This window comes from Sorex fumeus, unplaced genomic scaffold (genome assembly GCF_029834395.1).
Source record: "Sorex fumeus unplaced genomic scaffold, SorFum_2.1 ptg000044l, whole genome shotgun sequence".
NCBI lineage: Eukaryota > Metazoa > Chordata > Mammalia > Eulipotyphla > Soricidae > Sorex > Sorex fumeus.
In genome coordinates this window covers 1546406-1618494 of record NW_026606101.1, presented here as the reverse complement: position 1 = coordinate 1618494, position 72089 = coordinate 1546406, and positions in this window count along the sequence as shown.

Genomic DNA, 72089 nt, shown 5'->3' with positions numbered 1-72089 from the left:
TGACCAAAAAAGGTAACCCAAAAAAATTGTAAATATTGGTTTTGAGAGATAAAACCAGGGATAAACCACTTACCTTGCTCACAGTCAACCCCATTTCAATCTCCAGCAGTGCATATGGTCCTCTGAGCATCTCCAGGACTGATTCCTGAGCACAGAACTAGGAGTAATTCCTAAGCATAGAGACAAGAGTAAACCCTGAACACAGTTAGTTGTGACCCAAGCAAGCAAACAAACAACATGGAAAAAGTTGAAAGAAGAAACCAGATATGTGGGAAGCAGACAGAAGGGGAAAGAATAAATCTTAGGATATGTTACACTGGTAGGAAAGGAATAGCTCTTTCTAGAAAATCAAGAAAAATTAAAATTGCATATAAGGTTGAGAAAACATGTACAAATAAAACAAAGGAAAAATTCTAAGTTTTGCAAAATTGTATGAAAGACACAAATATAATAATAAATAACTCATATTAGGGGCTGGAGCAATATTATCATGTGTAGGGCACTTGCCTTGCATGTACCAACCTAGGTTTGATCCTCGGTATCCCGTACATTTCCAGAGTCTGCCAGGAGTTATTCCTGTGCTCATAGCAATGCTGGGTGTGACCCCAAAAGAAGCAAAACGAACTCATCTTCTTTGCTTAAGTAAAGTGGAAAACCTAAACTATTCAAATATATGAAAAAAGTATAGAAATTTGCTTTTAAAATTTTCTGTCCAGATTCTTCCAAGTGCACGATGCCTCTAATTTTATGTAGAGCCACTGAGTAGATAATTGCAGTAGAAAACTTGTGGGAATACTGTCCTAGGATGGAGGGAGAAATGGTTAGGGACAGTCCAAGGTCTCCATTACAATATGCAGGAAAAGAGAAGGGATTGTGTTGGCCTAGAACCTAGACAGTTTTTCCAAGGCTGGGTCAAGCCACTCTGTCAGTGTGTTTTGGAAAAGATTTTGAATCGCCTTGACTTGGTTTCTAGTTCAAAAATGATTGGAAATCCCAAAAACATCACTCTTAGCTTCGCGTCTGACTGTGTTCCCAGGAGAAAGGTGAAGTTGCAGTTTTCTGCAGAGAAACAGCAGGAATTTTATCTCCGAATTCAGTAAGAGGTTGTGGCACCTGTTCCCACCAGCAAAGAATCTGGTGCCTGTCCATGGTCCTTATCACTAAGGACATTTGGAGACAGACACACATGGATGGTCAGCACTGAGCCTGCAAGATATTGGATAGTGACACGCAGTCTAGAGATTAGCAAGAACACAGGGTGCTCTAGCCCTGGGTACACAAGGGGCCTGGCAGATGCCATCTGGGCCCCAACTCAGGACACCTGAGTACACTGTGAACTCAAAGTCTCTGAGTCAGCGGGCCACGAGCACTGTGCCTACCAATGACCTTGTTTTCTGCTGGTCACTCACAGGCTGCACTGAACAATCCAGCCACTGGGGAGGAAATTATTGAGAGCAGGACGAAAAGATGGCTCCCGGACACTGAAATGTCATCCTGCGCAGAGCGAGGGACTGACTTTCTATTTGGGGAGTATTGTGTTGTGATGTTGGGTTGCCGAAGAAAAGCCATCACACATGTTTACTTAACTGAAGAGCCATTTTAACGTGCAGGGCCAGCATAACCTCGAAGCAAGGGTCCTGTCTGCACGACAGTCCCATACCTGGGTCCAGGTCAAGTTTCATAGTGTCCTTTCTCACATCCCTTTTGGCCACAATAGGTACCTTTCTTTAAGCTAAGGTCAGCATTACAATTAGGCTACAGAAGCCAAATGTGTACCTGGGATATGTTTATTTCTCCTCTGGCAGCATCAGAGAATAAAATATATGCTTATTATTTTGTCTACAGGGCAGAGTCTGGCAAACTCCCCGTGGCGTACCAAATATGCCAAATACCAGTAACAATGATGGGTCTCATTCTCCTAAATAGCCTTGAATATAATCTCAGGGCTAGGATGAAAGAGACGTTACTGGGGCCTGCTCGAGGCAATCGACGAATAACAGGATGATGAAATGAAATGAAATGAAATTATTTTGTCTAAATGCAGTGTACGTTCAGGATATCTTCTAAATATGTCCTGAGTGTCCAGTTGTAAGGTTCCATGGGACCCCGTGGGAATTTCCAGAGCTAAATTCTGCTAATTAGTAACTCTTTCCTGCCCCTTCCCTAGCAAAGCCTTGAGATGTAAATCCTGCCCCCTCCCCAGTAGAGGCCTGAGAAGTAAATTCTGTCTCCAAAGTTGACTCTTCTTAATTGGGATGTAAATCTTGCCTCCACTGTTGAATCTTCCTTATCTGCCCCTCCACTAGTAACTCTCCCCTTACTCGCCTCCACCAAAATGCAGGTGTCCTGAGCTGTAAACCACAGGGAGCCGAGTGGACATGGAAGATAATCAGATGTCTGAGTTATGAGATGTCCGCTAGCCATAAGCCCATGTACACAAATGCTGATCTTTGAATCTATAGGCTAAGGAGTGATGTTCTTTCAAATGTATTGGTTAAGAAATTATACGTGTTATGAATCTATTGGCCATGAAATGCGTGGGCTCTGCTGTAATGGCAAGTGAAGGCCTAATAAGATCTCCTTTAAAGGAGTTCGGGGTCTTTCATAACCTATCGGACCTGCATGTCTGTTGGCGGCTCGACCCTGGCTAGCCAGTCTTACAATAAACCTTGCTTGCTGTTTGCAGTCTCTGGAGTCTCTTTGTCCTTAAAGGGATATCACAATCCACGTCCTAACACAGTCCCATGTTTCTCTCTTCCTGGGTCACCACATTCTTCAGCACCTTTTTACCATTGGATTCTTACGGGATTCCTCTCACTGTCAGGCTTCCACTTGTGCAGCTTCTTTGGCTTGAATCCACCACCTTTGAATTCCTGATTTCACCTTGACCGTGATTTCTGCTTCACTTAAGAAAAATAGTACAGCAAAGGACTCAGGGAGAAGAGAAAAATAATATTTACAAGTCAACAGAGAGCTTGGTCATGGACAAATGCTGTCATGATCAAAAGTAATATCTAGATTTGGACCCTGCTGGGGTTAGGAATGATTAATCAGTCTCTCACCCTGTTAGTTCCATTCTCAGCCATGGGTCCGGATGTGAAGTTCTTCAGCTGATCTTATCAGTCCTATATTGGTATTAAAATCACCTGCAATTATCTTGTACAAGGTGTGGTCTTCTTTATAGAACTTCTCCAGCTCCATGTAGAACTTCTCAATTTCTCCTTTATCATAATTAGATGTTGGTGCGTAGATTCTGCGAGGAATGCCAAGAGAGAGAAAGCCACAATAAAAGGCCTGTCTTCGAAAACTCTAGAGATTATTCGCCAACGTGGTTTGGCGCATGCCTCAGGCAACCGCAAGCTAATGTCCGATCTCGCAAAGCAGTGCAGAGATACGATCAAGGAAGACCTCAAAGAAGAAGAGCAGAAGTGCTGGTAGATGGGGCAGAAGCTGGGAAAAATATTTGTAACGCCCGCCTGTCCTTCGCCAACTACAAGACCAAGATGACTGCCCTCCGACATTCTGATTGATCTATCACATCCTCCAGAACGGCAAAGGAGAAGATTATCCATGACTTCTACTCAAATCTCTTCGATAGCCATGTCCACTTGCCGACATCCCAAATTCCACAGGATGGATATGTCATTCCCAATGTTCTCTTTTCTGAAATCCAACACGCCATTTCATCAGTAAAGAAACGAACAGCACCTGGCCCAGACAAGGTCAGACCTAAACACCTGGAGAACCTGACATCAGTACTCATCAATACACTGGATTGGCTCTTCACACGCTACCTGTCTGAATGCAAGGTTCCATCCCAATGGAAAACCAGCAGGACTGTACTACTGTTCAAGAAGGGAGACATCCATGACATTGGCAACTATTGCTCAATCTGCCTATTGTCTGTCATCTACAAGTTGTTCACTCTAGTCATCCTAAATAGGATTGGCAGAACACTCGATGAAGGACAACCATGCGAGTAAGCTGGATTCTGCAAAGTATTCAGCACCATCGACCATATCCACACAAGAACCAAGCTCATTGAGGTTTCTCTGGAGTTCAAGATGCTGCTCTGTGTAACGTTCATTGATTTAAAGAAGGCCTTTGATTCTAATGAGATGGAAGCAGTCATTGAAGCCCTAGCCAATCAGGGCATTCAAGCCCAATACATCAAGATCCTCCGTGAGCTGTATTGCGGATTCACTACCAGGATCTCACCATTCTACAAAGAAGTAATCATCGATGTCAAGAGAGAGGTTCAGCAGGGTGATACCATTTCACCGAAACTCTTCAGTGCCACCCTCGAGAACATCATGCGACGACTGGAATGGGAAGGAATGGGAGTGAAGATAGATGGTCGGCAACTACACCACCTCCTCTTTGCTGATGACATTGTTTTAATAACACCAAATATCAGCCAAGCGGCACAAATGCTGGCCAACTTTGACCGTGAGTGTGGAAAGGTCGGACTACAGCTGAATCTTACGAAGACAATGTTTATGATGAACAGCCTCATTCCTGATGCCCCATTCGCTCTCAATGGAACGACCATCTCCGAATGCAACAGCTATGTGTACCTAGGTCGAGAAGGCAACAAGACAAATGACCTAGCACCCAAGCTGTGCAGGAGGAAGAGAGCGGCTTGGAACGCCTTCAAGAACGTTGAAGAAATAGCTGAGAGGATGATGAACCTCCGGCTCTGGGCACATCTCTCTGATTCCACTGTTCTTCCTGCATTAACATATGCCTCAGAGACCTGGGCCCTACGCAAACAGGATGAGAATGCTATTCGGGTCTCCCAAATAGGAATTGAAAGAGTTATGCTTGGAATATCACGTTTCACTCAAATGAGAGAAAGAATCCGGAGTTTCGACATCCGTCGATGATCAACAATCGGGGATGCTGTCTCGTTTGCTAAGGTGTCAAAAATCAGATGGGTTGGTCACGTAATGAGATATAAAGACGACTGCTGGACTAGAGCTGTTACCGACTGGATTCCACGGGATGTCAAAAGACCACGTGGCCGCCCACCTAACAGATGGTCAGAATTCTTCATCAAGAACATGAACAATCGGTTTGCGGCTCTTCATGTTCCTAGAGCAAACAGATGCCATTGGGCTACACTAGCACGAGACAGGGGAAAATGGAGACGTTACTGGCCCCTGCTCAAGCAAATCGACGACTAATGGGAAGTTAAGTGATAAGTGATTATCTCCCAAGTTTTATCTGTACATTTTGCATACATGACTAGAAAATGGGTCTCCTGGGCCCCTGGATGTGGGTGCGGGAAGCAGGAGCGATTGATCTGATCTTACTAAACTGCTTCTGACTGGGGGAACTGAGCCCACAACCGTGGTGGTTGTGGGTAGGTAAAATACAAATGGCCTGCCTGCACCATCACAGGGCACAGAGCAGCATTATGAAGCGGAACAGCCTCTTGCCACTCATTCGGATCATCCTCATCCTCTGTCTGCATGTGGCACAACCTGGAGTCCAACAGAGGGCTACTGAGGGTCAGTCAGTGGGCTGCCCACATGTTTGGCTTAGCCCGAGAATCTTTCGTTCAAGGATTCTGTGGGATGAGCTGGCTCTGATAACCAGGTTGAGGTAACCATGCTCTGGGATTCCTACCTTTCTCCACTCAGTTTTCATTTCAATTTCAGTTATAGGCATACTGAAGCCTGGAAACTGCCCAGGAAAAACTTCCTCCTGCAATGAAGCTAACATTGTTCCAGTGTGCAGCAAAGATTCGGAATGTCCAGGGGTCCAGAAATGCTGTGTCAACGGATGCAGAGCATTGCAAGAATCCTGTGAGATAATAGAGTGGGTAGCATTTCTCCAATTCTCCCCAAGAGTCTCCTCCGCCTATCAGAGCTGGCTAACAAAGCAAGAGCCTTGCAGGAGTGCACAGGTCAGAGCAGGGCATTGATTCAGCCCGGATAGTGGCCTTACGTGCCTCTAGAGGGTCTCCAGTGTCACCCTAACCCTCGCCTGCAACACACACTATCATTCCGGGATACACGTAGCTCCCTGCCTTGATGGGACTTGGTTGGACTAGACTGTCTCTAGTTCTTCAGACGTTAGTAAAATATTATGATTATTTATAATTGCCTCTCTTTCCCTTTCAGCAAATCAGAAAAAATAATATATGGTTCATTGAAAACCGGTGTTAAGGACATTCTGCTTTTAAGTCTTTAGCTCACTTGCCAAAAAAAGGTATCCAGGAGTTTTGATTTCTGGACTAAGGTTTCAGTATTCTCAGGAATGGAGCACTTAGCTAGGAGTCCTGAGAGCTTTCCCATGTCTTCTGCATGGGGTGCTCCTTCACATGCCCCACTGTCTCTTCTCTGCTCCTGCAGGGAGACACCAATTCATCCCCGGGCCTGAGAAGATGTTGTTCCTGCAAACTCAGGACCTTGTGCCAGGTCTCCAGTTCTCAGGACTCCTCACTCAGAGACGTCCTGTTACTCAGCTAAAGGCCAATCAGCAGGAAACTCAATAAAGAAGCAAAATGCTCTGCACCAGCACTGTGAACGTCCAGGCTGCCTGCGTGTCTGTCGCCCTCCCTCCTTCTGCATTTATGGGATGAGGGGATCCTTTGGGCGTGTGTAAGGGCCCTGAATTCTAGAGATCACCCGCTTGCCTAGGCCAACCCTGCATCTCCCTTCTGCCATGCCTCCCTGGCACGTGACTGGGAGATTCTAGGTCACATGTCGGGTCGTGTGGCATTTGTTTTGGTGTTTGGGTCCTGATAGGGGACCCCTGTCAGATTAGAAGGATGCTCCTTTGCCTCCATTCTCTGAAAAGAGCATGATCTGCCTGTCTCCATTTGGCTTGTCAGTCAAGAAAATGCTAGGATGGAGATGGCCAGTGGGCAGGGAATGGAAGCCTGGCCTTTGTTCTAGGCTACATGAGGCTCAAAGCCCCAGACTGTTCTAAACCTGCTAGAGGACATCCGGTCAGCAGGGATACACACCAGCTGAGTTCCTTGGCATATTAGTTTGAGACAGGATTATCTGGTGGCAGGCACTAATCAGGCCATAATGAAGTGTTATTCAGCATGGTTGTATTTTTCACCATGCTCTCTGATTTAGTCTTGACTAAAAGTCCTGGTAAACAGCCCTCAAGTTTCACATTTCCCTCACACATATATTTTAAATTATTTCACCAGTCAGAAGAACCACACCCAATGGTTTCAGGGGTTCCTCCTGACTCTGTACTCAGGAAGTATTTCTTGCAGTGGTCAGAAGGACCAGATAGGATGTAGGGGACTGAACCGAGCTCGACCAAGGGCAAGACCAGCCCCTTATCCACTGTACTATCTCCTGGCGCATGTCTGAAACTTTTGAATACTACTACTCTGACGTTCAGAGAAGGCTTCCAAACAGGTGCCACCTTGTCACTCTGATTATTTTGAAGTCAAATTGCTTCATTAGCAGCTTGTGAGAGAAATCAGGAAACAGCTCCCTGTAACATTCTTTATCATCAGGAGCAGAGGAATGCCTGTGTGAAAAGGATTTCCACCCTTAACAGGGGCAGAAGGCAGCCATAGCTTGAAAATTGTAGGGCCACAATGGCAGTGTCCATGGAATTGGTCACTTTTTCATTAATCTGAAAATTTTCCATTTCTCCAACATTTACTGTCTAAAAAAGGACAAAACACAAAATCATTTGGGTTTTTCTCTAGAGCTCCTACTTTTGAGTGAGGGTGCACAAGATTCAAGTGATCCTCCCACGACTGTCAATCTGTGACACTAATTATTTTACCAGCCTGTAGAATTTGGAGAGAATGGGGATCTTTCCTCTCTCAACAAATCCTTCATTGTAGGTATTTCAATGTTCCCAAATCACTGTCTTCCCGGGATTATACAGAAAGTGACTCTTCTGAGAAAGAATAACAAAACTGATGTATCACACATAGACTTCTATTTTTTTTTATTTTTTTATTAGTGAAACACCATGAGGTACAGTTATAGGCTTACAAATTTTGTGCTTGGGTTTCAGTTATACAATGATCAAGTGCCCATCCCTCCACCAGTGCCCGTCATCCATCACCACGGGTCCCAGCATCCCCCCCACCCCTCATCCCCCCTGTCCCATCCTGCCTCTGTGGCAGGGTATTCCCCCTTGTTCTCTCTCTCTTCTTTTGGGTACTGTGTTTTGCAAGAGAGGTTTTGAGTGGCAATCATGTTTGGTCTATAGACTACTTTTAGCATGCTTCTCCCACCCTGGGAGGGTCCTCACAACACCCTTCATTTGGTGCTCTCTTCTCCATCTGAGTTTCTTTTCACCTAGAACGTGTGGCTGGCCTTCCATTCATGGAGCAAAATTCCTGGTACTAATCTCAGCCATTCCTGGGTGTTAATCTCTCTTTTTGTTGCTTTCTGTTCCCCAGATGAATGCAATCTTTCTGTATCTATCCCGCTCTTTCTGACTCATTTCGCTTAACATGATACTTTCCATGTAGTACCACTTGTATGTAAATTTTGTGACTTCCTCTTTTCTAACAGCTACATAGTGCTCCAGTGTGTAAATGTACCAAAGTTTCTTTAACCAGTCATCTGTTCTTGGGCACTCAGGTTTTTTCCAGATTCTGGCTATTGTAGAGTGCTGCAATGAACAAACAATTGCAGATGTCACTTCGACTATACCTTTTTGCCTCTCTGGGATATATTCCCAGGAGTGCTATAGCTGGGTCAAATGGCAGATCAAATTCTAATTTTTTGAGAGTCGTCCATACTGTTTTCCAAAAGGGTTGGACCAGCCTGCATTCCCACCAGCAGTGAAGGAGGGTCCCTTTCTCGCCACATCCGCGCCAGCACTGTTTGCTTTTGCTCTTGTGGATGTGGGCCAGTCTCTGTGGTGTGAAATGATATCTCATTGTGGTTTTGATCTGCATCTCTCTGATGATTAGTGATGTAGAGCATTTTCTCATGTGCCTTTTTGCCATTCGAATTTCTTCTTTGCGAAAGTTTCTGTTCATTTCCTCACCCCATTTTTTGATGGGGTTGGGTGATTTCTTCTTGTGGAGTTTAACCAGTACCTTGTATATCCTTGATATCAACCCCTTGTCGGATGTGTACTTGGTGAATATCCTTTCCAATTCTGTAGGCTGTCTTTGTATTTTGGTCACTGTTTCTTTTGAGGTGCAGAAGCTTCTTAGTTTAAGATAGTCCATTTGTCTAGCTCTGTTTTCACTTGCTCGGCCAGTGGCGTGACATCTTTGAAGATACCATTAGCTTCAATATCATGGAGAGTTTTGCCGACTTTGTCTTCAATAAACATTATAGATTCTGGTCTGATGTTGTAGACTACTATTTTTTTCATTTTGAAAATGTCTTTCTTATTTCAGAGTAGCCAATGAAACCTCTCTGCATCCTCTCCAAGTTCCCAGTACTCAAAGGAGAGCCTGGAGCAGTCAGTGTCTGTTCTTCGCCATGTGGAGAGAGTGAGAAATGACCTGTGCCCGCCAGCCCCAAAAACGCAGATGAAGATGAAGACAAATCAGTCCAAAGGGGGAGAAATTAAAGTTATAATCCAGAGAAATTAATGGTCTATATTACAACATTCTGTCCAAAAACCAATATACAGACTCACCAAAACAGATGGATTTGGGGGAATCAGAACAAATGGTTTTAGGGTTTGGTTGCCATTTTCAGCAAAGAGAAATATAGACTCACAGGTGAAATTTCATTTCAGTTCATCCGAGTCGCAGAGTTTGCTTTACAGACAAACACTTGGTGCCACAATTCTTTTTTTTTTCAAAATCGAGAACCTACAAGCTGACCCAGTGTCACTGCCCACAAATGGCCTCTCTGGCTTCTGATCAAGCTTCTTAATGGCCATGATCCCAGAGACTCAGTAACAAATCTCGGAACACAGCGACTTTTGGCAGCCATCCTCCAGAGGCCATTGGACTGTGAGTGACAAGACATGTGGGGCCTCATGAGATGGGGGTGGAGCTGCCCTATCCTCACAGCCCCAACAAGACCCCAAGTTGCCACCCACGCATGGCCTCTCTGGCTCCTAATCAAGCTGCTTAATGGCCATGATCCCAGAGACTCGGGAACAAATCCTGGTATCCAGCAAGTTTTGGAAGAAATCTCTCCAGATTTAATTGTTAAAATTTCAGAATTTCAAAATCGCATGACCAATACTGCAGCCGTGTGACATCATATGTTATTCATAACCAGCAATAGAAAAACTATCATCTACTGTTGCCTTTTCAGCAGATCTGAGTGTTGGGGTTTAATCCCAAATAATAATGGTGGGTCTGCTGTCCAAATATTGACTGTAATCAAAGTAGAGAGAGAGTAATGTGGAAATCAGCTGCCCCACAGGTAGGGGAAGTGTGTGGGATCGGGGTATACTGGGGTTTTTGGTGGTGGAGAATTGGCACTGGTGAAGGTACGGGTGTTTCATTGTATGACCAAGACTTAAACCCAATAACTTTGTAACTGCTCCAACGCTGGTTCAATAAATCACGAATCACGTCGAATCACGATCATCCTGTTATTCTTTGATTGCCTCGAGCAGGCCCCAATAACGTCTCCTTCATCCTAGCCCTGAGATTTTTAAGAAAGTGTAATATTCAATGCTCTTTAGGAGAATGAGACCCATCATTCTTACTGGTATTTGGCATATTAGGTATGCCACGGGGAGTTTGCCAGACTCTGCCATGTGGGCAGGTTACATTTGGTTGCCTGCAATTTTGTCCAAAGTAGGAATGAGATACAAAGATGTCATAATAAGATGTTGCATGGTGGTTCTGGGAGCTGGTTTTTAGTCTCTGAGTCTTGGCGTTGATGGGATTACATTGCGCCAGGGGGCCAGTTGGTGGGTGTGACCCCTGCCTACTGGAGTTCTGAGGATCTGGGTGGAGGATGCTCAGCCCTGATCCTAGTAGGCTTGGACATCTCAGCCCCAGGCGGGACCTGCTTGCCTTTATTCCTCTCTCGGTACCTTCAAGTGTGTGGAGAGTGGTCTCAGCATGGTGTTGGGTTGTCCTGGAGGTCTTTGGCTGCCGGACCCCTGGCTTGGTCGGAGGAAAGCTCAACTCGCTCCCCTCCAATGGGCCCCGTCGAGGACAGCCAGGTGCGGGGGCAGGAGACTGCACTGTTCTCTTCCGGGAGCTGGTTTTTATAGTCTCTGAGTCTTGGCCATTGATGGGATTACACGGCGCCAGGGGGTCAGTTGGTGGGTGGGATTCAATAAATAAAATTATTTTTAAAATGGGGGAAAATGTAAGGTGGAGTTCATGCCCAATTCAAGCATGAATCAGTAACTGAATGAATAGTAATTCTCCTATATTAAAAAAAAAAGAAGATGAATTTATAAGCTGGGAACATTTCCTGCTAGACCAGTATTTCTGATTCTTTGGAGTTCATCTCCTCATTGATCTCAGACTCTCCAGTTCTGGATAGACAGATGTGAGCGTTTTCCCAGTGACTTTCAGCCATTGTACCCCAGCCTCCATCCTGGTTGGATGGGGTTTTCTTCCCACACAAGGGCACCTGTTCCTTCAGTCCCCAAGCCTGACCACTGAGCCCCCGGAGGACCTCCTGCGTGTAGGATCTGAGTTCTTTGCTCACAGCCTTCAGGAGTGTCTGTGCTTTGCTTTATTTTTCCAGTTCCAATTTCTGTTTGTTTGGGCTGCAGTTCTCAGGACTGATTTCTGGCTGTGGGCTCACGGCTCACTCCGGGAGGTGCCAGGGGACAGTCTGCAGTGCTGGGATCAAACCGGAATCAGCAGCACCCAAGTCATGTGGCTTATCTCTGTCCTCTCTCTCCGGCCATCCTTCAGCAGTGTCAGACCCATTCGAAGCTCTCCTTTGCCATAGTCGCTTTGTGGCTCTGCCTCTGGTTTTCACTTTTCCTCTGTGCTTCATTTTACCCTCCTCTCTTCACCTTACTCTCACTCTCTGCTCCTTCTTCTCCTCCGTCGCACTGTCTCAGTGCTTTCTTGGTCTCCATCTGTCCCTCTCCATTGTGACTTTTCCACCTGCTTGTCTTCAATCTCCCACTCCCCCCCATTCCTGTCATTCTCTGCATACCTTCCATGATATGGGAAGATGTGACTGGAGTCAGTACAGTACCTGAGAGCCTTCTTCTGGAATATGCTGAAACGGTAGTCTTGGCTCCCCTCAGCCGGATTTCCCCCATCAGCCTTTCTAGAAACCTCATGGAGTCACCCTCTGCGTTGGGGTTTCCGAAATGGGTCTAAACCAGAGGCAAAGAAGAAACGGATTGGGGGGGGGGGGATGAAGGAAGGAAGACAGGACTGGGCCAGTGTCAGGGATTTTAGCCAGTTCTCCTCAGGACCCCGCAGCTAGGCCCAGTAGAACTGAGTCTGCATCTGTGGGTTGTGACTACAGGCCCCCAGTGTGGGACCTGGGTCAGCCACAGCTATTTGTCAGAACCACAGCTCCACAAAACCAACCAAGATGTACGCCCCTGTGTGGCTGCGGGTGGGGTTAGGGACAGGAAGGACCTGTAGCCCCCCTAAAAACTGGCTGCCTCCCTCCCCATGATCTTTTCTGGGGGCCCCAGAGGAGGAAAAGTTCCCAGGCCAGGCCTGCACTCCTGTTCTGTCCATCTCATAAACAGATGGGTAGATGGACAGTGGCACAGAAAATTCTGCTTCAAGAATGAACAAATATGAGATAATGCCCAGGGAGTTATCAAGCAGGGGGTAAATCATGGGTAAAGAGAATGTCCCTGCACAGCAGGGGAGAGGAGGAAGTCTGGCTCTCACCCCTTCATCCTTGAAGTCAACCTCCAGGTCCTCTCCCCCAGGAGTGGCTGCCTGCCTGGTTCTCCTGGCATGTTAAACTCAGGGTAAACAGGGACCCAGGATTCTCCCTAAACTCTAAAAAGCCCTGAAAGTCACCTTAAATTGGAAGAGAAATAGGCAGCAGGAGCTTTTCAATCGGAAAAAGACTGCTGTGGAATTCCAGGAAGATTAGGAAGGAGGACTGAGTGGTGAACCTCCGTTTTCTCTTCTGGAAAATGGGCATACTCTCATTTACTGGGGTAACACCCTACTTGGGATCTTGTAATCCAGAAAGTTCCAGGATACCAAGGGCTTCTCTGGGACCTAGAAGACAGCCAGATAAAAACCCGTCAGGGTCACCTGAGTTCAGGATCCTGATTTGACTCAATCCCAAATAGCTGCTGGGATTGAGCCTGAGACAAGTGATGCTTCTATTTCCCACCCTTTCTTTCCTGCTCCCTTGGGGCCGGAGTTGTTGTTGGCCAGAGTTTCCTAAGGAGGTGGGATGGTTGTCCCATCTGTGGCAGTCCTGAACGCCTGCTCTTTCAGAAAAGAGATTTTTGCTACTATGGACAAGTAGTGGCTGAAGCGATAGCACAGCGGGTGGAGTGTTTACATTGCATGCAGCTAAACCAGGTTCAATTCCTCCATCCCTCATGGAGAGCTCGTCAAGCTATCGAGGTTTCCCGCCTGCACAGCAGAACCTGGGCAGCTCTCCATGGTGTATTCGTTATGCAAAATAACAGTGATTACAAGTCTCACAATAGAGACAGTACTGGTGCCCGCTCAAGCAAAGTGATGAACAATGGGAGGACAGTGCTACAGTGGACAAGTAGAACATTCCGGGTGTGAGCGATCCCAGGAATTTTTTTTTCCACCCGAGTCTGGGATCTAAGGTGTTTTCAGAGCAAGCTCAGCTTCTCCCATGACTATTTCCTTTGTTTCTCGTCTTAGCACTCAGAAAAATGGTTGGACCTGTAACATCTAAGCGAATCCAGCTCATGCACCTGTGAGGTATGAGTCTCGTCTGAGCCGACAGCAAGCACAGAGCAGAGAATCCAAACTGCTGTGAGAATTCTCATCCCACAGACTTTCTATGCCCTGAACCACATATCTAGAAGTAAACTTGCTTTAGTTTTTCCCTCTGGCCAGGTTAGGTTGCTCCTATAGGAAAAAACAAGGAACTCACGCAAGTAATTGGGCCAATTTATCTCCTCTCTGTTCTTGGATCTTCCATGTCTTGGACCTTCTGAGAAAGGTGGGGCTTTGGTCTCTATAAAAATGGAAGGATAGAGGCAGGAGCAATAGTATAGTGGGTAGGGTATTTTCCTTGTACACGGCCAACCCAGGTTTGATTCCCAGCATTCCATATGGTCCCCTGAGCACGACTAGGGGTAATTCCTGACTGCAGAGCCAGGAGTAACTCCTGTGCATCGTCAGGTGTAACCCAAAAAGCAAAAAAAAAAAAAAAGGAGCATAACATGATGCTTACCATAACTAAACTGCCGAGCCCCGCGCCTGACTGTTTCACTCTGGGCGCCGCAGAGATGGATGGTTGAGACCCTTCCCTACTCCAAGGGACCCAGCTCTGACAGTTTAAAACCCAATGACTATCCTGCTCACAGCCGATCTCCACAGGCTTGGGATGATCCTTACCCACGAGTGAGCCTATTTCTGAACATAACATACCACACACTCTTCCCATACTCCAAGAGTACCGCAGCACATTTGATGGGGTTCAACATAGATGGCAAAGAATCTTAGAGGATAATTTATATATATATATTACAGATATATATAAAAGAACACAAGGTTCAACCTTTAACAACATGCTAGTTATATCGAATAGAATGTCTTAATGTCCCCTGTTAAAATAGAACAATGCTCACACTATTTCCTCTAAGGTACTTATTTATAGCATTTTCAGCGTTTTTTTCATAACAAACAACACAAAATATATTATTTGGGTTCTGCTTTGCGGCAGGGTTAGGGGTTCGGGGTAGAATCATTCAACATATGCTTGTGGGGCCATTTTCTTTTCATGAAGGGATACGTACAACAGGAAGAAATCAAAATCTTAAATGTATACGCACCTAATGAGGGAACAGCTAAATATTTAAAACGACTTCTAACAGATTTTAAGGAGGACATTGCTAGCAACAGAATGGTAGCCGGAGACTTCAAGATAGCCTTATCACCTCTGGATAGATCAACAAGAACAAAACTCAGCAAGGAAACATTAGCTATGAAGGAAGAAATAGAAGAGAAAGGGCTTATAGACCTATACAGGGCTTTAAACACCCCCCCCCCAAAGAAAGAGCACACATTCTTGTCAGTGCACACAGAACATATTCCAAAAAATACCATGTGCTAGGACACAAAACATACCTCAATAGAATCAGGAAGATAGAAATAGTATGAACAATCTTTTCAGACCACGATGCACTGAGAATAGAAGTGAATCACACACAGATTCGGAGAAAACCAAATCAAACACCTGTAAATTAAAGTACTCAATGTGGACAAACAAGTGGGTCAGGAAGGGAGTCAAGGATGAAATCAAAAGATATCTGGCAAGAAATAAGAATGAAGACACGAGCTACCAGAACCTATAGGATGCAGCTAAAGCCGTGTTAAAGCGTGTTAAGGGGAAAATTTGTAGCTCTGCAAGCATTTCTCAGGACGGAAGGTCCCACAAAAACAACTTGACTTCACAGCTCAAGATCTTCGAAAAAGACCAACAAAAGGAGCCGCAATCAGGCAGAAGGAAAGCAATCATAAAACTTTGAGCAGAAGCCAATGACATGGAAACCAAAAAAAAAAAAAATCCGAAAGATCAATGAAACCAAAAGCTGGTTCTTCGAGAAAATAAAAAGATAGATAAATCACTAGCAAGATTCACAAAGAAATAGAGAGAGAACCCTAATAAACTGAATCAGAAATTAAAAGGGGGTATCGCAACAGAAACCAGAGAAATTCAAAAGATCCTCAGTAACTACTTTGAAAGTCTGTATGCCACAAACAAGAGAACCTAGAAGAAATGCATGAATTCCTGGGTTCCTATAATCTCCCAAGGCTGAATCAAGACGATCTAAAGTATCTGAATAGACCTTTTAACATCAAAGAAATTGAAACTGTAATCAAAAGTCTTCCCAAAAATAAAATCCCAGGTCCAGATGGATTCACTAGCTATTTTTCCAAACATTTAAAGAGGACCTCTTGCCAATTCTTCTCAAGCTTTTACAGAAAATTGAAGGAACAGAAACTCTCCTAAACTCTCCTAAACAGATTTGATGAAGCCCATATCTCTCAAATACCAAAAGGAAACAATGACACCACAAGAAAATAAAACTACAGGTCGATATCCCTGATGAACACGTATGTGAAGATTCTCAACAAAATGCTAGTAAGTAGAATTCAACAACTCATCAAAAAGATCATACACCATGACCAAGTAGGATTCATCCTGGGGATGCAAGGATAGTTTAACATTCGGAAATCAACCAACATAATCCATCATATCAACAAAAGAAAAGAAAAAAACCATATGATCTTATCAATAGATGCATAGAAAGCATTTGACAAGATCCAGCACCTGTTTATGATGAAAACTCTTGCCAAAATGGGTATAGAGGGGACTTTCCTCAATATAGTTAAAACCATCTACCACAAGCCTACAACAAGCATTATCCTCAATGGGAAAAAACTGAGAGCCTCCCCTCTATGATCAGGGATGAGACAAGGATACCCACTCTTTCCACTGCCGTTCAATATAGTTCTGGAAGTACTTGCAATAGCGATTAGGCAAGAAAAAGATATTAAGGACACTCAGGTCGGAAAGGAAGAATTCAAACTCTCACTATTCACAGATGATATGATACTATACTTAGAGAACCCTAAAACCTCTACCAAGAAACTCCTAGAAACAATAGAATTGAATAGCAAAGTTGCAGGCGCTAAAATCAATACCCAAATGTCCATGACTTTCCTATACATAAATAGTGAGAGAGAAGAAAGCGACATAAAAAAAACTATTGTGCCCCAGAAAATCAAGTACCTAGGAATCAGCTTAACTATGAAGTAAAAGAACTCTACAAAGAAAACTTCAAAAAGCTACATCAGGAAGTGAAAGAGGACACGAGAAAAGGGAAAGATATCCCCTGTTCATAGATCGAGAGAATTAACATTGTCAAAATGGCAATACATCCCAAAGTATTGTACAAATTCAATATGATCCCTATAACAATACCCATGACATTCTTCAAAGAAATGGAGCAAACACTCCTGAAATTCATTTGGAACAATAAGCCCCCACGAATAGTTAAAGCAATACTTTGGAAAAAGAAAATGGGAGGATTCAACCTCCCTAACTTCAAACTCTACTATAAAGCAGTAATAATTAAAACAGCATGGCACTCGAACAAAGGCAGTTCTGCAGACCAATGGAAGAGGATTGACTATACTGACATCTCCCCCCAAACATATGATCATCTAATCTGTGACAAGGGAGCAAGAAATGTGAAATGGAGCAAGGAAAGCCTCTTTAACAAATGCTGCTGGCAAAACTGGATGGCTACATGCAAAAAAATTGGCTCAGATCTTTGCCTAACACCATGTACAAAAGTAAGATCAAAATAACTTAAAGACCTCAATACCAGACGGGAATTTATAAGGTACATTGAGGACAAGGTCGACAAAACACTCCACAACACTGAAGCTAATGGTATCTACAAAGAAGACATGCCCCTGACCAAACAAGTGAAAGCAGAGATAGATAATTGGGAATAACTCAAACTAAGAAGTTTCTGCACCTCAAAAGAAACAGTGACCAAAATACAAAGACAGTCTACAGAAAGGGAAAGAATATTTGCCCAATACGCATCAGACAAGGGGTTGATAGCAAGGATATACAAAGTACTGGATATACAAACTCCACAAGAAGAAAACATGCAACCCCATCGAAAAGTGGGGCAACGAAATGAACAGAAACTTTCTCAAATAAGAAATCCGAGCGGCTAAAAGGCACATGAGAAAAATGCTCTACATCTTTAATCATCAGGGGGATGCAGATCAAAACAACGAGATATCATTTCACACCACAGAGACTGGCCTGCATCCAAAAGAACAAAAACAACTGGTGTTAGGATGGATGTGGCGAGAAAGGGACCCTCCTTCATTGCTGTTGGGAATGCCAACTGGGTTAGCCCTTTTGGAAAACAGTATGGATGATTCACAAAAAAATTAGAAATTGAGTTCCCATTTGACCCAGCAATACCATTCCTGGGAATACATCCTAGAGGCAAAGAAGTATAGTCGAAGTGACGTGTGCCTTGTTTGCACTTTTTGCAGCACAGTTTACAGTAGCCAGAATGTGGGAAAAAAACCCGAATGCCTGAGAACAAATGACTGGTTAAAGAAACTTTGGTACATCTACACAATGGAGTACTATGTAGCTGTTAGAAAAGATGAAGTCATACAATTTACATACAAGTGGTACTATATTGGAAAGTATGCTAAGCGAAATGAGTCAGAAAGAGAGGGACAGACATAGAAAGATTGCATTCAACTGGGGAATATAAAGTAACAAAATAGGAGAAGAACACCCAAGAATAGCCGAGATAAGTACCAGGAGGTTTACTCCATGGCTTGGAAGCCAGTCGCACATGCGACGGGAAAAGGCAGCTCAGATCGAGAAGGGAGGACCAAGTATAGGGAGTTAGGAAGAACCTCCCAGAATGGGAAATGCATGCTGAAAGTAGACTATAGACCGAACGTGATTGCCACTCAACGCCTCTTTTGAAAACCACAGCACCTATAAAGAGAGAGAACAAAAGGGAATTCCCTGACACAGATGCAGGTTACGATGGTGGGGATAGGGGAATGGAAGGGATACTGAGATCATTGGTGGTGGAGAATGGGCCCTGGTGGAGGGATGGATACTCGATCATTGTATAACTGAAACAAAAGTACGAAAATTTCTAAGTCTACAACTGTACCTCATGGTGTTTACTAATAATTTTTATTAAAAGGGGAAAGATCTAAAGGGGTCGGAGCATAGTAGAGCAGAGATGGTATTTTCCTTGCACTCTGCTGACCCATGTTCAGTCCCATGCTCCCAATAAGTACCCTGAGCACCGCCAGGAATAATTCCTCACTTCGGAACCAAGAGTAACCCAAGCACTGCTGGGTTTTATCCAAAAGAGCCAAAATTAAGAAAGATGGAGGGATATGGACCCTGGGTGCTACCACCTCTCACATAGAGAAGGAACTGCAAGTGCAAATGAATGAAAAGCTACTCATGAATGAGGAGCTAGCTCTCTGCACCTCATTCTCACTCACCCCAGTCGAGATCCAGAATTTCCAGTTCACTATCAGTGTACCCCTCTCACTGAGAGAAAGGATTCTGGAGGAGCGTGGTCGATGGTGATCACCTTTTCCCATTCTAGAACACTACCTTCTTTGTTGGTGCTCCACTGTGACTTCTGTGAGGCCTTTACTGAGGCTTCAGAGGGTGTATTCTTTTGTAGTAGGCTTGCTCAGTTTCTTGTGTTCACTGTTCTTTTGGTGAGATTGGAATAGGCTGCTGGACTATTGGCCTAACGTAATTGGGATAGCCAGGGTGTTCTCCTCAGAATCAGGTAATGGAAACTTAGATGAGTTCAGGGTGCTGGAAAGGGGTAAAATAACTGCGACCCTGTGAACTGAGGCCAGCCCCTCCCCACCCAACCCCCGCCACTGCGTGATAACTGTGAGGAAGTTTGGCCACGTCTGTGCTATGCCAAATTAAAGTCCCATTTCTTATGCTGTCTAACACTTGCTGGGGTTCCCCTGGCCTGGGTGCTGGGGAGCACCTAGACCACGGTGGTGGTAACCTTGCAGACCCTGGATCTGTTTTCTCAAATATTTTACACTTTAAAAATGAACTGAGCAACAAGGGAAAAAATGCATGATTGAAAAATGGGCTGAGATGGAGCTGGACAGTCTAGGAAACATTTGGTCTCTACAGCATGACTGGATTGCCTCACGGGCTCTTCGACTAGCTAATATTTCTTAAGGCAACATTTCCGTCGCGACAAACATTTCTTGTAGCTCTAGAGCTTTGAGTTTCTCCCTGGAATTGACTTCCCAGTGATTACCTCCACTGCCCACCTGAGGATGGCATGAACTTGCAGTTCAATGAGGAATGCGTTCTGGGAACCAATGAAGAACATGTTCAGTATGGGAAACTAGTGTGTATTTTAGGCTGTAAAGTTGTTCAGGCAACAGAGGTGAAATGTTTTATATTGTGACACCATACAAAATAGAAATTATGGGAGGGTCAGGGATTCATTTACTACAGTTTTTGATAAATATTTTGCAATATATCTGAGCATCAGAATATCTTAATCCACCCCCAGCATTTTGGTGGTGACCCAGGGACCCCAGCACAACAGGGCACAAGCACCATTGCATCCTTTGGACTCTTGCGTGAACCCAATGTCCCGGTTCGCCAAGAATCACTTTTAGGATAGATACTTCCCGAGCAGCACTTGGGAGAACCATTCCTGCCCCCAAACACAATCCACAATTCAAACTCACAGGATATTATCTACAAAATTTTTCTCTAGAACGAAAGTAGGGGGTTGGATGAACACAAAGTTTTCACTTTTGGAAGAATATTACTAATTCTTCATTCATTTCTATATGCCGCATGAGGAGTCAGTCAGATTTCTACTGGAAGCGGTATAATTTTTATCATTGTACAAAAGGGTTTTCCTGTCTTCCATAGTCTGGCGCTTGTTTATTTCTAATAATAGCATTTCTCCAGAATGACTTAGTGTATGATTAACAGAACTTCTCATGCTAGAGGATTTTGAACAAAATTAAAGACAGGTGAATGACACTCAGCAGTGGTTTTCTCAGAGCAGTAAGTGAGACAGTGCATAGAAAATGCCTAGCCGACATCAGTCTTGCCACACTAAACGCTATTTTCACCACCGCCACCCCAGGGATGCTCAAACAATCCAGGGAGGTCGCAGTGGCCTTCTGTATAACAGTCGGTACTTTCTTCTGGTTAACTGAGAGAAGGCACCCCCCGGGGGGGCGGTGCGGGGCGCGGGTGCTGAGTTATGGTCTTTCTAAAGGAGGGACGAAGAGTTTGGGGCCGCCTGGTGTTCTCGAATAAAGAAAACACCAGAAAGTCCTACTCCGATGTGGTGTGCTTTGTCCTGATAGGGTGAGGATCGTGGGTGCTGCCCATTTACTTGATCCACTAGTGCTTTCTCCTTTAAGCTTTGTGTCAGAAAGAAGTGGAAGAGACGATAAGACAGACGCCTGGGAAAGAAAGAGGAGCTCCCTTCACTTTCAATCCAGAGACCTTCAAATCCTCTTGAATCCACCCTCTCAAAGCTCTCCAGGTCTCACCTATCAGATTATGGGAGGTCTGAGGGCTTCCAAGAAGTGACACGGGGAGCCACCCCCACCCATGCTTTGTTCAGCTCTGTGGGCCTTAAGATCCATGTTCAAGTCCAGCAATGCAGCCAGCTTTGGTCTTGTGGGCTGGGGACCCCATGGTCACCCCAACATCCAGGAAAACTTGTGAGGCAAGTTTTCAGACTCCCACCCTCCTTCCCTCTCAATACCACTCTTTCTTATTCTCTTACCTTTTTAAAATTTTTCCTGGCTCTCTTGGGCGACACCCATAAGTACACATGATTTCCTCTTGCCTCTGTGCTCAGGAGTCCTTTTATGGTGCTCAGAGCTTATGCGGAGATGGAAATTGAATAGGCAGTGGCTCGGAACAGGTCATGGGATTTACTCTTTGTACTGTCTCTCATGACTGTTTTAACTTATCTTATATGTTCTGAAAACATTTATCTCCCAAGTTTTATCTGTACATTTTGCACACATGATTTGACACTAGGTCTCCTGGGCCTCGGCGGTGGTGGGGATCAAGAGAGATTGTTCGAATTCAGGATCTGATCTTACTAAAGTGTTTATGACTGGGGGAACTGAGCTCCCAACCGTGGTGGCCGTGGGCAGGTACAATATAAATGCTCTGACCTGCACCATCACAAGGCAGAGAGCAGCATTATGAAGCCGAACAGCCTCATGCCACTTGCCATGATCTTCCTGCTTCTCTGTCTGCATGTGGTACAGCCTGAACAAGGTAAGAAGAAAACTGAGGGTCGGCCAGTGGGTTCCCGTGGTTTTGGCTTTGGCCCCAGAAACTTTCTTTCAAGGATTCTGTGTGATGAGCTGGCTCTGATGCCAGGAAGGGAGGTTGGGCTGATCATGCTCTACCCAGTTTTAATTCTAATTTCAGTTCCAAGTCTAAGAAAGCCTGGACGCTGCCCAGTAGATGTCAATAAATGCAAATTAAAGTACATTTTCTCAGAGTGCATCCAAGATTCTGAATGTCCAGGATCCAAGAAATGTTGTATCCTCGGATGTGCAGCAGTCTGCACTGTTGCTTTGGCAGACTAGAGTAAGTGGAGTTGTTCTAATTCTCCCCCCAAAAACCCTCTGCCTCTCGAGTTGGCTAAACACAGCCAGTGCCCTGCAGGAGTGCCCAGGTCACAGCTGGGCACTGATTCAGTCCTGACAATGGCCTGAGGTACCTACAGAGAGATCCCTTTGTCACCATCACCCTGCTCTGCAACACACACAAACACTCCGGAATAGGGGTAGCTCCCTGCATTGATGTGGTTGGTTGTACAAGGCTGTTCTAGTACTTCAAGCATCACGAAAATTTCATGATTATTTATGATTGCCTCTCTTTCCCTTTCAGCAAATCAGAATGAATAATATACGGTTCATTGAAAACTGGGGTTAAGGGTATTCTGCTCTTAAGTCTTTAGCCCACTTGCCAAAAAAGGTATCCAGGAGTTATGATTCCTCGACTCAAGTTTCAGTATTCTCAGGAATGGAACACTTGCTAGGTGTCCTCAGAGTTGGGCCATGTCTTCTGCATGGGGTGCTCCTTCTCATGCCCCACTGTCTCTTCTCTGCTCCTGCAGGGAGACGCCAATTCATCCCCGCACCTGAGAAGATGTTGTTCCTGCATGCTCAGGCCTGCGTGCTAGGACTCCAGTTCTTGGTGCTCCTCACAGAGAAACATCTTGTCACTCAGCTAAAGATTAATCAGTAGGAAACTCAATAAAGAAGCAAAGTTCTCTGTGCCAACAATATGGGTGTCTATGCTGCCTGTGTGTCAGTTGACGATTCCTCCTGCTACGTTCATGGGGCGAGGACATCATTTTGGTGTGTGAAAGGGACCTGACGGCTAGTTGTCACCCGTTTCCCTAGAAAAACCCTAAATCTCCCTTCCTCATGCTTCCCTGACACAAGACAGGGGTATTCTCAGTCACATCTAGGAGTGTGTGGTATGTGTTTTCATATTCAGGTCACATATAGAGGTCCCATGTCAGACTAGAAAGACGCTCCTTTGGTTCCATTTTCTCTGGGAAGAGCGAGAGCTGCCTGAGTTCATTTGGTTTTTCACTGCGGTAAGCTCTGGGCTGTACAGGGCAAGTGGGCCGGGAATGGAGACCTGGCCTTGGTTCTAGGCTACCTGAGACTCGAAGACTCAGGCTGTTCCAAAGTTGGAAAGGAAGTTGTGTCTGTGGACCCACTGAGTCCCTTGGCATGTTACTTTCAGATGCTGGCAGGGAGGACACTCAAACGAGCAAGTAATGAACTGCTATTCAGTGTCATTGTTTTTCTCCGAATTCTGTGATTTAGTCTTGACCAAGAATCCTTGTAAATAGCCCTTGAAACTTTCGTTTCCCTCCACACATATGTCTTAAACTTTTATTTTTGGGGTTCACTCAGAGGTGCTCAAGGGTTACTCCTGGCTCTGTACTCAAAAAATCACACCAGTTTGGCTCAAGGTTTGAACCTGGTTCTGCCATATTCAAGGCTAGCACATTGCCTGTTAAGTCAAGTTGAAGTCAAGTTACTTCAGTGTAGGATAGCATTGCTTTGTCCTTTCTGCCTTGCCACAGGGAGCTTAGGTTTCTTGGTTTACTCCCATCATAGTGCTCCCATTCCTCTGAGCTTACTTGTAACGTCTTTCTCTGTGCTCTGTTAACTTGTAACTATCGCTTTTCTCCTTAAGTCCTTTGGATAGTTAATTCAGAGCAAAATCATTATTGTATGGAAACAGGAAGACAGTTAATGCTATGCTTTTGTAACTTGGGAGTTAATTGACTCTGAATAGTATTCACCCCTGGTCATATGTTCTCTCGAATTAAGCCTCAGTCACCTTTATTTCCTAGCACGTCCAAGAGAGATGAGCGGAGGAGACAGGGGGAGATGGAAATGAGGTACAGTGTGAGACTGTATTGGGGAGCATAGAGAAACTAAAACAGCGGGTGGGGAGAATGAAATAAATGGCAACTGATCATCACCCAACTTGGCTCTCATCTTCTCCTTCGTCCGTCCATGGCATCAGCCATCCCGAGTGTGCAAGAAGATCGAGTCCTTCAAACACAGGTAGCGAGAGGGAGAGCCGCCAGGGCTTTACTTAGCCACCCACAGATCACACACTTCAGTAGCAGCCTGTAAGAGAAATTGGAAAATCAGAAAGCTAGAATTCCTGGGCAGGACCCAGACTTGGAGGAGAAAGATTGAACTTCCATTCTGTTGACACCTTTAGGAAACAAAACTCTTTTTCGGAAATGTCCACCCTCATTTGGACCCAACACCCTTGCTTCCAATGCCTCTTCTTCCTTCTGTGTCTGGCCGCAACTCACTTTAGTATCCCCCAACTATGGCTGGGGTCACGTACAAATTGAATTATCTGGGTGCTAGGGCCTTTGGAAGATTTACCCCTGCATCTAGAGAAAGGGGTCCCTCATATCGCCACCTCCCACTCCCTCATTTCCCAAGGGCAGGGGTCTCAGGAAGGAGGGGTCGGCAGGAGGGACCACAGAGGGGAGAAGGGACTTGGTTGGGCAGAAAAGACCCCTTGGTCAAGGGTAGAGACAGGAGCCCCCTGGATCTCTGTCCCCAGGTCTCCTCCTAGGCATATTCAGGCAGTGGGATTTCAGGTTCCTCACCCCCTTGTGGGTACTTTATGAGGGGAAAAAGGCAAGAAACAGACCCCAAAGCCAGAACCCTGGTCCCTTCTCTCACACCGAAAGTGCAGAATGCAGCTTCGAGGTTCCTCAGGGCCCATCCTGCCAGCACTGTGTAGACCCTCCCCATCTGCACCCGGTCCCCTGCCCACTCACCGCCTCTGACAGTGGCCTGGACGCAGAAGCTGCTGGACTTCATGGTGTCCGGTGGGCGTGTAGGAAGAGCTGCAGCCAGCCTGGTCTCATGCAGCCTGGCTGGGCTGGGCTCTTCGGGCTGGGCTCTGGGTCTGCAAAGCACAGGTACTTCACACCCTTTCTGATTCTTGATGGCCTGGAGTAACTCTGGGGGCAATATCCCTCTACCACTGTCTATCTATCCCTCAGTCCCTTCCTTGGAAGGTTTTCGGCTTGGCCACAAAATGCGACAGGCCCAGTTCCTGCTCTGTTTGGACTTTATTCTGATTTTAAATCAATCTAACTTTGTTATGTACATTTTTTTTTCCTTTTGGTTTTCTTGAGTCACACTCAGTGAAGCTCAGGAGTTACTCTTTGCTCTGCACTCAGGAATTTCTCTTGGCAGTGCTCTGGGGACCTTATGTGATGCCGGGTATCAAACCCAAGTCAGCGTGTGCAAGGAAATGCCCTCCCCACTGGAGTATTGCTCTGACGCTAGCACATATTGTCACTGTCACTGTCACTGTCGTCCCGTTGTTCACTGATTTGCTCAAGCGGGCCCAGTAATGTCTCCGTTGCGAGACTTGTTGTTACTGTGTTTGGCATATCAAATACATCATGGGGATCTAGGAAGGCTTTGCTGTGCAGGCAAGATACTCTCACAGTAGCTTGCCGGGCTCTCGGAGAGGGGCAGAGGGATTGAAGCCAGGTTGGTCGGTTCGGCCACACACGGGCAAATACCCAACGGCTGTACTCTCACTTCAGCCCTTCAGCCACATACATTTTCTTTTAATTTTTTAAAAACTATTTATATTTTATTGGCCATGACCTTAAACCTTATTTAAAAATATACATTATTTTTATTTCCTCTCTGAAATAGAATTACAGATATTAACAAGAATCTCAGAAAAGTGAGTACAGCGGTCAGGGTGTTTGTCTTGCAGTGGCCGACCCAGGTTTGATCCCCAGTATGCCATTAGGTCACCCAAGCAGCGCCAGGAGTAATATGTGAGTGCAGAGCCAGGTGTAACCCCTGAGCATCTCTGGGTGTGACCCATCCCCCCCAAAGAAAAGAAATAAAAGGGAGTCTTGTACTTAGTGTGTATTTCTTATTTTTCTCTTTTCTTTTTTATTGAATTACCGTGAGATACAGTTACAAAGCTTTCATGTTCGACTTTCAGTCATACAATGATTGAACACCCATCCCTCCTCCAGAGCACATTTTCCACCACCAATGTCCCCATTATCCCCCACCCACCCATTCCATCCCTCCCTCTGCCTCTATAGCAGACAATTTTCCCCATAGTCTCTCTCTACTTTTGCGCATCCTGGTTTGCAATATTGATACTGAGAAGCTTTCACGTTTGGTCTTCTATCTACTTTTGGCACACATCTCCCATCCCAAACAATCCCTCCAACCATCATTGACTTAGTGATCCCTTCCTATTTCAGCTGCCTTCTCCCCCAGCTCTGAAGACAGGCTTCTAAACATGGAACAATCTTCTTGGTTCTGACTCTACTTTGGGCTCACATTATGTTATTTGATATTCTGCCCACATACATTTTATAATTTCCCTGTACCTTCATTTTAGGTGAACAGTATAATAAAATAGGGAAGCTCAAGTGAGTTGTGAGGCTCAAAAACAGGCTCCTCAGAAGCCATGACAGGCTGTAACTAACATTAAGTCTCAGCCAGGCCTAAGTTTCTGTTTCCCTGGAGCAGGACTTGCAGTTTCTGGTAAACTCCCAGTTGAGTAATTGACCTAGATAAGAAACTGGGCAGTTGGATCTGGCCAGTCATGAGGGGTCATCGCACCCTTCTTGGAAAGAACCCCAAACCATTACTCGTACCTGTTGTCTAATTGCTGACCACTGTTGTAATAGGGTAATACAAAAAATAGGCCAGTATACAAACCGCTTCTTAACTGAACCCTACATAAACTGCTTGTGAGTTGGAGTTGGGGTCCTTGTCAAGACTCCCCAGTGTTGGATGAGACTTGGACCCCAGTTCGGTCTAGTGCTGGCTCTGTCTAGTAATAAAGTTCCTTTGCCTCTGCATTGAAAGAAGAAGTTTAAAGAAGAAACCAGAGATGTGGGAAGCAAACAGTAGGGGAAAGTATGAACATTTTTAGGATATGTTACACTGGTAGGAAAGGAATAGCTCTTTCTAGAAAATCAAGAAAAATTAAAATTCCATATAAGGTTGAGAAAACATGTACAATAACATGATCACTTGATCACTTGATCCCCTGTTATTCATCAAATTACTTGAGTGGGTGCCAGTAATGTCTCCATTCATCCCTGTTGCGTGCTAATGTAGCTCAATGGCATCTCTTCGTTCTAGGAACATGCAGAGCCTCAAACTGATCATTCATTGTCTTGACGGAGAAGTCTGACCATCTTGCAGGCGGGCCTCCACGCGATCTTTTGACGTCCCGTGGAATCCAGTCAGTAATGGCTCTAGTCCAGCTGTTGTCTGTAAACCGCATTACGTGTCCAGGCCATCTGATTTTTGATGCCTTGGCAAATGAGACAGCGTCCCTGATTCTTGAGCGTTGACGGAGATCAGAACTCCAGATTCTATCTCTCATTTGAGTGAATCGTGATATTCCAAGCATAGCTCTTTTGATTCCCTCTTGAACGTCCCGAATAGCGTTCTCATCCTATTTTCGTAGTGCCCAGGTTTCTAAGGCATATGTTAATACAGGAAGAGCAGTGAAATCGAAGAGATGTGCTCGTAGCTGGAGGTTCTTTTTCCTCTTAGTTATTTCTTCAACACTCTTGAAGGCATTACAAGCAGCTCTCTTCCTCATGCGCAACTCAGGTGCCAGGTCATTCATCATGTTGATTTCTCGACCTAGGTATATATAACTGTTGCATTCAGAGATGGTGGTTCCATTGAGAGCGAATGGAGCGTCCGGAACGAGGCTGTTTCTTATAAACATTGTCTTCGTAGTCCGACCTTTCCACACTCACGGTCGAGGTTGGTCAGCATTTGTGCCGCTTGGCTGATGTTTGGTGTTATTAGAACGATGTCATCAGCAAAGCGGAGGTGGTGTAGTTGCCGACCATCTATCTTCACTCCCATTCTTTCCCATTCCAGTCGTCTCATGATGTTCTAGAGGGTGGCACTGAAGAGCTTTGGTGAAATGGTATCACCCCGCCTAACCCCTCTCTTGACATGGATGATTATTTCTTTGTAGAATGGTGAGATCTTGGTAGTGAATGCATATTAGAGCTCACGAAGTATCCTGAGTTTGTACGCCCTGATTGGCTAGGGCTTCTATGACCGCTTCCGTCTCAACAGAATCAAAGGCCTTCTTTAAATCAATGAATGGTAGACAGAGCAGCAACTTGAACTCCTGAGAAACCTCAATGAGCTTAGTAATCATCTGGATATGGTCGATGGTACTGAATCCTTTTCGGAATCCAGCTTGTTCACAGGGTTGTCTTCATCCAGTGTTCTGCTAATCCTATTCAGGATGACTCAAGTGAATAGTTCGTAGATGACAGACAATAGGCAGATTGGGCGATAGTTGCCAATGTCGTGGATGTCTCCCTTCTTGTACAGTAGTACAGTCCTGCTGGTTTTCCACTGGGATGGAACCTTGCATACAGACAGGTAGCGTGTGAAGAGCCGAGCTAGTGTATTGATGAGTACTGATGGTAAGTTCTTCAGGTGTTCATGTCTGATCTTGTCTGGTCCAGGTGCACTTTGTTTCTCTACCGAAGGGATGGCATGTTGGATTTCGGAAGGGAGGTCATTGGGAATGACATATCCATCATGCGGAATGTGGTATGTGGGCAAGTGGACATGGCTATTAAAGAGATCTGAGTAGAAGTCCTGAATAATCTTCTCCATAGCCTTTCCGGAAGTTGTGATAGATCCATCAGGATGTCGGAGGGCAGTCATCTTGGTCTTGTATTTGGTGAAGGACAGGCGGGCATTACGAATGCTTTTCCAGGCTTCTGACTCATCTACCAGCACTGCTGCTCTCCTGTCTTTGAGGTATTCCTTGATGGCTTCTCTGCATTGTTTTGCAAGCTGGGACATTCGCTTGTGGTTGCCTGAGGCATGTGCCAAGCCACATTGGCGAATAAGTTCAAGAGTGTTCGAAGAAAGACTGTTTTTTGTGGTTATCTCTCTCTTGGCATTCCTCGCACAATCATGGAGGTGCTGAATCATTTGATCGTATTCCTCATCAATGTTGTCAATGACGGCATCTTCCCATGTTGCCGTGACAGAGCCAAAAAACTCCCAGTTGGTGGTCGTTCTGTGAGTTCTCTTCTTAAACTTTGCATTCTTTTCTCATCGTTCTGTGAGGTAGAATTTTGCACGAAAGAGACGGTGGTCTGATCCCGTTTGGAATTTTGGGACAACAGCAACATTGGTTAAGCAAAACTGCCGATTGAATATGATGTGGTCTATTTCATTGTGGAACCATCCACCGGGAGACTCCCATGTCCAAAGTTTAGATTCAGACTTTTGGAACTGTGAGTTACCATGGAAGGTCTTGGTTGACATGATGAACTCAGAAAGTCTGTCACCCTGTTCTTTCCATTCTAGGCCATGGGTCCCGATGTGGAGTTCATCTGCTGATCTTGTTGGTCCTATCTTGGCATTAAAATCACCGACAATGATCTTGTAGAAGGTTTGATCTTATTTGTAGAACTTCTCCAGCTCCAAGTAGAACTTCTCAATTTCTCTTTCACTATAATTGGATGTTGGTGCATAGACAACAAAGATAGAAACTGCCAGCAGTGAGCCACATCTATTCAAGTGTAATCGTCTGATTCGGGTTGTTAGGCATTCGAATGAATCAATGCTCATGGTTAAGTTTGTGTTGACAAGGATACCGACACCACCAACGCCTCTTTTGTCACATGTTCCAAGGAACTGTTCTTCTCCGGTGTCGAAAACGGCATGATGTGATTGATGTCGTCTCGTTTCAGTCAGACCAATGAGGTCATACTTGAACTTTCGCGCTTGTTATTTCTGTACCAATAACACAAAGGAAAAATTCTAAATTTTGCAAAATTGTATGAAAAACACAATAATAATAATAATAATAATAATAATAAAAGAACTCATTCAGCCGAAGAGAAGGACTACATGGAGGGCGGGATCCACAGATCCCGAAGGAAAAAAAAAACAGGTTCCAAAAAGAGCCAAGATCATTGCGAAGTCCCAGATGGGGTAAGTACCGCATCCCGCCTCCCCCAGATGGAACCCCGGTGACCAGAAGCCTCTACAACCACAGCTCGAGTATGCTTGAACTAGGACTTTTCTTCAAAACCGCGCAGCCGCATAAGCGGCCGCGCGACATCTCTCTATATACAAAGTGATCCATGGGAAGTAAACCACCCAACGTTTCTCTCTGAAAATCATAGTTAAGTTTGGAGCACGGCCACAGTCCCAGAAACACAAGGACTTAATGCATAATCCAGCAGCTTGGAGCAGAAAAGTGAACGGGCTATGCGTTAATCCAGGCCATCATGTCTGTCCGAAGGGGAAAGGGTGTTGCCCCATTCGCCTTCTCTTCTCTGGAAAGAAGGATGGCGGCTGCATGGGGGCCTTGTGGACAGCAGGTATGAGCCGGGAGTGTGGGGGCGACTAAAACCTCATGGGAAGGGGGGCGTTCCGGTCCGTCCTTCACGCCCTACCGAGGCCACCAGTTGCCCCCCACGAGCAGCTCTCCAGCACGACCACAGCCCCAGAAGCACAAGGATTTAATGCAGAACCCAGCAGCTTGGAGCAGAAAAGTGAACGGACTATGCGTTAATCCAGGCTATCATGTCTGTCCGGAGGGGAAAGGGTGTTGCCCCAGTCGCCTTCTCCTCTCTGGAAAGAAAGATGGCGGCCGCATGGGAGCCTTGTGGACAGCAGGTATGAGCCGGGGGAGTGGGGGCCACTAAAACCTCATGTGAAGGGGGGCGTTTTGGTCCCCTCTTCACGCCCTACCGAGGCCACCAGTTGCCCCCACTAGCGGCTCTCCAGCACGGCCACGACTCCAGAGCACAGAAACCAATTTCTTAACTATCTGACTTTCAGTAGAAATACTTCCAGGGTCAATAAGTAAAATAGTAGAAATCCAAAACCAACATGTAATTCTTGAACCCAGCTGTAGAAAGCAAATCACTTCACAATGCTTTTTCAGCATGTCTGATTGGGGGGGGGGGGGGGAGGTAAACTCTAAATAATAGTGGTGAATCTTTTATTGAAACAATGAATCTAATCAAAGCAGATAGAGTGTTAACTAGAATTCATCTGCCCCACAGGGACTGAGAGGGGTGGGGGGGTGGGGTTTTATTGGGGTTCTTCATGGTAAAAAATAAGTAATGTTAAAGGTAAATGTGTTTGATATTTGCATGACTGAGACCTAAACCTGAAAGCTTTGTAACATTTCCCACGGTGATTCAATAAATAAATAAATAAATAAGAAAAAAATAATAATAAATGAACTCACATTAGGGGCTGGAGCAATATTACCATGTGTAGGGCACTTGCCTTGCATGTACCAATCTAGGTTTGATCCCCGGTATTCCGTTCATTTCCCGAGTCTGCCAGGAGTTATTCCTGTGCTCATAGCACTGCTGGGTGTAACCCCAAAACAAACAAAAAGAACTTATATTCTTTGCTTAAGTAAAGTGTAAAGCCTAAACTATACATATATATGAAAAAAGTATAGAAATTTGCTTTTAAAATTTTCTGTCCAGATTCTTTAAAGTGCAAGATGCCTCTGACTTAATGTAGAGCCACTGAGGAGAGAAATTGCAGTAGAAAACTTGTGGAAATACTGTCCTAGGATGGAGTAAGAAATGGTTAGGGACAGTTCAAGGCCTACATTACAGCACCAAGGACAAGAAAGAGTATTGCGTTGGCCTAAAACCTAGAGAGTTTGTCCAAGGCTGGGTCAAGCCACTCTGTCAGTGTGTTTTGGAAAAGATTTTGAATCGCCTTGACTTGGTTTCTAGTTTAAAAATGATTGGAAATCCCAACGACAACCACTCTTAGCTCATTGTCTGACAGTGTTCCCAGGAGAAAGGTGAAGTTGCAGTTTTCTGCAGAGAAACAGCAGGAATTTTATCTCCAAATTCAGTAAGAGGTTGTGGCACCTGTTCCCACCAGCAAAGAACCTGGTGCCTGTCCATGGTCCTTGCAACTATGGACATTTGGAGACAGACACACATGGAAGGTCAGCACTGAGCCTGCAAGATCCTGGATAGTGAGTCGCAGTCCAGAGATTAGCAAGAACACAGGGTGCTCTAGCCCTGGGTACACAAGGGGCCTGGCAGATGCCATCTGGGCGCCAATTCAGGACACCTGAGTACAGTGTGACCTCAAAGTCTCTGAGTCAGCGGGCCACGAGCACTGTGCCTACCATTGACCTTGTTTTCTGACTGGTCACTCACAGGCCACACTGAACAGCCCAGCTGCTGGGGAGGAAATTGATGAGAACAGGAAGAAAAGATGGCTCCCGGATACTGAAATGTCATCCTGTGCAGAGCGAGGGACTGACTTGATGTTTGGGGAGTATTGTGTTATGATGTTGCATTGCCCAAGGAAAGCCATCACACTTTTTTACTTACAAGAAGAGTCATTTAACGTGCAGGGCCAGCGTAGCCTCGGAACAAGGGTCCCGTCTGCGTGACGGTCCCATACCTGGGTCCAGATCAATTTTCATAGTGTCCTTTCTCACATCCCTTTTGGTCACACCAGGTGCCTTTTTTTCAGCTAAAGTCACCACCACAACTTGGCTACAGAAGCCAAATGTGTACCTTGGATATGTTTTTGTCTCCTCGGGCAGCATCAGAGAATAACACATATGCTTATGATTTTGTCTAAATGCAGTGTGCGTTCAGGGTGTCTTCTAAATATGTCCTGGGTGTCCAGTTGTAAGGTCCCATGGGACCCCGAGGGAAATTCCAGAGCTAAATTCTGCTAATTAGTAACTCTTTCTTTCCTGCCCCCTCCCTAGGAAAGCCTTGTAATGTAAATCCTGCCCCCTCCCTAGTGAGGCCAGAGATGTAAATTCTGTCTCCAAAGTTGACTCTTCTTAATTTGGATGTAAATCTTGCCTCCAGTGTTGACTCTTCCTATCTGCTCCTCCACTAGTAACTCTCCCCTTACTCGCCTCCACCAAAATGCAGGTGTCCTGAGCTGTAAAGCACAGGGAGCCGAGTGGACATGGAAGATAACCAGATGTCTGAGTTATGAGATGCCCGCTAGCCACAATGCCCATGTACACAAATACTGATCTTTGAATCTATAGACTAAGGAGTGATGTACTTTCAAATGGATTGGTGAAGAAATTATACGTGTTATGAATCTATTGGCCATGAAATGCGCGGGCTCTTCTGTAACGGCCAGTGAAGGCCTACATAAGATCTCCTTTAAAGGAGTTCGGGGTCTTGCTTAACCTATCGGACCTGCATGTCTGTGTAGGCGGCTCGACCCTGGCTAGCCAGTCTTACAATAAACTTTGCTTGCTGTTTGCAGTCTCTGGAGTCTCTTTGTCGTTAAAGGGAGATCCCAATCCACGTCCTAACACAGTCCCATTTTTCTCCTCTCTTCCTGGGTCACCACATTCTTCAGCACCTTTTTACTATTGGATTCTTACGGGATTCCTCTCACTGTCAGGCTTCCACTTGTGCAGCTTCTTTGGCTTGAATCCACCACCTTTGAATTCCTGATTTCACCTTGGCCCTGATTTCTGCTTCACTTAAGAAAAATCGTACAGCAAAGGGTTCAGGGAGAAGAGAAAAATAATATTTACAAGGCAACAGATAGGTTGGTCATGGACAAATGCTGTCATGATCCAAAAGTAATATCTAGATTTGGTCCCTGCTGGGGTTAGGAATGATTAATCTGGCCTGAGTGCTTTAGTCTGAGTCTGTAGCAAGATGTTCCCAGGAGAGCTGCCCTACAAGTTTCAATGTTATCTCTTACTGTGTTCATACAAAAATGGCTAGTATAGATATGTTGATATTTATTGGACTGAGGAAAACAGAAAAACACCTTAAGGGGTATTTTGCCCTTAGGCAGTCAGGAAGGGCTTTGGAATATCCCAGGTGGTGTTCCCTCTGAACTTGGTGGACCCTCAGGAAGGGTTTTCTTATGTTGATTTGACTACCTGACTGGGGGCAGTATCAGCCTGGAGCTATAAGGGAGGGGGAGAAGATCAGAGCCAGAGCCAGGAAAGAGCAGTTCCAGATCTGGGGCCTGGAGAAGAGACAGAGAGACAGGAGTGAATGGGGATGACAATGGAATAAATGGCATCTGATCAAAAAAAAAGAAGAGGAAGAAGAAGAAGAAGAAGAAGAAGAAGAAGAAGAAGAAGAAGAAGAAGAAGAAGAAGAAGAAGAAGAAAAGAAAAATAGTACAAGAAGCATTTTTGAAAGTTTCAGTCCTCCTACCATTGTTGCCATCGTATGAAAGGAAATAATCACATAAAATCTGAACAGGTGGTTCCCAGCCCCAGATTTCTACAACTTCCTTTATGAATTTTGTGCCTTGGTTTTCATTTAATTACTTTTTTAGAGAGGGACTGTAGAGTCACACCCAGCAATGCTTAGACCAGATTCTTGGCTCTGTGTTCAGGGTCACTCTGGCAGTGCTCTGGGCAACATAGGCAATGCTGGGGATCCAACAGGGGGAGTTGCATCAAGGTAGCCTTAAACAATGCTAGAGCTCTCTGGCCATCCTCATGTGAATTTTGCTGTCCACATACTAGACTTCAGCTTTCTCATGTGAGGAGGAGGGTGAATGCCTGGACCAAACCTGATTCACTGTATGCTTAGAGCATAGAACAACTGTGTCAAGTAGAGAAGCACCCTGTACTACAAATATGCCTATCACTCCAGTCTCCAAGGGTCAGAAACACACGAATGACTAGAATAGTCTTCTCATCCAAAGACCTTAGGACAATGGTCCAGCTACTTCTCATCCAACAAAACTTTCCAAACTCCACTGCGGAAACACAAGTACCATGTTGTGTGTTGCACTGGTGGCTGAAGTAACTGGATCCCAAGTGTCACATGGAAAGGGGCACAGGCAGGAGCAGGAGATATAATGTCTCAAGCTCAACAGACAAGTGGAACTCAATCCGCTTTCACCTTATTTTTTTTGTTAAATATTCTACATATATATATATATATTCAACCACATTTTAAGAAAAACCTAGAGCTCTGTTGACTTGACTAGAACAAGCCCATGAGGAAGCAACCTCACACGACTCATATATGATTTCACCTCCAAGTCTGCACTAGTTGATGTGCTGGTGTGTCTGGACATGCCGAAGAACAGCAGGACCACGGACAAATGTAAGGTCCCTTGGGACCCTGAAGAAGATTCCAGAGTTAAAATTCTACTAATTAGTAATTCTCCCTTTCCTGCCCCCTCCCTAGTAGTGCCTTAGCTGTTAAGCCCATTCTTATTGGGATATAAATTCTGAAACCATTTGTTGACTCTTCCCTGCTGGGATGTAAATTTGGAAACCATTTGCTAGCCCTTCCTTATCTGTTACCTCTGTTAGGAACTTCTCCCTTATCTGCTTCCACCGAATCAAAGAGAGCCAGGTGATAACCAAATGTCCGAGGTACCACATGCCCAATAGCCACAATGCCTATGTACGTAAATGCTGATCTTTGAATCTATAGGCTAAGGAGTGATGTACTTTTAAATGGATTGGTTAAGAAAGTATATGTTGTTACAAATCTATTGGCTATGAAATGCGCGGGCTTTGCTGTAACGGCCAGTGAAGGCCTATATAAGATCCCCTTTGAAGAATTTCGGGGTCTTGCCTCACCTATCTGACATGCGTGTCTGTGTATGCGGCTTGACCCTGGCTAGCCAGTCTCACAATAAACCTTGCTTGCTGTTTGCCGTCTCTGGAGTCTCTTTGTCATTAAAGGGAGATCACAATCCACGTCCTAACACAACCGGCACCACTTGTGGCAACCACAGCATCACAGCCCTCTGCTGTAGTAAGAGAGCCCATCCTACACCCACCCAGTGACCACTAAGGCCAGCCCCACACTTTGATGTCCTCAAGCAAGTCCTGTCCAAGTCATCATGAGGACAATGCTCACACCAGGATATGTCTGTGTCCTCATGATGATTAGGATGAATTTGTTGTCCTCCTCACACATAAAAGGGATGCACAGGAAAAACATTTACTTGCTCCTTTAGTGCTTTCTCCTTTAAGCTTTGTGACAGAAAGAAGTGGAAGAGACTATAAGGAAGACGCCTAGAGAGACAAAGATGAGCTCTCTGCACTCCTCAAATCCTCTTGGACCTGCCATCTGGTAGCTCTGGGTCTCCCCTCTCACATGCTGGGATCCCTGGGGGCTTCCAAGAAGCGACAGGGGGAGCCACCCCACCAATTCTTTGCTCAGTTCTACTGGCCTTAAGGCCCATGTTCAGATCCAACAATGAAGCTGGCTCTGGTCTTGTGGGCTGGGGTCACCACGGTCACCCCAACATCCAGGAAAGCTTGTGGGGCAAGTTTTCAGACTCCCAAGAACCTGAAGGTGCACAAATATACAACCTGGAACTCATTCTGTTTCTTTCCTTCCTTCTTTCCTCCCTCCCTCCCTCCCTCCCTCCCTCCCTCCCTCCCTCCCTGTATCACTCTTTCTTTTTTCCTTTCTATTTTTTCCTTTTTCCTGGCTTCCCTGGGCGACACCCATCTGTACATATGGTTGGCTCCTACCTCTGCTCAGGCTTCACTTCTTATGGTGCTCAGAGCTTATGCGGGGATGGAAATCGAATCAGCACTGGCTGGGAGCAAGTCAAGTGATTTACTCCTTTCGTGATATCTCATGACTAATATTTTAAATTTCCTTATATTTTTGAAAGTATTTATCTCCCTACCTACCTACTGGGACCAGATAAATAACCCACTGGCAGACCTCCACTACCGACACTACCTCCACTACCCAGCTGCCGCCACACTCAAGGACTCTTTCCGCGACACATCATAAGACACTAAATACCCATCTTCCGGAATTGCCGTACCATATTTGATAGGGTTCAAATATGGTAACACCTACGAGGGCGATTAGAGGTCGCTCCAAAAGCCTCTATCCCTCTCTGAAAGACTGGCAAGATACCGAGAGTATTCCGCCTGCATGGAAGAGCCTGGCAAGCTATCCGTTGTGTATTCGATATGACAAAACCAGTAATTACAACTGATCTCATTCACCTGACCCTGAAGGTTTCACCAACATGGCAGCACGGAGGTAAAGGTAAAGGTAAAGGCCCTCCTGTTGATCGTCGATTTTCTCAAGCGGGCCCAGTAACATCTCCACTGGAGACTTTGTTGTTACTGTGTCTGGCATATCGAATGGCCGCTTGTAAGGCGAACGCCCTACCCGCTGTGCTATCGCTCCAGCCCACGGAGAAGGATGAGAAAGGAGAGGCCGATAAAATCTCAAGGCCAAACTAGACTGCCACAACGAAGGAAGACAAAAATGATCGTCTGTACTTTCAATGCATGTACGCTAGCATCAGATGCATCCATCGAGGACCTGATAGTACAAGTGCGAATGATCAAGTACAACATCATTGGTCTGACCAAGACAAGAAGGCACGAATCTCACCATGCCATTTTTGACACTGGAGAAGAATTGTTCCTCGGAACATGTGATAAAAGAGGTGTCGGAGGCGTCAGTGTCCTTGTCAACACAAACGTGGCCATGAGCATTGATTCATTCGAATGCCTAACAACCCGAATTGGACGTTTACATTTGAATAGATGTGGCACACTGCCAGCAGTTTCTATCTTCGTTCTCTACATACCAACATCTCATTATGATGAAAGAGAAATCGAGAAGTTCTACATGGAGCTGGAGAAGTTCTATAAAGAAGACCTCACCTTCTACAAGATCATTGTGAGTGAATTTAATGCCAAGATAGGACCAAGAAGATCAGCTGAAGAACTTCACATAGGGACCCATGACCTAGAATGGAACGAACAGGGTGAGAGACTGAGTTTATCATGTTGACCAAGACCATCCATTGTAACTCACAGTTCCAGTAGGCAGAATCTAAACGTTGGACATGGGAGTCTCCCGGTGGACAATTCCACAACGAAATAGACCACATCATATTCAATCGATGGTTTTGCCTGACCGATGTCGCTGTTGTCCCACGGGATCGAACCACCATCTCCTTCATGCAAAATTCTACTTCACAGAGTGGGGAGAAAGGGCTGCAATGTTTAAAAATAGAACTCCCAGAATGACCACCGACTTGGAGCTCTTTGGCACTATTGTGGGAAGATGGGAAGATGCCATTGTTGACAACATTGACGAGGAATACGATCGACTGGTTCAGCACCTCCATGATTGTGCAAGGAACACCAAGAGAGAGATAGCCACAAAAAAACACCTGTCTTCGAAAACTCTTGAGCTTATTTGCCAACGGGGTTTGGCACATGCATCAGGCAACCACAAGCTAACATCCTAGCTCGCAAAGCAGTGCACAGATGCGATCAAGGAAGACCTCAAAGAGAGAAGAGCAAAAGTGCTGGTAGATGTGGCAGAAGCCGGGGAAAATATTTGTAACACCCGCCTGTCCTTCGCCAACTACAAGACCAAGATGACTGCCCTCCGATGTCCAGATGGACCCATCATATCCTCCAGAATGGCAATGGAGAATATTATCCATGACTTCTACTCAAATCTCTTTGATAGCCATGTCGACTGGCCGACATACCAAATTCCACAGGATGGATATGTCGTTCCCAACGTTCTTCCTTCCGAAATCCGACACGTTATTTCGTCGGTAAAGAAACGAACAGCACCTGGCCCAGATAAGGTCAGACCTGAACACCTGAAGAACCTGCCGTCAGTACTCATCAATACACTGGCTCAGCTCTTCACACGCTACCTGTCTGAATGCAAGGTTCTGTCCCAATGGAAAACCAGAAGGACTGTACTACTGTTCAAGAAGGTAGACATCCATGACATTGGCAACTATTACCCGATCTGCCTATTGTCTATCATGAACAAGTTGTTCACTCGAGTCATCCTAAATAGGATTGGCAGAACACTAGATGAAGGACAACCATGCGAGCAAGCCGAGTTCCTCAAAGGATTCAGCACCATTGACCATATCCACATGATAACCAAGCTCATTGCAGTTTCTCGGGAGTTCAAGATGCTGCTCTGTTTAACGTTCATTGATTTAAAGAAGGCCTTTGATTCTGTTGAGACGGAAGCGGTCATTGAAGCCCTAGCCAATCAGGGCATTCAAGCCCAACACATCAAGATCCTCCGTGAGCTGTATTGCGGATTCACTACCAGGATCTAACCATTCTACAAAGAAGTAATCATCGATGTCAAGACAATGGTTAAGCAGGGTGATACCATTTCACCAAAACTCTTCAGTGCCACCCTCGAGAACATCATGCGACGACTGGAATGGGAAGGAATGGGACTGAAGATAGATGGTTGGCAACTACACCACCTCCGCTTTGCTGATGACATTGTTTTAATAACACCAAACATCAGCCAAGCGGCACAAATGCTGGCCAACTTTTACTGTGAGTGGGGAAAGGTCAGACTACAGCTGAATCTTACGAAGACAATGTCTATGAGAAAAAACCTCGTTCCTGATGCCCCATTCGCTCTCAATGGAACGACCATCTCCAAATGCAACCGCTATGTGTACCTAAATCTAGAAGTCAAACTGACAAATGACCTGGCACCCGAGCTGCGCAGGAGGAAAAGAGCGGCTTGGAACGCCTTCAAAAACGTCGAAGAAATAGCTAAAAGGGACGAAGAACCTCTGGCTCCGGGCACATCTCTTTGATTCCACTGTTCTTCCTGCATTAACATATGTCTCAGAGACCTGGGCCCTACGTAAACAGGATGAGAATGCTATTTGGGTCTCCCAAAGAGGAATTGAAAGAGCTATGCTTGGAATATAACATTTCACTCAAACGAGAGAAAGAATCCGGAGTTCCGACAACCGTCGACGATCAAGAATCAGGGACGCTGTCTTGTTTGCCAAGGTGTCAAAAATCAGATGGACTGATCACGTAATGAGATTTAAAGACGACTGCTGGACTAGAGCTGTTACCGACTGGATCCCAAGGTATGTCAAAAGACCCCATGGCCGCCCACCTACTAGATGATCAGACTTCTTCATCAAGATCATAAACAATCGGTTTAAGGCTCTTCATGTTCCCAGAGCGAACAGATGTCATTGGGCTACTACACTAGCACGCGACAGGGACAGATGGAGACATTACTGGCACCCGCTCGAGCAAATCGACGACTAACGGAAAGTTAAGTGATAACTGATTAATTATCTCCCAAGTTTTATCTGTACATTTTGCACACATGAATAGAAACCGGGTCTCCTGGGCCCCTGCATATGGGTGCGGGATGCAGGAGAGATTGATCTGATCTTACTAAACTGCTTCTGACTGGGGGAACTGAGCCCACAACCATGGTGGCTGTGGGTAGGTACAATATTAATGGTCCTGCCTGCACCATCACATGGCACGGAGCAGCATTATGAAGCAGAACAGCCTCTTGCCACTCACCCTGATCTTCCTCATCCTCTGTCTGCATGAGGCACAGCCTGGAGTCCATCAGAGGGCTACTGAGGGTCAGTCAGTGGGCTGCCCACATGGTTGGCTTAGGCCCGAGAATCTTTTGTTCAAGGATTCTGTGGGATGAGCTGGCTCTGATGCCAGGTTGAGGTAACCATGATCCGGAATTCCTATTTTTCTCCACTCAGTTTTCATTTCAATTTCAGTTACAGTCATAGTGAAGCCTGGAAACTGCCCAGGAAAAATTTCCTCTGGAGACACAGCCAACATTGTTCCAGTGTGCAGCAAAGATTCGGAATGTCCATGGGTCCAGAAATGCTGTGTCAAGGGATGCAGAGCAGATTGCAAGAATCCTGTGAGATAATAGAGGTGGTTGCATTTCTCCAGTTCTCCCCAAGAGCCTGCTCCTCCTATCAGAGCTAGCTAAACACAGCAAGTGCCTTGCAGGAGTGCACAGGTCAGAGCTGGGCATTGATTCAGCCCTGATAGTGGCCTGAGGTGCCTCCAGAGGGTCTCCAGTGTCACCCTCACCCTCGGCTGCAACACACACTATCATTCCGGGATACAGGTAGCTCCCTGCCTTGATGGGACTTGGTTGGACTAGACCATCTCTAGTTCTTCAGACGTTAGTAAAATGTTATGATTATTTACAATTGCCTCTCATTCCCTTTCAGCAAATCAGAATATATGATATATGTTTCATTGAAAATGGGGGTTAAGAACATTCTGCTTTTAAGTCTTTAGCCCACTTGCCAAAAATAAGGTATCCAGGAGTTTTGATTTCTGGACTAAGATTTCAGTGTTCTCAGGAATGGAGCACTTAGCTAGGAGTCCTGAGAGCTTTCCCATGTCTTCTGCATGGGGTGCTCCTTCTCGTGCCCCACTGTGTCTTCTCTGCTCCTGCAGGGAGACACCAATTCATCCCCGGGCCTGAGAAGATGTTCCTGCAAGCTCAGGCCCATGTGCCTGGTCTCCGGTTCTCGGGACTCCTCACTCAGAGGCGTCCTGTTACTCAGCTAAAGGTCAATCAGTAGAAAACTCAATAAAGGTAAAAGGTAAAGGCCCTCCCGTTGATCGTCGATTTGCTCGAGCGGGCCCAGTAACGTCTCCATTGGAGACTTTTTTGTTACTGTGTCTGGCATATCCAATACTCTCAGTAGCTTGCCGGGCTCTCCAAGAGTGGCGGAGGAATCGAACTCGGGTCGGCCATGTTGGCCGCTTGTAAGGCGAACGCCCTACCCTCTGTGCTATCGCTCCAGGCTGCCTGCGTGTCTCTCGCCCTCCCTCCTTCTGCATTCATGGGATGAGGGGATCGTTTAGGTGTGTGAAAGGGACCTGATTGCTAGCGGTCACCCGCTTGCCTGGGCCAACCCTGAATCTCCCTTCTGCCATGCCTCCCTGACACATGACTGGGAAATTATTGGTCACATGTAGGGGTGCGTGGCATTTGTTTTGGTGTTTGGGTCCTGATAGGGGACCCCTGTCAGATCAGAAGGATGCTCCTTTGCCTCCATTCTCTGAGAAGAGCATGATCTGCCTGTCTGCATTTGGCTTGTCAGTCAAGTAAATGCTGGGCTCGAGATGGCCAGTGGGCAGGGAATGGAGACCTGGCCTTCGTTCTAGGCTACAGGAGGCTCGAAGCCACAGACTGTTCTAAAGCTGCCAGAGGACATCCTGTCAGCAGGGATACACACCAGCTGAGTTCCTTGGCATGTTAGTTTGAGACAGGATTACTGGTTGGGAGGCACTAATCAGGCCATAATGAAGTGTTATTCAGCATTGTTGTATTCTTCACTGTGCTCTCTGATTTACTCTTGACTAAAAGTCCTGGTAAACAGCCCACAAGTTTCACTTTTCCCTCACACATATATTTTAAAGTATTTCACCAGCCAGAAGAACCACACCCAACGATTTCGGGGGTTCGTTCTGAATCTGTACTCAGGAATTATTTCTGGAGGTGGTCAGAAGGACCAGATAGGATGTAGGGGACTGAACCGAGCTCGGCCAAGGGCAAGACCAGCCCCTTATCCACTGTACTATCTCCTGGCACTTGTCTGAAACTTTTGAATACTACTACTCTGACGTTCAGAGAAGGCTTCCAAACAGGTGCCACCTTGGCACTCTGATTATTTTGAAGACAAATTGCTTCACTAGCAGCTTGTGAGAGAAATCAGGAAACAGCTCCCTGTAACAATCTTTATCATCAGGAGCAGAGGAATGCCTGTGTGAAAAGGACTTCCACCCTTAACAGGGGCAGAAGGAAGCCATGAGGAGAGAGAAAACAAAAGGAATGCCCTGCCACAGTGGCAGGGGGGGATGGGGGGATGGGAGGATGGGGGGGAGGGATATTATCCTGGTGGTGGAAAATGGGCACTGGTGGAGGGATGGGTATTTGATCGTGGTATGACCGAGATCCAAGCACAAAAATTTGTAAATCTACAACTGTACCTCATGGTGTTTCACTAATAAAAAAAAAAGAAAAGAAAAATGGGCTAAGATGGAGCTGTCTAGGAAACATCTGGTCTCTACAGCATGACTGGATTGCCTCATGGGCTCTTCGACTCGCCAATATTTCTTAAGACAACATTTCCGTCTCGACAAACATTTCTTGGCAGCTCTAGAGCTTTGAGTTTCTCCCTGGAATTGACTTCCCAGTGGTTACCTCCACTGCCCACCTGAGGATGGCATGAACTTGCAGTTCAATGAGGAATGCGTTCTGGGAACCATTAAAGAACATGGTCAGCACGGAAAACTAGTGTGTATTTTAGCCTGTAAAGTTGTTCAGGCAACAGAGATGAAATGTTCTATATTGTGGCACCATAAAAAATAGAAATTATGGGAGGGACGGGGTTTCATTTACTACTGTTTCTCGTAAATATTTTCCAATATATGTGAGTATCAAAATATCTTAATCCACCCCCAGCATTTTGGGGGTGATCCAGGGACCCCAGCACAACAGGGCACAAGCACCATTGCATCCTCTGGACTCTTGCATGAACCCAATGTCCCGGTTTGCCAAGAATCCCTGTTGGGATAGAGACTTCCCGAGCAGCACTTGGGAGAACCCTCCCTTCCCTCAACCACAATCCACAATTCAAACTCACAGGATATTATCTATCAAATTTTTCTCAAGAATGAAACAAGGGGGTTGGATGAACACACAGTTTTCACTTTTGTAAGTAAAGTAAAGGCCCTCCCGTTGTTCATTGATTTGCTCGAGCGGGCCTAGTAACGTCTCCATTGGAGATTTTGTTGTTACTGTGTTTGGCATATCGAATACATCACGGGTGGCTTGCCAGGCTCTTTCGTGCGGGCAAGATACTCTCGGTAGCTTGCCGGGCTCTCCGAGAGGGGTGGAGGAATCAAACTCGGGTCGGCCATGTTGGCTGCGTGCAAGGCAAAGGCCCTACCGCTGTGCTATCGCTCCAGCCCTTTTGGAAGAATATTACTAATTCCTCAATCATTTCTAGATGCCGCATGAGGAGTCAGTCAGATTTCTACGGGAAAGCGGTAGAATCTTTATCATGGTATAGATGAGTTTTTCTGTCTTCCATAGTCTGACGCTTAGTTGTTTCTAATAATAGCATTTCTCCAGAACGACTTAGATTCACAGAACTTCTCATGCTAGAGGTTTTTGAACTAAATTAAAGACAGGTGAATGATACTCAGCAGAGCTTTTCTCTGAGCAGTAAGTGAGACAGTGCATATAAAATGCCTAGCAGAGATCAGTCTTGCCACACTGAACGCCACTCCCACCACCCCCACCCCAGGGATGCTCAAATAATCCAGGGAGGTCACAGTGGCCTTTTGTATAACAGGCAGTACTTTCTTCTGGTTAACTGAGAGAAGGCAGGATTTTACGGGGGGTAAGAGGGGGCGAGTGCTGAGTTATGCAGTTTCTAAAGGAGGGACCAAAACTTTGGAGCCGCCTGGTGTTCTGGAATAAAGAAAACACCAGAAAGTCCTCCTCCAATCTGGCGTGCTTTGTCCTCATAGGGTAAGGAGCATGGGTGCTGCCCACTTTATGCAATGAAGACAATGTCCTGGAGGTCAAAGAGAAGCTTGATTGTATTCCGGAGAGAAGAGGCAGTGCGCCCCAACCTTACCCAGAGTCCCCATCCTCAACATCAACGCACTGCAATAGTCCAACGATGAAGAGATTTTTTTTTCCAAAAAGAGAAACAAAGCAATGGATATACTTTCCAATATTCTCCATCCCTCTCACATTCAGAGGTGAGAGAAAGACATTGGGATGAGTGAGAAACAGGCTGGAACCCGGGACCCGCGTCCACAGCATGTGCTGTTTCCAAGACCCATGTGGGAGCTCCTGCCAGGCTCATCCTCATGAGCCCCTGCAACAAGGGGACAGAGAAAGTGGCTCTACAGCAGAGTCAGGAGTGGGCCCAGCACCTGCCCAGCTCTCCATTACTACCGGAAACAGGTCTGGGGCAATACGCAAGCCTCCCAGAACACTGGTTGCCAGATCCAGTCACTCCGGAGCACCTAAGAGAGAGGCCCCTTCCCTCACTCGCATCTTTGTGCGACATCTGCGACAGGATCCTGCAAAGCAAAGAGTCTAGGTGTGCAAGGAAACCATTCAGGCGCGAGCAGTAATGTGAGTAGTGTGGTTAGGCCCTTCTTGTGTTTTGTCACTGGTGGCTGAAGTGGCTAGAACCGAAGTGTCACTGAGATCATGGGAAAGGGCACAGGCAGGAACAGGAGATATAGTGTCTCAGGCTCAGCAGGCAAGGGGAATTCAGTCAGCTTTCACTTTATTTTTATTTTAATAGTGAAATATCCTACTGACTTATGAATTTTCCATCAGGCAGTAAGCAAAACCTGGAGCTCTATTGACGTGACTCGAACAAGCCCATCAGGAGAGAACCACATAAGGCTCATATTGTAATTTCACCTCCAAGTCTGCACCGGTTGATGTGCTGGTGTGTCTGGACATGTCGAAGAACAGCAGGACCACGAAGGAGCAGCAGCACCACTTGTGGCAGCCACAGCATCACAGCCCTCTGCAGCAGTAAGAGAGCCCGTCCCACGCCCAACCAAATCTCATCTCCCAGTGACCACTAAGGCCAGCCCGACTCTCTGATGCCCTTCAGTAGCAAGTCCTGTCCAACTTATCACTAGGACAACGCTCACACCAGGATTCATCTGTGTCCTCCTGATGAAGAGGACAAGTTTATTGTTCTCCTCAAACATAGAATGGATGAACAGGAAAAACATTTACTTACTACATTAATGCTTTCTCCTTTAAGCTTTGTGTCAGAAAGAAGTGGAAGAGACGATAAGACAGATGCCTGGGAAAGAAAGAGGAGCTCCCTTCACTTTCAATCCAGAGACCTTCAAATCCTCTTGAATCCACCCTCTCAAAGCTCTCCAGGTCTCACCTATCAGATTATGGGAGGTCTGAGGACTTCCAAGAAGTCACACGGGGAGCCACCCCCACCAATGCTTTGTTCAGCTCTGTGGGCCTTAAGATCCATGTTCATGTCCAGCAATGCAGCCAGCTTTGGTCTTGTGGGCTGGGGTTCCCATGGTCACCCCAACATCCAGGACAACTTGTGAGGCAAGTTTTCAGACTCCCACCCTCTTTCCCTTCAATATCACTCTTTCTAATCTCTTACCATTTTTTGATGTTTCCTGACTCTCTTAGGCGAACCCATATGTGCACATGGTTTGCTCCTGACTCTGTGCTCAGGAGTCACTTCTTATGGTGCTCAGAGTTTACGCAGGGATGGAAATTGAATAGGCAGTGGCTCAGAGCAAGTCATGGGATTTACTCCTTGTGCTGTCTCTCATGACTGTTTTAACTTATCTTATATGTTCTGAAAACATTGATCTCCCAAGTTTTATCTGTACATTTTGCACACATGATTTGACACTGGATCTCCTTGGCCTCTGCGGTGGTGGGGATCAAGAGAGATTGCTCTGATTCAGGATCTGATCTTACTGAAGTGTTTATGACTGGGGGAACTGAGCCCCCAACCGTGCTGGCCGTGGGCAGGTACAATATAAATGCTCTAACCTGCACCATCACAAGGCAGAGAGCAGCATTATGAAGCGGAACAGCCTCATGCCACTCGCCTTGATCTTCCTGCTTCTCTGTCTGCATGTGGTACAGCCTGAACAAGGTGAGAAGAAGACTGAGGGTCAGCCAGTGGGTTCCCGTTGTTTTGGCTTTGGCCCCAGAAACTTTCTTTCAAGGATTCTGTGGGATGAGCTGACTCTGGTGCCAGGAAGGGAGGTTGCGCTAACCATGCTCTACCCAGTTTTAATTTTAATTTCAGTTCCAAGCCTAACCAAGTCTGGACGCTGCCCAATAGATATCAATAAATGCAAAGTAAAGCTCATTCTCTCAGAGTGCTTCCAAGATTCTGAATGTCAAGGGTCCAAGAAATGCTGTACCCTCGGTTGTGCAAGAGTCTGCACGGATTCTTTGACAGACTAGAGTAAGTGGAGTTGTTCTAATTCTCCCCCCAAAAACCCTATGCCTCTCGAGTTGGCGAAACACAGCCAGTGCCCTGCAGGATTGCCCAGGTCACAGCTGGGCACTGATTCAGTCCGACAATGGACTGAGGTGCCTACAGAGAGATCCCCATTGTCAAAATCACCCTGCTCTGCAACACACACAAACACTCCAGAATAGGGATATCTCCCTTCCTTGATTGGGTTGGTTGGACAAGGCTGTTCTAGTCCTTCAAGCATCAGTAAAATTTTATGATTATTTATGATTGCCTCTCTTTCCCCTCTAGCAAATCAGAATGAATAATATACGGTTCATTGACAACTGGGGTTAATGGTATTCTGTTTTTAAGTCTTTAGCCCACTTGCCAAAAGAATGTATCCAGGAGTTTTGATTCCTTGACTCAAGTTTCAGTATTCTCAAGAATGGAACACTTGCTAGGTGTCCTCAGAGTTGGCCCATGTCTTCTGCATGGGGTGCTCCTTCTCATGCCCCACTGTCTCTTTTCTCCTCCTACAGGGAGAAGCCAATTTATCCCCACACCTGAGAAGATGTTGTTCCTGCAAGCTCAGGCCTGCATGCCAGATCTCCAGTTCTCGGTGCTCCTCCTAGAGAAACATCCTGTTGCCCAGCTAAAAATTAATCAGTAGAAAACTCAATAAAGAAGCAAAGTGCTCTGTGCCAGCAACATGGGGGTCTGTGCTTCCTGTGTGTCGGTTGACCTTTCCTCCTCCTGCGTTCATGGGGCGAGGGGATCATTTGGGTGTGTGAAAGGGACCTGATTGCTAGTGGTCACCCGCTTCCCTGGAATAACCCTGAATCTCCCTTCTTCATGCTTCCGCGACACAAGACTGGGGGATTCTCGGTCACATCTAGGAGTGTGTGGCACGTGGTTTCGTGTTTCGGTCACATATAGAGGTCCCATGTCAGACTGGAAAGACGCTCCTTTGGGTCCATTTTCTGTGAGAAGATCGTGAGCTGCCTGAGTCCATTTGGTTTGTCACTGCGGTATGCTCTGGGCTGTAGAGGGCAAGTGGGCAGGGAATGGAGACCTGGCCTTGGTTGTAGGCTACCTGAGGCTCGAAGACTCAGGCTGTTCCAAAGTTGGAAAGGAAGTTGTTTCTGTGGACCCACTGAGTGTTAGTTTCAGACGCTGGCAGCAGGGAGACTCAAAAGAGTGAATGATGAACGCTATTCAATGTCATTCTTTTTCACCGAATTCTGGGAGTTAGTCTTGACCAAGAATCCTTGTAAATAGCCCTTGAAATTTTCGTTTCCCTCCACACAAATGTATTAACCTTTTGTTTTGGGGGTTCACTCAGAGGTGCTCAGGGGTTACTCCTGGCTCTGTACTCAAAAATCACACCAGTTTGGCTCAAGCATTGAACCTGGTTCTGCCACATTCAAGGCTGGCACGTTGCCTGATAAGTCAAGTTGAAGTCAAGTTACTTCAGTGTAGGATAGCATTGCTTTGCCTTTTCGGCCTTGCCACAGGGAGCTTAGGTTTCTTGGTTTACTCCCATCACAGTGCTCCCATTCCTCTGAGCTTACTTGTAACCTCTTTCTCTGTGCTCTGTTAACTTGTAACTATCGCTTTTCTCTTCTCCTTAAGTCCTTTGGATAGTTAATTCAGAGCAAAATACTTATTGTATGGACACGGGAAGACAGTTAATGATATGCTTTTGTAACTTGGGAGTTAATTGACTCTGAATGGTATTCACCCCTGGTCATATGTTCTCTCGACTTAAGCCTCAGCCACCCTTATTTCCTAGCACGTCCAAGAGAGATGAGCGGGAGAGACAGGGGGAGACGGAAATGAGGGGAAGTGTGAGACTGGAATGGGGAGCGTAGAGAGACTAGAACAGGCGGATTTCAGGGGATGAAATAAATGGCAACTGATCATCAAGCAGCTTGGCCCTCATTTTCTCCTTCGTCCGTCCATGGCATCAGTCATCCCAGTTGGGCGAAAAGCTCGAGTCCTTCAAATGCAGGCAGCGAGAGGGAGAGCCGGCAGGGCTTTACTTAGCAACCAACAGATCACACACTTCAGTAGCAGCCTGTAAGAGAAATGGGAAAAACAGAAATCTGGAGCTCCTGGGCAGGACCCAGACTTGGCGGAGAAAGATTGAACTTCCATTTTTGACACCTTTAGGAAACAAAACTCTCCATGGGAAATGTGCACCCTCATTTAGACCCAACACCCTTTCTTCCAATGCCTCTTTTTCCTTCTGTGTCTGGCCGCGACTCACTTTATTATCCCCGAACTCTGGCTGGGGTCTTGTACAATTTGAATTAGCTGGGTGCTAGGGTCTTAGGAAGCTTTGCCCCTGCATCTGGAGAAAGGGCTCCCTCAGATCACGACCTCCCACTCCCTATTTTCCCAAGGTCAGGGGTCTCAGGAAGGAGAGGTCGGCAGGAGGGACCCCAGAGGGGAGAAGGGACTTGGTTGGGCAGAAAAGACCTCTTAGCCAAGGGTAGAGACAGGAGCCCCCTCTCACCCGCACGCTGCCTCTCCACTGCCCCCTGGATCTCTGTCCCAAGGTCTCCTCCTAGGCATATTCAGGCAGTGGAATTTCAGGTTCCTCACCCCCTTGATGGAACTTTATAGGTGAAATAGGCAGGAAACGGACCCCAAAGCCAGAGCCCTGGTCCCTTCTCTCACGCCGGAAGTGCAGGCTACAGCTTCCAGGTTCTTCAGGGCTCATGCTGCCAGCACAGTGCAGCCCCTCCCCATCTGCACCCTGTCCCCTGCCCACTCACCCCCTGTGACAGTGGCCTGGACGCAGAAGCTGCTGGTCCTCATGGTGTCCGGTGGGCGTGTAGGAAGAGCTGCAGCCAGCCTGGTCTCATACAGCCTGGCTGGGCTGGGCTCCTGGGGCAGGGCTCTGGCTCTGCAAAGCACAGGCACTTCACACACTTTCTGGTTCTTGATGGCCTGGAGCAAAACTCTGGGGGCAATATCCCTCTACCGCTGTCTATCTATCCCTCAGTTCCTTCCAGGGAAGGTTTTGGGCTTGGCCACACAGTGCGACAGGCCCAGTTCCTGCTATGTTTGGACTTTAATGTGATTTTAAAGCAATCTATCTTTGTTATGTACATTTTTTTTCCTTTTGGTTTTCTTGAGTCACACTCAGTGAAGCTCAGGGGTTACTCTTTGCTCTGCACTCAGGAATTTCTCCTGGCAGTGCTCCCGGGAGCTTATATGATGCCTGGTATCAAAACCAAATCAGCGTGTGCAAGGAAACGCCCTCCCCACTAGAGTATTGCTCTGACTCTGCCACATACTGTCACTTTCACTGTCACTGTCCTCCCGTTGTTCATCGATTTGCATGAGCGGGCCAATAACATCTCCATTGTGAGTCTTGTTGTTACTGTGTTTGGCATATCGAATACATCACGGGGATCTTGGAAGGCTTTACCGTGCGGGCAAGATACTCTCACAGTAGCTTGCCGGGCTCTCCGAGAGGAGCGGATGGTTTGAAGCCAGGTTGGTCCAGTCGGCCTCGTACAGGCAAATACCCTATGGCTGTACTCTCACTTCAGCCCTTCAGTCATATACATTTTCTTTTAATTTTTTAAAAACTATTTATGTTTTATTGGTCATAACCTTAAACCATATTTGAAAATATACATTATTTTTATTTCCTCTCTGAAATAGAATTACAGATATTACAAGTATCTCAGAAAAGTGAGTACAGCGGTCAGGGTGTTTTTCTTGCAGTGGCCGACCCAGGTTTGATCCCCGGTATGCCATTAGGTCACCCAAGCAGCATCAGGAGTAATATCTGAGTGCAGAGCCAGGTGTAACCCCTGAGCATCTCTGGGTGTGACCCATCCCCCCAAAAAATAAGGAACAAAAGTGAGTCTTGTACTTAGTACTTAATTGCTATTTTTTCTTTTCTTTTTATTGAATTACCATGAGATACAGTTACAAGGCTTTTATGTTCAACTTTCAGTCATACAATGACTGAACACCCATCCCTCCACCAGAGCACATTTTCCACCACCAATGTCCCCATTATCTCCCCCCCAACCCATTCCATCCCTCCCTCTGCCTCTATAGCAGAAAATTTTCCCCATATTCTCTCTCTACTTTTGCGCGTCATGGTTTGCAATATAGATACTGAGAAGCTTTCACGTTTGGTCTTCTATCTACTTTTGGCACACATCCCCAATCCCAAACAATCCCTCCAACCATCACTGACTTAGTGATCCCTTCTGTATTCCAGCTGCCTTCTCCCCCCAGCTCAGGAGACAGGCTTCCAACCATGGAACAATCTTCTTGGCTCTGACTCTACTATCTTTGGGCTCACATTATGTTATTTGATATTCTCCCCACATACATTTTATAATTTCCATGTACCTTCATTTTAGGTGAACAGTATAATAAAAGAGGAAAGCTCAAGTGAGTTGGGAGGCTCAAAAACAGGCACCTTAGAAGCCATGACAGGCTGTAACTAATATTAAGTCTCAGCCAGGCCTCAGTTTCTGTTTCCCTGGAGTAGGACTTGCAGTTTCTGGTAAACTCCCAGTTGAGTAATTGACCTAGATAAGAAACTGGGCAGTTGGATCTGGCCAGTCATGAGGGGTCATCGCACCCTTCTTGGAACAAACCCCAAACCGTTACTGGTACCTGCTGTCTAATTGCTGATCATTGTTGTAATAGGAGACAAGAAGGCACATATCTCACCATGCCGTTTTCGACACTGGAGAAGAATTGTTCCTCGGAATATGCGATAAAAGAGGTGTCGGAGGCATCACTGTCCTTGTCAACACAAACTTGGCCATGAGCATTGATTCATCCGAATGCCTAACAACCCGAATCGGACGTTTACATTTGAATAGCTGTGATTCAGTGCCAGCAGTTTCTCTTTCTTGTCTATGCACCAACATCTCATTATGATGAAAGAGAAGTCGAGAAGTTCTACATGGAGATGGAGAAGTTCTATAAAGAAAACCACATCTTCTACAAGATTATTGTGGGTGATTTTAAGGCCAAGATAGGACCAAGAAGATCAACTGAAGAACTTCACATCGGGACCCATGGCCTAGAATGGAACAAACAGGTTGAGAGACTGTCTGAGTTCATCATGTGAAACAAGACCATACATGGTAACTCACAGTTCCAGAAGGCAAAACCTAAACGTTGGACATGGGAGTGTCCTGGTGTACGATTCCACAACGAAATAGACCACATCATATTCAATCGACGGTTTTGCCTGACCGATGTCGCTGTTGTCCCAAAATTCCAAATGGGATCGGAACACTGTCTCCTTCGTGAAAAAAATCTACTTCACAGAGCTGGGAGAAAGGGCTGCAAAGTTTAGAAAGAGAACTCCCAGGACAACCACCAACTGAGAGCTCTTTGGCACTAATGCGGCAACATGGGAAGATGCCAATGTTGACAACATTGACGAGAAATATGATCGACTACTTCAGCATCTCCATGATTGTGCGAGGAATGCCAAGAGAGAGACAGCCACAAAAAAACACCTGTCTTCGAAAACTCTTGAGCTTATTTGCCAATGGGGTTTGGCATATGACTCAAGCAACCGCAAGCTAACGTCCGAGGTCGCAAAACAGTGCACAGATGCAATCAAGGAAGACCTCAAAGAGAGAAGAGCAGAAGTGCTGGTAGATGCGGCAGAAGCCGGGAAAAATATTCATAATGCCCACCTGCCCTTCGCCAACTACAAGACCAATATGACTGCCCTCCGACGTCCTGATGTATCCATCACCTCCTCCAAAACGGCAATGGATAAAATTATCCATGACTTCTTCTCAAATCTCTTCAATAGCCATGTCGACTTGCCGACATACCAAATTCCACAGGATGGATATGTCATTCCCAACGTTCTCCCTTCCAAAATCCGACATGCCATTTCGTCAGTAAAGAAACGAATAGCACCCGACCCAGACAAGGTCAGACCTGAACACCTGAAGAACCTGCCATCGGTACTCATCAATACACTGGCTCAGCTCTTCACTCGCTACCTGTCTGAATGCAAAGTTCCGTCTCAATGGAAAACCAGCAGGACCGTACTACTGTTCAAGAAGGGAGACATCCATGACATTGGTAACTATCGCCCGATCTACTTATTGTCTGTCATCTACAAGTTGTTCACTCGAGTCATCCTAAATAGGATTGGCAGAACACGAGATGAAGAGAAACCATGTGAGTAAGCCGGTTCCGCAAAGGATTCAGCACCATCGACCATATCAACACGATAACCAAGCTCATAGAGGTTTCTCAGGAGTTCAAGTTGCCGCTCTGTTTAATGTTCATTGATTTAAAGAAGGCCTTTGATTCTGTTGAGACGGAAGCGGTCATTGAAGCCCTAGCCAATCAGGGCATTCAAGCCCAATACATCAAGATCCTCCGTGAGCTGTATTGCGTATTCACTACCAGGATCTCACCATTCTACAAAGAAGTAAACGTTGATGTCAAAACAGGGGTTCGGCAGGGTGATACCATTTCATCGAAACTCTTCAGTGCCACCCTCGAGAACATCATGCGACGACTGGAATGGGAAGGAATGGGACTGAAGATAGATGGTCGGCAACTACACCACCTCCGCTTTGCTGATGACATTGTTTTAATAACACCAAACATCAGCCAAGTGGCACAAATGCTGGCCGACTTTGACTGTGAGTGTGGAAAGGTCGGAATACAGCTGAACCTTACGAAGACAATGTTTATGAGAAACAGCCTCGTTCCTGATGCCCCATTCGCTCTCAATGGAACGACCATCTTCAAATGCAACAGCTATGTGTACCTAGGTCTAGAAGTCTACATGACAAATGACCTGGCACCCAGGCTGAGCAGGAGGAAGGAAGCGACTTGGAACGCCTTCAAGAACGTCGAAGAAATAGCTAGGAGGACGAAGAATCTCCAGCTCCGGCACATCTCTTTGATTCCACTGTTCTTCCTGCATTAAGGGCCTCAGAGACCTGGGCCCTACGTAAACAGGATGAGAACGCTATTCAGGTCTCCCAAAGAGGAATTGAAAGAACTATGCTTGGAATATCACGTTTTACTCAAATGAGAGAAAGAATCCGGAGTTCCAACATCCGTCAAAGATCAAGAATCAGGGACGCTGTCTCATTTGCCAAGGTGTCAAAAATCAGATGGGCTGGTCACGTAATGAGATTTAAAGATGACCGCTGGACTAGAGCTGTTACCAACTGGATCCCACAGGATGTCAAAAAACCGCGTGGCAACCCACCTACTAGATGATCAGACTTCTTCATCAAGATCATAAACAATCGGTTTAAGGCTCTTCATGTTCCCAGAGCGAACAGATGTCATTGGGCTACACTAGCACGCGACAGGGACAGATGGAGACATTACTGCCACCCGCTCAAGCAAATCGACGACTAACGGAAAGTTAAGTGATAACTGATTATCTCCCAAGTTTTATCTGTACATTTTGCACACATGACTAGAAACCGGGTCTCCTGGGCCCCTGCATATGGGTGCGGGAAGCAGGAGAGATTGATCTGATCTTACTAAACTGCTTCTGACTGGGGTAACTGAGTCCACAACCATGGTGGCTGTGGGTAGGTACAATATAAATGGTCCTGCCTGCACCATCACAGGGCACAGAGCAGCATTATGAAGCAGAACAGCCTCTTGCCACTCATTCTGATCTTCCTCATCCTCTGTCTGCATGTGGCATAGCCTGGAGTCCATCAGAGGGCTACTGAGGGTCAGCCAGTGGGATGCCAACATGTTTGGCTTAGCCCGAGAATCTTTTGTTCAAGGATTCTGTGGGATGAGCTGGCTCTGATGCCAGGTTGAGGTAACCATGCTCCGGGATTCCTATCTTTCTCCACTCAGTGTTAATTTCAATTTCAATTATAGGCATAGTGAAGCCTGGAAACTGCCCAGGAAAAACTTCCTTCTGCGACGCAGTTAACATTGTTCCAGTGTGCAGCAAAGAGTAGGAATGTCCATGGGTCCAGAAATGCTGTGTCAACGGATGCAGAGCAGATTGCAAGAATCCTGTGAGATAATAGAGTGGGTTACATTTCTCCAGTTCTCCCAAGGAGCCTCCTCCGCCTATCAGAGTTAGCTAAACACAGCCAGTGCCTTGCAGGAGTGCACAGGTCAGAGCTGGGCATTGACTCAGCCCTGATAGTGGCCTGAGGTGCCTCCAGAGGGTCTCCAGTGTCACCCTCACCCTCGCCTGCAACACACACTATCATTCCGGGATACAGGTAGCTCCTTGCCTTGACGGGACTTGGTTGGACTAGACAGTCTCTACTCCTTCAAACCTTAGTAAAATGTCTTGATTATTTATAATTGCCTCTCATTCCCTTTCAGCAAATCAGAATAAATAATTTATGGTTCATTGAAAACCAGGGTTAAGGACATTCTGCTTTTAAGTCTTTGACCCACTTGCCAAAAAATGATATCCAGGAGTTTTGATTTCTAGACTAAGGTTTCAGTATTCTCAGGAATGGAGCACTTAGTTAGGAGTCCTGAGAGCTGGCCCATGTCTTCTGCATGGGGTGCTCCTTCTCATGCCCCACTGTGTCTTCTCTGCTCCTGCAGGGAGACACCAATTCATCCCCGGGCCTGAGAAGATGTTGTCCCTGCAAGCTCAGTCCCGTGTGCCGGGTCTCCGATTCTCGGGACTCCTCACTCAGAGACGTCCTGTTACTCAGCTAAAGGCCAATCAGTAGGAAACTCAATAACGAAGCAAAATGCTCTGTGCCAGCACTGTGAGTATCCAGGCTGCCTGCGTGTCTGTCGCCCTCCCTCCTTCTGCATTCATGGGATGAGGGGATCTTTTGGGTGTGTGAAAGGGCCCTGATTGCTAGAGGTGACCCGCTTGCCTGGGCCAACCCTGAATCTCCCTTCTGCCATGCCTCCCTGGCACGTGACTGGAAGATTCTTGGTCACATTTAGGGGCACGTGGCATTTGTTTTGGTATTTGGGTCCTGATAGGGGACCCCTGTCAGATTAGAAGGATGCTCCTTTGCTTCCATTCTCCTAGAAGTGCATGATCTGCCTGTCTCCATTTGGCTTGTCAGTCAAGTAAATCCTGTGCTGGAGATGGCCAGTGGGCAGGGAATGGAGGCCTGGCCTTCGTTCTAGGCTACATGAGGCTCAAAGTCCCAGACTGTTCTAAAGCTGCCAGAGGACATCATGTCAGCTGGGATACACACCAGCTGAGTTCCTTGGCATGTTAGTTTCAGACAGGATTACTGGGTGGGAGGCACTAATCAGGCCATAATGAAGTGTTATTCAGCATGGTTGTATTCTTCACTGTGCTCTCTGATTTACTCTTGACTAAAAGTCCTGGTAAACAGCCCTCAAGTTTCACTTTTCCCTCACACATATATTTTAAATTATTTCACCAGTCAGAAGAACCACACCCAATGGTTTCAGGGGTTCCTCCTGACTCTGTACTCAGGAAGTATTTCTGGCAGTGGTCAGAAGGACCAGATAGGATGTAGGGGACTGAACCGAGCTCGGCCAAGGGCAAGACCAGCCCCTTATCCACTGTACTATCTCCTGGCGCTTGTCTGAAACTTTTGAATAATACTACTCTGACGTTCAGAGAAGGCTCCCAAACAGGTGCCACCTTGGCACTCTGATTATTTTGAAGTCAAATTGCTACATTAGCAGCTTGTGAGAGAAATCAGGAAACAGCTCCCTGTAACATTCTTTATCATCAGGAGCAGAGGAATGCCTGTGTGAAAAGGACTTCCACCCTTAACAAGGGCAGAAGGAAGCCATAGCTTGAAAATTGTAGGGCCACAATGGCAGTGTCCATGGAATTGTTCACTTTTTCATTAATCTGAAAATTTTCCATTTCTCCAACATTTACTGTCTAAAATGGACAAAACACAAAATCATTTGGGTTTTTCTCTAGAACTCCTACTATTGAGTGAGGGTGCACAAGATTCAAATGACCCTCCCACGACTGTCAATTCATGACACTGATTATTTTACCAGCCTGTAGAATTTGGAGAGAATGGGGATCTTTTCTCTCTCCACAAATCCTTCATTGTAGGTATTTCAATGTTCCCAAATCACTGTCTTCCCGGGATTATACAGAAAGTGACTCTTCTGAGAAAGAATAACAAAACTGATGTATCACACATAGACTTCTATTTTTTTCATTTTGAAAATGTCTTTCTTATTTCAGAGTAGCCAATGAAACCTCTCTGCATCCTCTCCAAGTTCCCGGTACTCAAAGGAGAGCCTGGAGCAGTCAGTGTCTGTTCTTCGCCATGTGGAGAGAGTGAGAAATGACCTGTGCCCGCCAGCCCCAAAGACGCAGATGAAGATGAAGAGAAATCAGTCCAAATGGGGAGAAATCCAAGTCATAATCCAGACATATTAATGGTCTATATTACAACTTTCTGTCCAGGAACCAATATACAGACTCACCCAAACAGAGGGGTTTGGGGGAATCAGAACAAATGGTTTTAGGGTTTGGTTGCCATTTTCAGCAAAGAGAAATATAGACTGACTTGTGAAATCTCATTTCAGTTCATCCGAGTCGCAGAGTTTGCTTTACAAACAAATACTTGGTGCCACAATTCTTTTTTTTTTACAAAATCGAGAACCTACAAGCTGACCCAGTGTCACTACCCACGAATGGCCTCTCTGGCTACTGATCAAGCTGCTTAACGGTCATTATCCCAGAGGCTCAATAACAAATCTCAGAACACAGTGGCTTTTGGCAGCCATCCTCCAGAGGCCATTGGACTGTGAGTGACAAGACACGTGGGGCCTCATGAGATGGGGGTGGAGTTGCCCTATCCTCACAGTCCCAACAAGACCCCAAGTTGCCACCCACGCATGGTCTCTCTGGCTCCTAATCAACCTGCTTGATGGCCATGATCCCAGAGACTCGGGAACAAATCCTGGAATCCAGCAAGTTTTGGAAGAAATCTCTCCAGATTCAATTGTTAAAATTTAGGAATTTCAAAATCGCAAGGCCAATACTGCAGCCATGCGACAACATATGTTATTCATAACCAGCAATAGAAAACCTATCATCTACTGTTGCCTTTTCAGCAGATCTGTGTGTTGGGGTTTAATCCCAAATAATAATGGTGGGTCTGCTGTCCAAATATTGACTGTAATCAAAGTAGAGAGAGAGTAATGTGGAAATCATCTGCCCCACAGGTAAGGGAAGTCTGTGGGATGGGGGTATACTGGGGTTTTTGGTGGTGGAGAATTGGCACTGGTGAAGGTACGGGTGTTTCATTGTATGACCAAGACTTAAACCTGATAACTTTGTAACTTCTCCAAAGCTGATTCAATAAATCACGAATCACGGCGAATAACGACCATCCCGTTATTCGTCGACTGCCTCGAGCAGGCCCCAGTAACATCTCCTTCATCCTAGTCCTGAGATTTTTAAGAAAGTGAAATATTCAAGGTTCTTTAGGAGAATGAGACCCATAATTCTTACTGGTATTTGGCATATTGGGTATGCCACGGGGAGGTTGCCAGACTCTGCCGTGTGGGCAGGTTACATTCGGTAGCCTGCAATTTTGTCCAAAGTAGGAATGAGATAATGAGATGTCATAATAAGATGTTGTGCGGCCGGTTCTGGAAGCTGGTTTTTATAGTCTCTGAGTCTTGGCCGTTGATGGGATTGCATATTGCCTGGGGGCCAGTTGGTGGGTGTGACCCCCGCCTACTGGAATTCGGAGGATCTGGGTGAAGGATGCTCAGCCCCGATCCTAGTAGGCTTGGAGATCTCAGCCCCGGGCGGGACCCGCTTGCCTTTGTTCCTCTGCCGGAACCTTCAGGTGTGCGGAGAATCGTCTCAGCATGGTGGTGTCTTGTCCTGGAGGTCTTCAGCTGCCGGAGCCCTGGTCGGGGCGGGGAGGAAAGCTCAACCCGCTCCCCTCCAAAGGGCCCCAGCGAGGACAGCCAGGTGCGGGGGCAGGAGACTGCACTGTTCTCTTCCAGGAGCTGGTTTTTATAGTCTCTGAGTCTTGGCCGTTGATGGGATTACACGACACCAGGGGGCCAGTTGGTTGGTGTGATTCAAAAAATAAAATTATTTTTTAAAATGGGGAAAAATGTAAGGTGGAGTTCATGCCCAATTCAAGCATGAATCAGTAACTGAATAAATAGCAATTCTCCTATATTAAAAAAAATAAGAACCTACAAGCTGGGAAAATTTCCTGCTAGATGAGTATTTCTGATTCTTTGGAGTTCATCTCCTCATTGATCTCAGACTCTCCAGTTCTGGATAGACAGATGTGAGAGTTTTCCCAGTGACATTCCTGGTTGGATGGGGTTTTCTTCCCACACAAGAGCACCTGTTTCTTCAGTCCCCAAGCCTCAGTAGCCCCCAGGGGACCTCCTACGTGCAGGATCTGAGTTCTTTGCTCACGCAGCCTTCAGGAGTGTCTGTGCTTTGCTTTATTTTTCCAGTTCCAATTTCTGTTTGTTTGGGTCTGCAATTATCAGGACTGATTCCTGGCTGTGGGCTCAGGGCTCACTCCAGGAGGTGCCAGGGGACAGTCTGCAGTGTTTGGATCAAACCGGACTCAGCAGCATCCAAGTCATGTGCCTTAACTCTGTCCTCTCCCTCTCCGGCCATCCTTCAGCAGTGTCAGACCCATTCGAAGCTCTCCTTTGCCATAGTTGCTTTGTGGCTCTGCCTCTGGTTTTCACTTTTCCTCTGTCCTTCATTTTACCCTACTCTCTTCACCTTTCTCTCATTCTCTGCTCCTTCTTCTCCATCGTGCTGTCTTGGTTCCGCTCAGCCTAATTTCCCCCATCAGCCTTTCTAGAAACCTCATGGAGTCACCCTCTGCGTTGGGGTTTCCGAAATGGGTCTAAATCAGGGGCAAAGGAGAAACGGATGGGGGGGGGGGATGAAGGAAGGAAGACAGGACTGGGCCAGTGTCAGGGCTTCAGCCAGTTCTCCTCAGGACCCCACAGCTAGGCCCGGTAGAACTCAGTCTACATCTGAGGGTTGTGGCTACAGGCCCCCAGTGTGGGCCCTGGGTCAGCCACAGCTATTTGTCAGAACCACAGCTCCACAAAACAAACCAAGATGTGTACCACTGTGTGGCTGTGGGCAGGGTTAAGCACAGGAATGATCTGTAGCCTCCCTGGAAACTGGCTGCCTTCCTCCGCATGATCATTTCTGGGGGCCCCAGAGGAGGAAAAGTTCCCAGGCCAGGCCGGCTCTCCAGTTCCGTCCATCGCATTAACAGATGGGCAGATGGGCAGTTGCACAGAAAATTCTGCTTCAAGGATGAACAAATATGAGATAATGCCCAGGGAGTTATCAAGCGTGGGGGAGATCATGGGTAGAGAGAATGTCCCTGCCCGGCAGGGGAGAGGAAGAGGTCTAGCTCTCACCTCTTCATCCTTGGCGTCAACCTCCAGTTCCTCTCCCCCAGGAGTGGCTGCCTGCCTTGTTCTCCTGGCATGTTAAACTCAGGGTAAACAGGGACCCAGGATTCTCCCTGAACTCTAAAAAGCCCTGAAAGTCACCTTAAATTGGAAGAGAAATATAGAACAGGAGCTTTTGAATCAGAATAAAAATGCTGTGGAATTCCAGGAAGATTAGGAAGGATGACTTGAGTAGTGAACCTCCATTTTCTCTTCTGGAAATTGGGCATACTCTCATTGACGGCGGCCACACCCTACCTGGGATCTTGTAAACCAGAAAGTTTCAGGACACCAAGTGCTTCTCTTGGACCTAGGAGACAGCCAGATAAAAACCCATCAGGGTCACCTGAGTTCAGGATCCTGATTTGACTCAATCCCAAACCGCTGCTGGGATTGAGCCTGAGACAAGTGATGCTTCTATTTACCACCCTTTCTTTCCTGCTCCCTTGGGGCCCGGGTTGTTGTTGGCCAGAGGTTTTCATGGAGGTGGGATGGTTGTCCCATCTGTGGCATTCCTGAACGCCTGCTCTTTCAGAAAAGAGATTTTTGCTACTGTGGACAAGTAGTGGCTGAAGCAATAGCACAGCGGGTAGAGTGTTGATATTGCATGCAGCTAAACCGGGTTCAATTCCTCTATCCCTCTTGGAGAGTCCAGCAAGCTACCGAGGTTTCCCACCTGCACAGCAGAACCTGGCCAGCTCTCCGTGGTGTATTCGTTATGCAAAAAAACAGTGATTACAAGTCTCACAATAGAGACAGTACTGGTTCCTGCTCAAGCAACTTGATGAACAACGGGAGGACAGTGCTACAGTGCTACAGTGGACAAGTAGAACATTCCGGGTGTGAGCGATCCCAGGAGTTTGTTTTCCACCCGAGTCTGGGATCTCAGGTGCTTTCAGAGCAAGTTCAGCTTCTCCCATGAATATATCCATTGTTTCTCGTCTTAACACCCAGAAAAATGGTTGGACCTGTAACATCTAAGCAAATCCAGCTCATGCACCTGTAAGGCATGAGTCTCGTCTGGGCCGGAAGCAAGCACAGAGCAGAGAATCCAAGCTCCTGTGAGAGTTCTCATCCCACAGACTTTCTCTGCCCTGAACCATGTATCTAGAAGTAAACTTGCTTTAGTTTTTCCCCTCTGGGAAGGTTAGGTTGCTCCTATAGGAAAAAAACAAGAAACTCATGCAAGTAATTGGGCCAAATTATCTCCTCTCTGTTCTTGGATCTTCAGATGTCTTGGACCTTCCAAGAAAGGTGGGGCTTTGGTCTCTATAAAAATGGAAGGATAGAGACTGGAGAATAGTATAGTGGGTAGGGCATTTTCCTTGTACGCGGCCAACCCGGGTTCGATTCCCAGCATTCCATATGATCCCCTGACCACCACTAGGGGTAATTTCTGACTGCAAAGCCAGGAGAAACCCCTGTGCATCCTCAGGTGTAACCCAAAAAAGCAAAAAAAAAAGAAGGGAGCATAACATGATGCTTACCATAACTAAGCTTACGAGCCCCGCAACTGGCTGTTTCACTCTGGGCACCCCACAGGTGGACGGGTGAGACCCCTCCCTACCCCAAGGGTCCCAGCTCTGGCAGTTTGAAACCTACAGAACCTAATGACTGCCCTACTCACAGCCACTCTCCACAGGCTTGGGCTGATCCTTACCCACGTGTGAGCCTATTTCTGGACATAACATACCACACACTCAACCCATATTCCAAGAGTACCGCAGCACTTATGATGGGGTTCAACATAGATGGCAAACAATCTTAGAGGATAATTTATATATCTATGTATATATATTAAAGATATATATAAAAGAACACAAGGCTCAACCTTTAACAACATGCTAGTTATATCAAATAGAAGGTCTTAATGGCCCCTGTAGAAATAGAAAAATGCTCACACTATTTCCACTAAGGTTACTTATTTATAGCATTTTCTGCGGTTTTTCATAACAAACAACACAAAATACATTATTTGGGTTCTGCTTTGCGGCAGGGTTAGAGGTTTGGTATAGAAACATTCGACATATGCTTGTGGGGCCATTTTCTATTCACCAAGGGATATGTACAACAGGAAGAAATCACACTCTTAAATGTATACACACCTAATGAGGGAACAGCTAAATATTGAAAACAACTTCTAACAGATTTTAAGGAGGACATTGCTAGCAACACAGTAGTCACCGGAGACTTCAACATAGCCTTATAACCTCTGGATAGATCAACAAGAACAAAACTCAGCAAGGAAACATTGGCTTTGAAGGAAGAAATAGAAGAGAAAGGGCTTGTAGACCTATACAGGGCTTTACACCCCCAAAAGAAAGCACACACATTCTTCTCAGTGCACATGGAACATTTTCCAAAAAAGATCATGTGCTAGGACACAAAACATACCTCAATAGAATCAGGAAGATAGAAAAAGTATCATGTAGCTCTTAGAAAAGATGAAGTCATGAAATTTACATACAAGTGGTACAATATGGAAAGTATCATGCTAAGCGAAATGAGTCAGAAAGAGAGGGATAGACATAGAAAGATTGCATTCATCTGGGGGATATAAAGTAACAAAGTATGAGATTAATACCCAAGAATAGCTGAGATCAGCACCAGGAGGATTACTCCATAACTTAGAGGCCAGCCGGGTATCCTCAAGGAAAGGGCAGTTCAGAGAGAGAAGGGAGCACCAAATAAAGGATGTTTGGAGGATCTTCCCAGGAGGGGAGATGCATGTCGAAAGTAGACTATGGACTGAACATGTTTGCCACTCAATGCCTCTTTTGCAGACCACAACACCCAAAAGGAGAGAGAGAACACAGGGGATTGCCCTGCCACAGAGACGGGGGGGGGGGAGATGGGGGGATGGGGGTGGGAGGGATATTATCCATGGTGGTGGAAAATGGGCACTGGTGGAGGGATGGGTATCTGATCATTGTATAATTGAAACCAAAGCACAAAAAATTGTAAATCTACAACTTTAAAAAAAAATAAAATATAATAAAGGGAAAAAAAAGATAGAAAAAGTATCAACAATCCTTTCAGACCACGATGCACTGAGAATAGAAGTGAATCACACACAGATTCGGAGAACCAAATCAAACACCTGTAAATTAAAGTACTCAATGTGGAAAACCAAATGGGTCAGGAAAGGAGTCAAGGATGAAATCAAAACATACCTGGCAAGAAATAAGAATGAAGACACGAGCTACCAGAACCTATAGGATGCAGCTAAAGCCGTGTTAAGGGGAAAATTTGTAGCTCTGCTAGCATTTCTCAGGAAGGAAGGGCACACAAAAACAACTTGACTTCACAGCTCAAGATCTTCGAAAAGGACCAACAAAAGGAGCCGCAATCAGGCAAAAGGAAAGAAATTGTAAAACTTTGAGCAGAAACCAATAACATGGAAACCAAAAAAAAAAAATACGAAAGATCAATGAAACCAAAAGCTGGTTCTTCGAGAAAATAAAAAGATAGATAAATCACTAGTGAGATTCACAAAGAAATAGAGAGAAAACTAATAAACTGAATCAGAAATTAAAAGGGGGATATCACAACAGAAACCAGAGAAATTCAAAAGATCCTCAGAAACTACTTTAAAAGTCTGTATGCTACAAACAAGAGAACATAGAAGAAATGCATGAATTCCTGGATTGCTATAATCTCCCAAGGCTGAATCAAGAAGATCTGAGTACCTGAATAGACTTATTAACATCAAAGAAATTGAAACTGTAACAAAAGTCTTCCCAAAAATAAAAGCCCAGGTCCAGATGGATTCACTAGCTATTTTTTCCAGACATTTAAAGAGGACCTCTTGCCAATTCTTCTCAAACTTTTCCAGAAAATTGAAGGAACAGAAACTCTCCTAAACAGTTTCTATGAAGCCCATATCTCTCAAATACCAAAAGGAAACAAAGACACCACAAGAAAATAAAACTACAGGTCGATATCCCTGATGAACACGTATGTGAAGATTCTCAACAAAATGCTAGCAAATAGAATTCAACAACTCATCAAAAAGATCATACACCAGGACCAAGTAGGATTCATGCTGGGGATGCAAGGATAGTTTAACATTCGGAAATCAATCAACATAATCCATCATATCACCAAAATAAAAGAAAAAACCATATGATCATATCAATAGATGCAGAGAAAGCATTTGACAAGATCCAACACCCGTTTATGATGAAAACCCTCGCCAAAATGTGTATAGAGGGGACTTTCCTCAATATCGTTAAAAGGATCTACCACAAGCCTACAACAAGCATTATACTCAATGGGCAAAAACTGAGAGCCTTCCCTCTAAGATCAGGGATGAGACAAGGATACCCACTCTCTCCACTGCTGTTCACTATAGTACTGGAAGTACTTGCAATAGCGATTAGGCAAGAAAAAGATATTAAGGACACTCAGGTCGGAAAGGAAGAAATTAAACTCTCACTCTTCGCAGATGATATGATACTATACTTGGAGAACCCTAAAACCTCTACCAAGAAACTCCTAGAAACAATAAAATTGTATAGTAAAGTTGCAGGCTTTAAAATCAATACCCAAATTTCCATAGCTTTCCTATACATAAATAGTGAGAGAGAAGAACGTGACATAAAAAAAACTATTGTGCCCCAGAAAATCAAGTACCTAGGAATCAACTTAACCAAGGAAGTAAAAGATCTCTACACAGAAAACTTCAAAACGCTACATCAGGGAGTAAAAGAGGACACGAGAAAAGGGAAAGATATCCCCTGCTCTTAGATCAGGAGAATTAACATTGTCAAAATAGTAATACTTCCCAAAGTATTGTACAAATTCAATATGATCCCTAAAACAATACCCATGACATTCTTCAAAGAAATGGAGCAAACAATCCTGAAATTCATATGGAACAATAAGCCCCCACGAATAACTAAAGCAATTCTTGGGAAAAAGAAAATGGGAGGATTCAACCTCCCTAACTTCAAACTTTACTACAAAGCAGTAATAATTAAAACAGCATGGTACTGGAACAAAGGCAGGGCTGCAGACCAATGGAACAGGATTGAATATACTGACATCTCCCCCCAAACATATGATCATCTAATCTTTGACAAGAGAGCAAGAAATGTGAAATGGAGCAAGAAAAGCCTCTTTAACAAATGGTGCTGGCAAAACTGGACGGCTTCATGCAAAAAAAATGGTCTCAGATCTTTCCCTAACACCATGTACAAAAGTAAGATCAAAATGGCTTGAAGACCTCAATACCAGACCGGAGTTCATAAGGTACATTGAAGACAAGGTCGACAAAACCCTTCACAACACTGAAGCTAATGGTATCTACAAATAAGACACGTCCCTGACCAAGCAAGTGAAAACATAGATAGACAAATGGGAGAACTTAAACTAAGACGCTTCTGCACCTCAAAAGAAACAGTGACCAATATACAAAGACAGTCGACAGAATGGGAAAGAATGCTTGTCCAATACACATCAGACAAAGGGTTGATAGCAAGGATATACAAAGTACTGGATATATAAACTCCACAAGAAGAAAACATCCAACCCCATTGAAAAGTGGGGCAACGAAATGAACAGAAACTTTCTCAAATAAGAAATCCGAACGGCTATATGGCACATGAGAAAATGCTTTACATCGTTAATCATCAGGGGAATGCAGATCAGAACAACGAGATATCATTTCACACCACAGAGACTGGCCCACATCCAAAAGAACAAAAGCAACAGGTGTTGGCATGGATGTGGCAAGAAAGGGACCCTCCTTCACTGCTGGTGGGAATGCCAACTGGTGTACCCCTTTTGGAAAACAGTATGGATGATTCACAAAATATTAGAAATTGAGTTCACATTTGACCCATCAATACCGCTCCTGGGAATATATCCTAGAGGCAAAAAAGTATAGTCGAAGTGACATCTGCCTTGTTTGCACCTTTTACAGCACTGTTTACAATAGCCAGAAAGTGGGGGGGAAAAAACCGAGTGCCTGAGAACAAATAACTGGTTAAAGAAACTTTGGTACATCGACACAATGGAGTACTATATAGCTGTTAGAAAAGAATAAGTCATAAAATTTACATACAAGTGGTACTACATTGGAAAGTATCAAGCTAAGCGAAATGAGTCAGAAAGAGTGGGACAGACATAGAAAGATTGCATTCGTCTGGGGAACATAAAGTAACAAAATAGGAGACGAACACCCAAGAATAGACGAGATTAGTACCAGGAGGTTTACTCCATGGCTTGGAAGCCAGTCACACATGGGAGGGGAAAAGGCAGCTCAGATAGAGAAGGGAGGACCAAATAAAGGATGTTAGGAAGATGCTCCCAGGATGGGAAATGCATGCTGAAAGTAGACTATAGACTGAACATGATTGCCACTCAACGCCTCTTTTGAAAACCACAGCACCCATAAAGAGAGAGAACAAACGGGAATGCCCTGACAGAGAAGCAGGTTAGGATGGTGGGTATAGGGGAATGGGAGGGATACTGGGATATTGGTGGTGGAGAATGGGCCTTGGTGGAGGGATGGGTACCCGATCATTGTATAATTGAAACACAAGTATGAAAATTTCTAAGTCTACAACTGTACCTCATGGTGTTTACTAATAATTTTTATTAAAAGGGGAAAGATCTAAAGGGGTCGGAGCATAGTAGAGCAGAGATGGTATTTTCCATGCACTCTGCTGACCCATGTTCAGTCCCATGCTCCCAATAAGTACCCTGAGCACCGCCGGGAATAATTCCTCACTTCGGAACCAAGAGTAACCCAAGCGCTGCTGGGTTTTATCCAAAAGAGCCAAAATTAAGAAAGATGGAGGGATATGGACCCTGGGTGCTACCACCTCTCACAGAGAGAAGGAACTGCAAGTGCAAATGAATGAAAAGCTACTCGTGAATGAGGAGCTAGCTCTCTGCACCTCATTCTCACTCACCCCAGTCGAGATCCAGAATTTCCAGTTCACTATCAGTGTAACCCTCTCACTGAGAGAAAGGATTCTGGAGTAGCGTGGTCGATGGTGACCACCTTTTCCCATTTTAGAACACTACCTTCTTTGTTGGTGCTCCACTGTGACTTCTGTGAGGCCTTTACTGAGGCTTCAGAGGGTGTATTCTTTTATAGTAGGCTTGCTCAGTTTCTTGTGTTCACTGTTCTGTTGGTGAGATTGGAATTGGCTGCTGGACTATTGGCCTAACGTAATTGGGATAGCCAGGGTGTTCTCCACAGAATCAGGTAATGGAAACTTAGATGAGTTCAGGGTGCTGGAAAGGGGTAAAATAACTGCGACCCTGTGAACTGAGGCCAGCCCCTCCCCACCAAACCCCCGCCACTGCGTGATAACTGTGAGGAAGTTTGGCCACGTCTGTGCTATGCCAAATTAAAGTCCCATTTCTTATGCTGTCTAACACTTGCTGGGGTTCCTCTGGCCTGGGTGCTGGGGAGCATCTAAGCCACGGTGGTGGTAAACTTGCAGTCCCTGGGACTGTTTTCTCAAATATTTTACACTTTAAAAATGAACTGAGCAACAAGGAAAGAAAATGCATGATTGAAAAATGGGCTGAGATGGAGCTGGACAGTCTAGGAAACATCTGGTCTCTACTTCATGACTGGATTGCCTCACGGGCTCTTCGACTCACCAATATTTCTTAAGAAAACATTTCCGTCTCGACAAACATATCTTGGTAGCTCTAGAGCTTTGAGTTTCTCCCTAGAATTGACTTCCCAGTGGTTACCTCCCCTGCCCACCTGCGGATGGCATGATCTTGCAGTTCAATGAGGAATCTGTTCTGGAAACCAATGAAGAACATGGTCCGCATGGGAAACTAGTGTGTATTTTAGCCTGTAAAGTTGTTCAGGCAACAGAGATGAAACGTTTTATATTGTGATACCATAAAAAATGAAAATTATGGAAGGGACGGGGATTCATTTACTACTGTTTCTCGTAAACATTTTCCAATATATGTGAGTATCAAAATATCTTAATCCATCCCCAGCATTTTGTGGGTGACCCAGGGACCCCAGTGCAACAGGGCAGAAGCACCATTGCATTCTTTGGACTCTTGCGTGAACCCAATGTCCCGGTTCACCAAGAATCCCTGTTGGGATAGAGATTTCCCGAGCAGCACTTGGGAGAACGCTCCCCTGCCCCCAACCACAATCCACAATTCAAACTCACAGGATATTATCTATCAAATTTTTCTCAAGAACTAAAGAAGGGGGTTGGATTAACACACAGTTTTCACTTTTGGAAGAATATTACTAATTCCTCAATCATTTCTATATGCCGCATGAGCAGTCAGTCAGATTTCTACGGGAAAGCGGTAGAATTTTTATCATGGTAAAGATGAGTTTTTCTGTCTTCCATACTCTGACGCTTGGTTATTTCTAATAATAGCATTTTCCAGAATGACTTAGTGTATGATTCACAGAATTTCTCATGCTAGAGGTTTTTGAACTAAATTAAAGACAGGTGAATGATACTCAGCAGAGCTTTTCTCTGAGCAGTAAGTGAGACAGTGCATATAAAATGCCTAGCAGAGATCAGTCTTGCCACACTGAACGCCACTCCCACCACCCCCACCCCAGGGATGCTCAAACAATCCAGGGAGGTCACAGTGGCCTTCTGTATAACAATCGGTACTTTCTTCTGGTTAACAGAGAGAAGGCAGGATTTTACGGGGGAGGGGGAAGGGGGGGCGGTGCTGAGTTATGCTGTTTCTAAACGAAGTTTGGGGCCGCCTGGTGTTCTGGAATAAAGAAAACACCAGAAAGTCCTACTCTGATCTGGCGTGCTTTGTCCTCATAGGGTCAGGAGAGTGGGTGCTGCCCACTTTACACAATGAAGACAGTGTCCTGGAGGTCAAAGAGAATCCTGATTGTATTCTGGAGAGAAGAGGCAGTGCGGCCTAACCTCACCCTGAGTCCCCATCCTCAACATCATTTCATTTTTTTTTTCATTTCATCATCCTGTTAATCGTCGATTGCCTCGAGCAGGCCCCAGTAACGTCTCTTTCATCCTAGCCCTGAGATTATATTCACGGCTCTTTAGGAGAATGAGACCCATCATTGTTACTGGTATTTGGCATATTTGGTAGGCCACGGGGAGTTTGCCAGACTCTGCCCTGTGGGCAGGCTACATTCAATAGCCTGCAAATTTGTCCAAAGTAGGAATGAGATAATAAGATGTCGCGCGGCCGCGAATGCGGCCGTGCGGTTCCAGGATCTGGATTTTATAGTCTCTGAGTCTTGGCCGCTGATGGGATTACACGGCGCCAGGGGGCCAGGTGGTGGGTGTGACCCCCGCCTACTGGAATTTGGAGGATCTGGGTGGAAGATGCTCGACTCCAAATCGAGTAGGCTTGGAGGTCTCGGCCCCGGAACCCGCGTGGCTTTGTCCCTCTGCCAGTACCTTCAGGTGTGCGGAGAGTGGTCTCAGCATGGTGGTGGCTGGTCCTGGAGGTCTTCGGCTGCCGTAGCCCTGGTCGGGGCGGGGAGGAAAGCTCAACCTGCTCCCCTCCAAGGGACTCCGGGAAGGAACACCCAGGCGCGGGGGCAGAGACTGCACTTTTCTCGTCCGGGATCTGGATTTTATAGTCTCTGAGTCTTGGCCGCTGATGGGATTACACGGCGCCAGGGGGCCAGGTGGTGGGTGTGACCCCCGCCTACTGGAATTTGGAGGATCTGGGTGGAAGATGCTCGACTCCAAATCGAGTAGGCTTGGAGGTCTCGGCCCCGGAACCCGCGTGGCTTTGTCCCTCTGCCAGTACCTTCAGGTGTGCGGAGAGTGGTCTCAGCATGGTGGTGGCTGGTCCTGGAGGTCTTCGGCTGCCGTAGCCCTGGTCGGGGCGGGGAGGAAAGCTCAACCTGCTCCCCTCCAAGGGACTCCGGGAAGGAACACCCAGGCGCGGGGGCAGAGACTGCACTTTTCTCGTCCGGGATCTGGATTTTATAGTCTCTGAGTCTTGGCCGCTGATGGGATTACACGGCGCCAGGGGGCCAGGTGGTGGGTGTGACCCCCGCCTACTGGAATTTGGAGGATCTGGGTGGAAGATGCTCGACTCCAAATCGAGTAGGCTTGGAGGTCTCGGCCCCGGAACCCGCGTGGCTTTGTCCCTCTGCCAGTACCTTCAGGTGTGCGGAGAGTGGTCTCAGCATGGTGGTGGCTGGTCCTGGAGGTCTTCGGCTGCCGTAGCCCTGGTCGGGGCGGGGAGGAAAGCTCAACCTGCTCCCCTCCAAGGGACTCCGGGAAGGAACACCCAGGCGCGGGGGCAGAGACTGCACTTTTCTCGTCCGGGATCTGGATTTTATAGTCTCTGAGTCTTGGCCGCTGATGGGATTACACGGCGCCAGGGGGCCAGGTGGTGGGTGTGACCCCCGCCTACTGGAATTTGGAGGATCTGGGTGGAAGATGCTCGACTCCAAATCGAGTAGGCTTGGAGGTCTCGGCCCCGGAACCCGCGTGGCTTTGTCCCTCTGCCAGTACCTTCAGGTGTGCGGAGAGTGGTCTCAGCATGGTGGTGGCTGGTCCTGGAGGTCTTCGGCTGCCGTAGCCCTGGTCGGGGCGGGGAGGAAAGCTCAACCTGCTCCCCTCCAAGGGACTCCGGGAAGGAACACCCAGGCGCGGGGGCAGAGACTGCACTTTTCTCGTCCGGGATCTGGATTTTATAGTCTCTGAGTCTTGGCCGCTGATGGGATTACACGGCGCCAGGGGGCCAGGTGGTGGGTGTGACCCCCGCCTACTGGAATTTGGAGGATCTGGGTGGAAGATGCTCGACTCCAAATCGAGTAGGCTTGGAGGTCTCGGCCCCGGAACCCGCGTGGCTTTGTCCCTCTGCCAGTACCTTCAGGTGTGCGGAGAGTGGTCTCAGCATGGTGGTGGCTGGTCCTGGAGGTCTTCGGCTGCCGTAGCCCTGGTCGGGGCGGGGAGGAAAGCTCAACCTGCTCCCCTCCAAGGGACTCCGGGAAGGAACACCCAGGCGCGGGGGCAGAGACTGCACTTTTCTCGTCCGGGATCTGGATTTTATAGTCTCTGAGTCTTGGCCGCTGATGGGATTACACGGCGCCAGGGGGCCAGGTGGTGGGTGTGACCCCCGCCTACTGGAATTTGGAGGATCTGGGTGGAAGATGCTCGACTCCAAATCGAGTAGGCTTGGAGGTCTCGGCCCCGGAACCCGCGTGGCTTTGTCCCTCTGCCAGTACCTTCAGGTGTGCGGAGAGTGGTCTCAGCATGGTGGTGGCTGGTCCTGGAGGTCTTCGGCTGCCGTAGCCCTGGTCGGGGCGGGGAGGAAAGCTCAACCTGCTCCCCTCCAAGGGACTCCGGGAAGGAACACCCAGGCGCGGGGGCAGAGACTGCACTTTTCTCGTCCGGGATCTGGATTTTATAGTCTCTGAGTCTTGGCCGCTGATGGGATTACACGGCGCCAGGGGGCCAGGTGGTGGGTGTGACCCCCGCCTACTGGAATTTGGAGGATCTGGGTGGAAGATGCTCGACTCCAAATCGAGTAGGCTTGGAGGTCTCGGCCCCGGAACCCGCGTGGCTTTGTCCCTCTGCCAGTACCTTCAGGTGTGCGGAGAGTGGTCTCAGCATGGTGGTGGCTGGTCCTGGAGGTCTTCGGCTGCCGTAGCCCTGGTCGGGGCGGGGAGGAAAGCTCAACCTGCTCCCCTCCAAGG